The 72,089-nt window shown below is 45.7% G+C and overlaps 1 long non-coding RNA gene and 1 other non-coding gene across 2 annotated transcripts; one reads left to right on the forward strand and one right to left on the reverse strand.

Annotated features, from left to right (window-relative positions):
• The first annotated feature begins 213 nt into the window (after positions 1-213).
• On the forward strand, positions 214-11,977 carry LOC140460445 (uncharacterized). The gene is made up of 3 exons (XR_011954098.1): positions 214-306; positions 5,601-5,755; positions 11,559-11,977. It is a non-coding gene; the product is annotated as an uncharacterized lncRNA (long non-coding RNA).
• Positions 11,978-70,036: 58,059 nt separating this feature from the next.
• trnap-cgg (transfer RNA proline (anticodon CGG)) lies at positions 70,037-70,126 on the reverse strand. The gene is given in 2 exon segments: positions 70,037-70,072; positions 70,091-70,126. It is a non-coding gene; the product is annotated as a tRNA-Pro (tRNA).
• Positions 70,127-72,089: the final 1,963 nt, after the last annotated feature.

The raw sequence follows: 72,089 nt of genomic DNA on the forward strand, positions 1-72,089 counted from the left end.
AATTTAGCAGTTACACCGGCAACTCCATTTGGCATACTGCGCATGCTTCTCGGTGTCAGCAAGCACTGCGCATGCTTCTCGGTGTCAGCAGAATACTGCGCATGCTCTTCTCTGTCAGCGGAACGACGCACAATATTGTTTTGATTGGCCAATGGAATGTGCTGGAGGACCGGAAGGAGCCTGCCCCCATTGTCTGAATGCGGAAATTGGATCATGAGTTTGTGTTGGTGCCGTTGCTGCTCCTCTCTCTCTGAATGAAGATTGAGCCTTACCCCAACTGCAACTTCTTTCCTCTATCCAACATCTGTGAGTACAACACATTTTTCTCACCCCCTTTTCCATTCTCGTGTTCAACTCGACTTTCAGCAAAGTTGGTTCATGTCTGTGTCTTAATTAGCAAACACGTGGCAAATGCAGTAACACAGTGTGCAGTTGTAGCCTTTCCTATGAAATAAAAGCAGAGAGGAGATGCATTGTTTAAATGGTGATATATTGGGATGTGGAGCAAGTGAGGACTGCAGATGCTGGGGATCAGAGTTGAAAAGTGTGGTCCTGGCAAAGCACAGCAGGTCAGGCACCATCCGAGGTGCAGGAGAGTCAACATTTTGGGCACAAGCACTTCATCAGGAATGATGTGTGGATGTACAAAGGTGCCTCAGCTGCCTTCTACTCGGGCTTTCTACTCCAGTCAATGCCAGTTGTCACAGAGGTGCAGCAAGCAATGACCAAGGCAAATGGTATATTAGAAAGAGAAATTGAGTTCAGAAATGTCTCCCTGCAGTTAGGGGTCATTGAATATATTCAAAGCTGAGTTCATCTGACTTTTAAATGTCAAATATAGTTATGGGGGAAGGCAAGAATTTTTTTATTAAATATTTTATTGGAAACTTTTTCAAATCCTTTACAAAACATCTAGACACAGAAAAGAACTAAACCAAAGTCCAGAAAGATAGAGGCAATACAACAATGTCATATCACAATGCTATTAATAATGAACTACCTACTACCCTACCAGAACAACCATATCTGCTGAGCTTAAGCTAAACTATAATCAAATTAAATAAAAATTAAATTAAACTGAATGCACATTAACTTAAATTAGATTATATCACATTACTTTATTCTATTTCACTCACCACACCTCCACTGAGGCTCCCAATCCTGGGAGCACCAGTCATTCTCCCAATATTCTTTTCCCCCATCTCCCCCTCCCAGGACCCCACGGGTGCCCAGACTGATTCCCATGGCTGTACCACACCCCTAATTAATATTGCTGATAAGTCTGCATCAATATAATTGAGAAAGGGCCACCATGTCTTGTAAAATTGTTCTGTTTTGTGGTGCACCATACTTGTGAGGTAGTCTTGGGGGAGATGCTCCGTCACCAGCATATGCCACCCCATAAGACCTGGGGGCTTTTCCAATGGCCAATTCATTAAAATGTGCTTCCTTGCACAGTGGGTAAGAATGTTACAGTCTCTTCCCGTGTTCCCCCAGAGAGAGCAAATTTGGCAACCCCAAAAGAACTTCAATCCTCAGGATGTTCTTACCATGCACTCCAGTATCTCTGGATCTTATAACAGTGTGGGAGAGTGCCTATACTAATTTTACATTTGGGACACCCTGGTGACGCTCCTCTCTTAAACTTAGCTAGCCTCTCTGGCGCCAAATGAGCCCTGTGTAAAATCTTCAATTGCATGACCTCTGCTTTGTTACATATTGAAATTTTCCTTACATTTTCCCATATATCTTCCCATACTTCCAATGAAATATCCTCTCCTAGCTCCCGATTCCATGTCCTAAGGTCGATTCCAGAGTCCGTCCACATCCCTAAGGCACGTCCCTTCTGTAAATGATGCAAAATATTAACTGAAAGAGCACCCGTACACCAGAGCACTCTTTTCTCCACATGTGGCCTGTAAAGCTGAGCCAGGAGCGTGGTCTTCCTCTGTATATAATCCCTTACCTGGAAGTACCGGAAAACGTTCCTATTAGACAATCCATACTTCTGACTTAGCTGGCTAAATAACATCAAGATCTCCGCCTCAAATAAGTTTCCCAGACAGGAGATTCCCTTATTCTCCCATGACTTACAGCCCCAGATTCATTGCCCCAGATTGAAATCCTTGGGCTCCAGCCAATGGGGTAAATGGCGAGGTCTTCAGCCAATTGCCCTTGTCTTGCCTCATTATCTTCCAGGCTTTCACCGTATTTAAAATGATTGGACTCTTACACTGCTCGGTCACGGATTTCATCTTATCCATGAATAATAGTTTAACTCGGGGACTGCAAAGCTTCAATGTCAAGCCAAATCGACCCTGAATCCCCCCGTGCCCAGTCACCCACATTTGCTAACAAAGCACTTATTTGATATCTCCAAGTCTAGAAGGTCCACTACCACCACCAACCCCCCCCCCTTTTTTTATCCTCTCCAGTAATTGTACATCGTTAGATTTTTACAGTTGGTGGAAGGCAGGGGTAATAAAAATTCCCAAATACAAAAAACCCTTTTGACGACCGTCTAAACAGGAACTTCATTCCATCCTTCAGATCAGGCACCTCCACTAATCCCCCCACCGGCATGGCTTCCGATTTTGTAAAGTTGATCCCGCAGCCCGAAAAACTCCAGATACATTAATTGTTTGAATTAATCGAGGAACGGACTCCTCCGGATTGGCCAAGGAGAAGTGGATGTCATCAGCTTATAGGGTGATCTTATTCCCGCCCATTCACACCCCTGGCCCCACTATTTCAGGATCCCTCCTGACAGCCCCAGCTAATGGCTCAATTGCCAAGGTAAGTAGCAACGGTGAAAGAGGACACCCCTGTCGACTACCTTTCCCAGTATTAAAGTTATCTGACTTAGTGCAGTTTGTGATGATGGTTGCCTTAGGATCATTATGCAACTCCACCACCCATCGACCAAAGGATCCCCCCAAACCAAAATGCTGTAGGATCCCAAATAGGTACGGCCATTCTATCTGGTCAAACGCCTTTTCTGCGTCTAGGGAGACACTGAACCCAGGATCAATCTTTGCTGGCAGACCTGCACTATGGTCAGTACCCTCCTGATATTGTTGGAGGAGCTACAGCCCTTGACAAAACCCGTCTATTCATCTTTCATAATTTAGCGCAACACATTTTTCAATCTCAGGGCCAGCATCTTGGAAACAATTTTAAAATTTACATTCAACAGTTATGTGGGTCTGTGTGAAGCACATTCTTCGGGCTCTTTCCCCTCCTTTAAAATGAGGGAGATATTAGCCTCCCTAAGAGAGTGCGGAAGACAATCCTGTGTATATGAATAGCAATACATCCCCAGAGGCGGCTCCACGAACACATTTATGAATTCCTTAAAGAATTCACTTGGGAATCTATCTGACCCCAGTTGGATGCTTTATTGCTTCCTGCACCTCCTGTATCGTCATAGGCCCATTCAACAGGGAAACCTGTTCTGCCTTTATACTGGGGAGGTGCAGGTTCTCAAAAAAGGACTGCATCCTCGCTGCACCGTGTTCGTCTCCCTCTGACCGATATAACTGTGCAAAGTATTCCATAAATCTAACATTGATCTTCTTCAACTCACTGTGCCAGCCTTCTCTCTAACAGACATAAAAGATTGGGAAGCATTTTTCTTTCTAGCCAGATATCGACTTGGCTTATCTCCAGATTCAAACAATCTTTGTTCAGCAAAGGAGACCCTTTTTTCGCCACCTGTGTGTGCAATGAGTCGAGAGCAGTCCGGAGAGCTGTAGCTTGACCAGAGAAGGCCTATTATAATATGCTTCCTCAGCTGTCTGCAGCCGGGTCTCCAGCATCTGATTTTGCTCCTCCCTCTGTCTCCTTCCATTTGTTGAATACGAAATAATCAGGCCTCATAAATATGCCTTAGTGGCCTCCCACAGTATTGCTGGATTATTGGCCGTACCTGGGTTGATATCCCAGAAGGCCTTGAACTCTCTTCTGCTGTACTCAACGGATTTGCTACGCCTTAACAGGAATGGGTCCATGTACCAGTGCTGTGCATCCATTCCACCACCCTTGACTTTACCATCTAAATACACTGGCACATGGTCCGAGACAACTATATTGCCAATTTCACAAGCCAATGTTCTGTTCAAGCAATCCAATGGCATTAAAAAGTGTCAGTTCCCATGTGGCACTTGTGTGGGTTGGAAGAGAAAGTAAAGTCTCTTCCATTAGGGTGGAGATGCCTCCACATATCCACTAATCCCAACTCCTCGCACATGCCCACCAACTGCTAAGGTTGTGTAGGTATATCTGCCTGGCCCCTTGGCACCCTGTCTACCTCTGGATCTATTAGGCGATTAAAATCTTCTCCAATGACCATGCGACGCACCCCTAGACTTACTAATTTAGCAACTGCATCAATTAGAAATTTAAGAGGGTGCACCGGGGGACGATATACATTCAGGACGCCATACTCTTCTCCATGTATTAGAGCTGTAAGAATGATGGACCATCCATGTTCATCCTTAATTTGCTCAATTACCTGGACAGGGAGGTTCATTCTTACCAGTATAGCCACTCCTCTACACTTGGAGCTAAAGGAGGAGAAGAGTACCCTATCATAACCCCCCCCCCCCGCCCCCGCTGCAGTTTCAGATGTTCCTTATCATTTAAATGTGTCTCTTGCAGCAGGGTGATGTCCACTCTTTCCTTTCTAAGGCTTAACAGCATCTTTTAAATGGGGGAATGGCTCCCTTTTACATTCCAGGTGCACCACCTGAACGAATCAGTAGCCATGGTCATCCAGGGCAGCCTGTGGTCACCCAAGAGGAGGAAGCTTATCTGAGGTGTGGTGAGCGACAAAGACATTAACTCTATAAAGTCTAAAAACTACTCCTATTAAAAACTACTATAAATAAAAATCTAACCACCACATATCACTTAAGCGAACACTCAAATAACCCCAATTATGTAGAGAACTCCCCCCCCCACCCCACCCCACCCTTGCCACCATCCCGGCTCCTTCCCGCTGAGGCTGTGCCCCAAGCGCCAGGCAATTCACAGATTGAAAAAAGCATGTTATTTACATTCTGAGAGTTAACAATGGATGCCCATCTCCCCACACCCCTTCTCCATACATCTTAACCACAGATATAGCCACCCCAATCCAAAAACAAAAGGACAGCAGTGAAAAAAGGCCTCAGACAATACCTAACCGACCGTTTTACTAAATAATTCCAGTTTTACATGAAGGCAGTACATATAAAGCCGATAACCACAATAAAAAGGGGCAAAAAGTAGCATTGTCTGTCATGATGTCCCGCCTTCACCCCGACCTGAGTCCTTTAATTCAGAGAATTCACAAAGCCCTTTGCCTTTTCTGTTGAATCAAAATTATATACCGTCCCTTCATGAGAGAAATGCAACACGGCCAGGTACCTCAAGTAATATTGAATGTTCAGATCGCTTAATTTTCTCTTAACTTTATCAAATGCTCTTCTGTTCTTAATCCAGGCTCCCGAGAAGTCCTGAAAACACATTATTCTTGAGCCTTTGTGCATTAAGGCCTCTGGATCTCTTACCAGTCTTCTTGCTGTTTCAATCACTAACTGTTTTTCTTTATAATGCAGGAGTTGCACTCGGACCGTGCGGGGGCGCGGGTCCGGCCCTGACCGCATTTCGATCAAGTAGGCCCGCCCCACACTCAACAGACCCGACTCCGACTCCAGCCCCAGGAATCCAACAAGGTCTTCACCTTCCTTGCATTCCGGAAGACCCACGAGCTGTAAGATTTTTCTTCTACTTTTGTTTACCAGGTCGTCGTCCACTTGCTCCTGAAGGACCCGAACCTGGTCTTCCAGCGTTTGGATCCTTCCTCCTGAGACCTCTGCCACGGTCTCCGATGCCACGGTCCTCTCCTCCACTGCCTATTCTCTTCGGTCCAACATTTGAATTTTCTGTTTATGCTTTTCCAGCGTGGCAGATAGTGGTTCCACTGCTGCTTCAATCTTATCTCAGAGTTTGCCATCTCCGAGAGTAACTGCTGCTGCCCCATTAAATCCAAAGGGACTGCCCTGGGAGTTTGAGCATTGGCTCCAGGCACCCCCGATGCAGTAGGGGAATGCCCTGCCTGCTGCACCTCTGTCGGCTCCTTTCCTTCATTTGCTTTCATTCTGATCCTAACGCTGTCAAACCACAATTATAGCAGCTCCAGGTGTTCAGTAAATTTTTATTAGCAATTTTTTTACTCTTACAGATGGTTAATGAGGTGGGGGGGAGGGCGTAAAGGTCCACCTTGCCGGGGGTATGGCACAGAGCCCCGCACAGCAGACCACTCAAACCACCGCCATCTTGGATTTCCAAGAAAATGGTTTTAAGACCAGTACAGAACAGCTACAGGGTCATACAGCACAGAAATAGACCCTTCAGTCCAACTAGTCTATGCTGACTATGTTTTCAAACCCAACTAGTCCCATTTGCCAGTGATTGGCCCATATCCCTCTGAACTGTTCCTATTCATGTGCTTTTCCAAATGTCTATTAAACATTGTAACTGTACCTGCATCCACCATTTCCTCTGGACACCCATCCACACAAACCACTCTCTGTGTGAAAGAAATAGAGCTCTTCATGTCTTTTTTAAAATCTTTCTCCTCTCACCTTCAAAATTTGCTCCCTAATCTTGAAAGCCCCACCCTAGGGAAAGGACACCTGCCGTTCACCTCATCTGTACCCCTCATGATTTTATAATCCTCTCTAACATCACCTCTCAATCTCCTCTGCTCCAGTGAAAGAAATCCCAGTCTATCCACCTGGCTGTAGGTATATTCTGTTATGATCTGTTCAATGCTTGTGCAGGCTCAAAAGACCAAATGGCCAACTCCTGCTCCCAATTCTCTCACTCTGTGTGCAGGACAGCATTGGGAGATTGGGAAAGGGGAGAGGTAGATATCTTGTATGTTTTTATTTTTAAAATGCACTTGATTCCCACAAATAAATGCAACAGGTACAAGTACAGCACATGCAGTATTCCTCATTGCAACTTCAAGGTTTTGTGTCCTCTTCTTCCATATTGGCTCCAGCACATTCGGCTTCCTTCCCGTCCCCCCCTCCCCACCCTCCCCCCCCCCCCCCACCCCCCATCCCCGCCCTGAGCCGTTGATGCTTCCATTGTTTATAAAATCAAGAGAGGCATGGATAGGGTAAATAGACAAGGTCACTTCTCTGGAAATCCAGAACTAGAGAATAATAGGTTTGAAGGGGAGGGGGGTGGGGGAGATTTAAAAGGGACCTAAGGGGCAATTCATGCAGAAGATGGTGCATGTAAGGAAAGAGCTGGATGCTGGCATAATCCTAACATATTTAAAAGGCATCTGGATGGGTATATGAATAGGAAGGTTTTAGAAGGATATGGGCCAAATGCTGGCAAATGAGACTAGATTCGGTGAGGATATCTGGTCAGCATAGACTAGTTGGACCAAAGGGCCTTTGTCTGTGCTGTATATCCAGATGACTCTGGTTTGCAACTTCAGTCTGTTCAGTTTCTCTCTAGTATCATTGCCTTGATGTCTCATTCCAAAACTCCCCCACCCCCGTGGGGGCACGTTAACCATTTTGTGTTTGGTTGTTTGTCAAGAAGCTGAATTGCAGGTTCATCCTGAATGTACACACTATATTTTTGCTTCCTAAAATCAGACCTGCTCACTCTCAATAGTATCCCAATTTCGTGGAAGATATTAATTTTCAGGTGGAGGTGTCCAAAATTCAGAGAGATGTCAGTTGTGACTGTTTTGCTCTTCTGTCACAGTCAGATCCTGAATAAAGCACTTTCAGGAGAATTAGAATGGAGTGAGAACAGAGGGAGGGAGAGAGAGAGCGAGAGTGGGATGGTGCTTTCAGTTTTGTGGAATAACAAAAGAAAAGAATGTTCTGCAGAAAGTAGAATTGCTAGTTCTGAATTTGTACCCTGGACTGACAGTGATGACTTTTGTAATCTCTTTTCAGAGTATTTGATCTGAAGATGAAGTTTCAAAAGCACACATTTCAGGCTTATGCCTGAACCATTGACTCTCCTGCTCTTCGTATGCTGCCTGACCCATAGTTTTTGACTCAGATTCTCCAGCATTTATGAGCCACTCAATCCATCGGGACTGCAACAATTTTCAACTATGATCCATTGGTTCCTGTTTCAGTACGTTTTCAGCATCAGTGGGACTGGAAGAGAGACCCTACTGTTGCAGCAACGCACTGAGTGTGGAGCCTGAATCAGTTATCTGGCTGGATAGAGGAATTCAAGGCAGGGAGGGGACATACACACGTTTGTGTACAACTGTAGCTTCGGCCATGGAGAAACCATGGAAGTGTGGCGACTGCGGGAAAGGCTTCCGTGTCCCATCTGCCCTGGAGACACATCGGCGCAGTCACACCAGGGAGAAGCCATTCTCCTGTCCTGACTGCGGGAAGGCCTTCAGTGATTCCTCTGCCCTGCTGAGGCACCAACAGGTGCACACAGGGGAGAGGCCCTTCAGCTGCCCTGAGTGCAGGAAGAGCTTCAGCGATTCCTCCGCCCGGCTGAGGCACTTGCGGGTGCACACAGGGGAGAGGCCCTTCCGCTGCCTCAAGTGTGAGAAGGCCTTCAATGATTCCTCTGCCCTGATGCGGCACCAGCGGGTGCACACAGGGGAGAGGCCCTTCAGCTGCCCAGATTGTGGGAAGGTGTTCACTCACTCCTCCCACCTCGTGATTCACCGGCGGGTCCACACCGGTGAGAAGCCCTTCCCCTGCCCCAAATGTGGAAAGGCCTTCAGCGATTCCTCTGACCTGCTGGCCCACCGGCAGGTCCACACCGGTGAGAGGCCATTCACCTGCTCTGTCTGCGGGAAGTGCTTTACACGCTCTTCCGACCTGCTGAAGCACCGGCGGGTCCACACTGGGGAAAGGCCCTTCAGCTGCTCTGAGTGCGGGAAGGGCTTTACCCAGGCCTCCCACCTGCTGAAGCACCGGCGGGTCCACACTGGGGAGAGGCCGTTCACCTGCCTCGAGTGCGGGAAGGGCTTTGCTGTCTCCTCCACTCTACTGACGCACCAGCGGGTCCACACTGGGGAGAGGCCGTTTGCCTGCCCCGAATGTGGGCAGAGGTTCACAATGTCCTGCAGCTTGAACAAGCACCAGCGGAGGCACCAATGCTCCCAACAATCCGATTCTGCCGGTAACACTGCTGAGGGTCATCCCCAGGACTGAACCTCCTGCCCTTTCTGATAGTGGGTGCAGTGGGAGAATTGATAGGCTTTTTTGTTTTCTACTTGGGGTGGGGGCTTGGGGGTGGTGGTGGCTCATTGGTTAGCGCTGCTGCCTCATAACACCAGGGACGCAGATTTCATCCTCCGGGTGATGTCTGTTTGGAGTTTGCACTATCCCCCACCACCCCGTGTCTGTGTGCGTTTCCTCCGCGTGCTCCAGTGTCTTTCCAAAGTCCAAACATGCGCATATTTGGGCGAATTGGCCAATCTAAATAGTCCCATTGTGTGTAGGTGTGGTGCATTAGTTAGGGGTAAGTGCAGAGTGATAGGGTAGAAGAATGTGTCTGGGTGAGTTACTCTTCAAAGGGTCGCTCTGAACTTGTTGGGCAGAAGGGCCCGTTTCCACATTGCAGGGATTCTATGATTCTGTGAACATTGCTTCCAGTGGGCGCTGCTGCTCATTGATCCCAGGACCCGCACAATCCTAAGATCACAAGACCATTGGAGCAGAAGTTAGGATATTTTGACCCATCGAATCTGGTCCACCATTTGTTAGAGACAAAATAAAAAACTGCAGATGCTGGAATCTAAAATAGACAAACAGGAGGTTGAGCACGACAAGGCAGGCAGCACCAGGAGGTGGAGAAGTCAGCATTTCAGGTATCATCCCTCAGGACTGAAGAAGGGTTCTACCCGAAACGTTGACATCTCCATCAGAAATGATTTATCAGGATGTTGTTAGAACTAGAGGGCATAGGTTTAGAGTGAGAGGGGAAAGATTCAAAAGAGACCGAAAGGGAATGCTTTTCATGCAGAGTGTGGTGCGTGTATGGAATAAGCTGCCAGAGGAAGTGGAGGGGGCAGGTAGAATTACAGAAGTTAAAAGACATTTGGTTGGGGGCATGAATAGAAAGGGTTAGAGGGATTTGGGCCAAGTGCTGGCAAATGGGACTAGATTAATTTAGAATATCTGGTCAGCATGGACGAGTTGGACTGAAGGATCTGTTTTCGCGCTGTACCTCTCTATGACTACCGGTCCTGATGTAAGTTTAGAATGGAGTAACTGAATAATTCAATCTTGTTGAATTCACCTCCGGGAAGGTTTCAAATGAACCCCTCCAAGTGATATGATTTAACTACGCCGAGTTGGATAAAGTATCCCATCAAGTTCAACATTAATGCGCAGTTGAAAAAGTCAGAACTCACCCAACCCCAGGTTACAGTCCAACAGGTTTATTTGAAATCCCAAGCTTTGGGAGCATTGCTCGTTCATCAGTGCTGCTCCTTCATCACTTCACCTGATGAAGGAACAGTGCTTCGAAAGCTCATAAGTTCAAATCAATCTATTGGGTTTGTCACCTAGTGTTGTGTGACTTCTGATCTGTCCACCCCCAGTACCTCCACTTCAGAGTTGACGAATGAGATCAGATTTTATTCAGCATGATTTAGTGAGATATTCATCTGGATGTCCTTATGACTGAAACATCGATCCTCCTGCTCCTCGGATGCTGCCTGACCTGCTGTGCTTTCCAGCATCACACTCTCAACTCTGATCTCCAGCATTTTCAGTCCTCACTTTTTCCTGGTTCATATGGAAACTCAACACTGTCAGAGTGACAGAAACACCAGTCATCGAGTACTATAGCACAGAGATAGGCCCTTCAGCCCAAACCGGTCCATGCTGATCAAAATGTTTGTCAACACTAACCCCATTTCCCTGCACTTGGCCCATATCCTTCTAAAGCTTTCCTATCCATGTATTTGTTGAAACGCCTTTTCAATGTTGTTAATGTACCTGCTTCAACCACTTCCACTGGCAGCTAGTTCCCCAGGCAAACTACACTCTGTAAATATTTTGCCCCACACCTTTTCTTCCGTCTTTCTCCTCTCACCATAAAAACGCATCCTTGCTCTTGAAATCCTCCCCCTAAGGAAGACATAGCTACCAGTAAGCCAACTCTACCCCTCATGGTTTGAAAATATTGCCTCTCAACCTCCTCTGCTCCAGTGGAAAAACATCCCAGCCTAAATTCTGATTAGATAATAATGGCAGTGATGATTTTGGCTGTGTGTGTGTGTCAAGGATCTGTCATTTCTAAGGCAATGTTGTGCCTCTTAAGTTCACCTGATCTTAAAACGAATGGCACCCCATTCATTTAAAATGTCCATGTTTTCTGTGCAAAGTCGGTCCTGGTCAGGAAAGAGGCAGTGGTGTCTTATATTCCTGTAGACTTCTTGCGACAGGGTTCATCTGCTCTGTTTTGAGATGTATGAGTAAATCTTCAGAACAAAAAAATTAATGCAGCCTTTATTCATGTCTCATTATTAAAAACACTTTCTCCATTTCCAGATGTGATTGAAAAGCTTCTCCCAATGAATCCTTGACTGATAACAGTATTTGTCAGGATTTTCAAAGTCACTGCAGCTCTGTCACAGCAGAGGGGAAGGCTCTTTCAGACACAACGCGTCGTGCAGAAAATTCTCCCACATTAGTCGAGCAAAGTTGACGTCTTTTTAAGACATTGTGAAACTTGAAAGGGTTCAGAAAAGGTTTGGAAGGATGTTGCCAGGGCTGCAAGGTTTGAGCTACAGGGAGAGGCTGAATACGCCGGTACTATTTTCCCTGAAGCTTCAGAGTCAGCCAGAACCATCTGTTGAATCAGGAAACATCTCTTCCTGCAGTAGCTTCAGACAGACTGCTTGCTAAAACCCAAACCAGGGGAAAAGAATGGGACAACTGCCCTTTCATTGTAGAAGTGTTTTAGAAAATAAAATGTAAAACCCTTTTCCCTGATTGTTGACTTAGCCAGTATCTGTTAACCATTAGTGAAATCCTTAATTCTAGACGAATGAGAAGCTCTGCCTTTTACAACCCCTCCTGAAAATAAACCCAGAACAACATAATCTTCTTAAAGGAGCAGCATCATCACAACAGAAAGCACCTGAACTGAAACATTTGTAACAAAAGGCTGTACAGTTAGCAGGACAAGAAAACAGGTTTTCAATTTCACCAATCAATTTAAATCAGCCCCATTGGCTACCAAAAACTTATTAAATTTAAATCTTAAAGTTTTGACAACAGGACCAATCCTGTCATAAAGAATTGGTGCTCTCAGTCATCTGTGTATTCGAGAAAGCATCATTTAGAAAAATAGAGAAGGACATTCCTGACAGAGGAATCGGAGGAGGCATCCCCCACAGAAGATGGCACAGAATATTCCGGAAGACACATAACCTGGTTGTAATCTGAGAGATTAAATTCTATTTTGTGTTATCTGAGTGGGAGATGTATTGATTGGAACAGCATACCAGAAGAATCTTGATTTATTCCAGAATACTCATTAGTTAGGACGGAGTTATTTAGTTTGTTAGTTTGCTCACAGTGAGAGTTGGTTAAAGAAATTGTTGATTTTAAAGTGTCAGGGATTTTCTTTTAGCACTACAGCAGGTTACACCACTTATCACACTGACTTTACACATTAAAGGGCAATGTGCCACTCTTTGGACGTTTCGGTTTGAGATCTTGGAGAGTGGGGGTGGTCAGGGTGGTGGGCGGGGTGAGGGGGGAGTTGCGGGGTGGTCAGCCTTCGCTTTATAACAGTATTGAAGACATTCTCTTGAATGCAATGGAGTCGATATTAATCCCAGCCTCATGGTGTGGTTGTGGGTGAATCACCTTAATTTGGCTCCTGACTCAGAAACCGCACAGAGAATCAACTGCTGAAACAATGATTTACACTTTATTGCACGGAGCAATCACAACTAAACCCCTCAATTTCATTCAGCTTCACCCCCTCAAACTTGGCTATGACCCAGTTGATGTCTGAATGTAACTGGGTTTCCACCGACAGTGCCCATCTCTGGAAGTGTCCAGGGGTTTGATGCTGTATTATTCTTCTAAGTCCTGCTGCTGCTGTATCATTCTGGAGTTGAATTTTGGTGGCGTTTCCTCAGTTTCCAATCTGTGGTGTGACTTTTTTTTAAGACTCTAACATCACCTCACATTGCTGGAGACCTCAGGTCTGTAGTTTACCTTCTTATCCTTGAGGGTTAGCTGTCTGTTTGAAACAGCCTGCCCTGCAATTAACCCCTTCTTCCCAGGGTTGGTGAACTAGCAGAAATTAGGCCATTTATAGTATTGAATCTGCTCTGCCATTCAATCATGGTCGATATGTTTTTTAGCCCCATTTTCCCTGTAACGTTTGAGCCCCTTGATACTCAAGAATGAGTGAATGGTGGAGCAGACTCAATGGGCTGAATGGCCTAATTTCAGTTCCTGTGGTGTCACAGTTTCTCATCGGCCCTTTCGTTTCTTGGTCCAGAAAGAGTTATTGCTGACTTGTGAAGTTGGGGAAGTTCTGGAGTTTACAGGTGCACACCACGCTCCTCTCTGCCTCCTCCTGGGATAACGATTCTTCCTGAGATACTGGCAGTTCTTGAGATCCCTGGATATCCCTGAATACAAATCAGTGTGTCTGGAAGTCTCTGCTGCTACCTTGGAACAGAAGGATTATGGGGAGAAAATTCAGAAATCCGAACAGCAAAGAGACTTGGGACTTCTAGTCCAGGATTCTCTCAAGATAAACTTACAGGCTGAGTCAGTAGTTAGGAAGGCAAATGCAACAATGGCATTTATTTTGACAGGACTTGAATATAAAAGCAGGGATGTACTTCTGAAGGTCTATAAGGTTCCGGTCAGGCCACAATTGGAGTACTGTACCCAGTATTGGGGCCCATATCTCAGGAAGGATGTACTGGCCCTGGAACATGTTCAGAGGAGGTTGATGAGAATGGTACCAGGAGTGAAATGCTTAAGATATGAAGAACATTTGAGGACTCTGGGTCTATACTCAATGGAGTTTAGAAGATGACAAGGGAACTAATTGAAACCTACAGAATACTGAACAGCTTAGACAGAGTGGATGTTGGGAAAATGTTTCTATTGGTAGGAGAAACTAGGACCCGAGGGCTCAGCCTTCAAGTAAAGGGAAGACCTTATTAGAACGGAGATAAGGAGAACTTCTTCAGACAGACAGTGGTGTATCTATGGAATTCGCTGCCCCAGAAGGCTATGGAGGCCAGATCATTGAATGCATTTAAGATGGGGCTAACTAGGTTCTTAAGTATCAAGAGGATCAAAGGTTACGGGGAGAATGGTGTTGAGAAACTTATCAGCCATGATTGAATGGTGGAGCAGGCTCAATGGGCCGAATGGCATAACTTCTGCTCCTATAGTCTTATGATATGCTGATGTGTGGAGGGATGAGGATGGGGGAAAGAGATAAAGAGGGAAATGCAATTAAGTTGAAGCTGGATGCAGATACATAGAAAATACACGGATTGTACGATAAATTTCAGACCACATAGGAGCATTGGCATAGAGAGGGATCTGGCCATATAGATCTCCAAAAGTGGCAACACAGGTTGGTAACGTGATCAAGAAGGTTCACAAGCACGTTTGCCTTGAATGTAAGAGTTGGCAAGTTATGTTACAGCTATTTATTCCAGTCACATTCAGAATATTGTGTGCAGTTCCGGTCGCCACACGACCAGAAGGACATGGATGCTCTAGGGAGAGGGTATAGAGAAGGTTCACTAGGACATTACCTGGTCTGGAGGTCTCATTACGAGAAGAGATGGGATAAACCAAGACTATTTTCACTGTAAAGATGGAGGCGGAGGGATGACCTCAACAAAATGATGAGACACACAGATTGGCTGGACGGGGACGGCATGGTGGCTCAATCATTAGCACTGATGCCTCAGAGCACCTGGGTACCGGTTTGATTTCAGTCTCAGGCGACTATCTGTGTGGAGTTTGCACATTCTCCCGGTGTCGATATGGCTTTCCTCCGGTTTCGTCTCACAATCCAAATGTATTGGTTAGGGTGGAGTGGCTATGCTAAATTACCCACTGCCCAGGGATTGGCAGGTTAAGTTGGATTGTCCGTGCTTAAGTTGCCCCACAGTGGTCAGGAAGGTGAAAGTTAGGGACATTAATCAGGGGTAAATGTCGAGTAATAGGGGTCGGGAAATGGGTCTGTGTGGATTATTCCTTGGATGTTTGGTGTTGGGTCAGATAGTCTGTGAGGTTAGTCAGAGGCTTCCCCCCCACCCACCCCCACCCCCCACCCCCCCCGCCAGGGTCGAAAAATCAACTACAAGAGGGCACAGGTTCAAGGCGAGAGGGGGACAGTCTGGGGGAGAATTGAATGGGAAGATTTTTCACACAGATGGTAGATGCCTGGAATGCATTGCCAGTGGATGTGGTGGAAAGAGGCACCTTCGCAACACTTAAGGTGTATCTGGATAGACACATGAATGGGGGGTGCATACAGGGACCGAAACCATGCATTGGCAATAAATAGCAGGTCTAAGTTAGGATTAGGAATTGGCACAGGCTTGGGCGGGGAGGAGTAGGGGGTAAAGCATATGCTGATGAAGGGGTGGATGGAGGCTCAGGTGGAGCATAAACACTGACAGAGGCCAATTGGATCGACTGTGCTGGAGACTCAATGGGACAGAAACAAATGTATCTATTTCAGATCTACCTGCACTGCAGCCGCTTTTGTGGACTGTTTCCGTAGGGAAGGTGCAATCCCAGGCTCAGAGAGTGTCAGCCCCCACTGGAAGTAAAGTGGGTGAGGGTGCGGCCCGTCAGCATAAAGAAACCCCTTGCCCTTCCCACTTCACCCACGAAACAGCGTTCAAGATGTGACTCTCGGCAATGGTAACAGCAGAATCCAACCCGAATCCCTGCGCCATCTCGCTTGTGAAGTTGCTGGTTTCTCCACAAGTTGCACGACTGGGTGAAGCCCTTCCGACACACTGGACAGCTGAACGGCCGCTCCTTGGTGTGGATGTGCTGGTGTTTGTGCAGGGTGGAGGAATCGCAGAAGTTGCTCCACATGGGACAGGTGAACAGCTTCTCCCCAGTGTGGACGCGGAATCGGAGCAGCAGGTGATACGACTGGGTGTAGCCCTTCCCGTACACGGAGCAGGAAAACGGTTTCTCCCCGGTGTGGATCCGCTGGTACGGCAGCAGGTGGTGTGACTGAGTGAAGCCCTTCCCACACACAGGGCAGATGAACGAGTTCTTGCTGGTGTGGACACACTGGTGGGCTAGGAGGTGGTGTAACTGAGTGAAGCCATTCCTGCACTGACTGCAGGTGAACAGCCGCTGCCCAGTGTGCAAACGCCGATGAATCTCCAGCGCAGACGGGGAAGGGAAACCATTCCCACACTCCCCACATTTCCACGGTTTCTCCATGGGGCAGGTGCCCTCGTCTGTCTCAGACCTTAACAATCAGTTGAATACTCGGTCACACTTACAGCATGTGCGTGGTGTTACTGGTGCACCCGCTGATAATTGGAATACTCTCATTCAGTCTGTGAAGCTTGTTCCACTCACTAGTCTGGTGTGTGGGTATGTGAGACTCTGAGTTTCCTCACACTGACGTCTAAAACCTAACTAAGCAGACAGACCTTCTCCCCTTTGTTTTCAAGGCCATCAATATCCACGTCCTCGTGAATCAACTGACTGTCAGACTTTGATGTGATGTTTGGTCTGAGATTTCTGCCGCCAAATTCTTCTCTTGTAATATTCCTGTGAAGTGATTGCAAAGGTCATCACAGTCAGTCCATGATAGAAAATCTGAACGTAATTCTAGTTACTGTGGAACATTATTTCCTCTCAATGCCAAAGATCTTTGTGTAGATATATATGTAACTGTCAACCAACAGGGTTATGGGGCAGACTGAATACCTCCACGAAGAGTTCACATGGACTCAAGTTGTTGAATGGACCTCTGTAGTGCAGTATTGACACTCTTACTGAAGATCTACAATATGCTGCAGTACGATATTACAAGCAGAGACAACTGCAAATCAGACAAGGTCTGTTCCGAAGTTGGACCATGAACTTTGAAGCTGCTGCTGCTCTTCCTCTCTCTCTGAATGAAGATTGATCTTCACCCAGACTGCAACTTCCTTCTTCTTTCCAAATATTTGTGAACACAGCCCTTTTTTTGAAGGATGGCATGTTTTCTGTTCATCACAATTAAAGGGGTGTCTTCCCCCTGATCTGCAAAGGGACTGTCAGTCTGGGGAGGACAGGGTCACGTCTTGATGTTGTTGTGTGGAATCTGTGACAGCTGCAACAATTCATCCCAACTCCTGTACTCAGTGCTCTGACTGATGAAAGCAAGCATGCTGAAAGTCTTCTTCACCGCCCTGTCTATCCATGTCTCCACTTTCTAGGAGCTATGAACCTGCAAACCTACATCTCTTGTTTTGAAATACTGTATATGAAACAGATTTGGTGCTTGTTGGTATGTGTGCTTATCTCGACTCTAATTCGGTATTTTACACTGAATGCCATGACTGATGAAGGCCAGTGTGCCAAAACATTTCTACCTGTGACTCAATTTTCAGAGAACTGTGAACCTGTACTCCAAGATCCCTCTGTTCCACTACACTCCTTAAGGTCCGACCATAGACCATGAAATTCCGACATTGATTTGACGATGCAAAATGTAAGAGCTCACACTTATCTATATGAAACTCCATTTGTCATTAACCTTAAACCTATGCCCTCTAATTTTGGACTCCCTCACCCAAGAGAAAAGACCTTGCCTATTTACCCTACCCATGCCCCCCCATGATTTTATAAACGTCTGCAATGTCACCCCTCAGCCTCCAAATCTCCAGGGAAAATAGCCCCACTCTATTCAGCCTCTTCCTGTAGCTCAAACCCTCCAACCCTGGCAACATCTTTGTAAATGTTTTCTGAACCCTTTCAAGTTTCACAACACCCTTCCTGTAGCAGAAAGCACAGAATTGCACGCAGTATTGCAACAATGATGGAACCAATATCCTCTCTGAAGAGGATTTTAAAACAATACTTATAACAACAAGCAAATCAGGTTAGTTGGGCATGACTTTCCCATAGCAGTTTATTTTGTTTGTCCTTCATTAACCTATGCTTTATAAAATATAAGAAAATATTTTGAGGGATGGGATTGTTGCTAGCCCGTCCAACATTTCCTCACCATCCCTCATGGTCTTTGGACCGAGCAATTGGCTACATTCTAGAAGGCAGTTGAGAGTAAACCACATTGTCGTGGGTCTGGAGTCACATGATGTGAGCGTGCACACACGTGTGTAGGGTTGTGAATGGCAGATTTCCCTCCCTTAAAGAACACTTTCACAACAATCAGTAATGATTGGATAAAAGCAACAGTTCTGGCAGCACCTGTCAGGAGACGACAGTGTTACTGTTCTGAGTCCGGTGGCTCTTCAAAATTAGGCTGGATTCAAAACATTAACTGTTTTCTCTCCACAGATGCTGCCAGACCTGCTGCGTTTCCCCAGCAATTGTGCCTTTTGTTGCTGATCTCCAACATCTGTAATTCATTGTCTTAGCCAATAATGGTTTCCTGGTTGCCAGTACGGAGACAAACTCTCACTTCCAGATCTTTTTATTCGTTGAAAATAAAGTCCACTAGCATCCATGATGGGACTTTAATTTTTGTTCTCAGAAGACCGAGATCTCAGGGCTGCTTAACCAGTATCACTAGATCACAATCTTCCCTTCACTGACAGTGACATTGACAACCTTGTCCTGAATATTTTTCTTTATTCATTCATGGAACGTGACACTTTGTCTCCCAAAGAAAAGCCAAGTGCCAATTCAGAGGGCAGTTAAGACTCAACCACATGTGTTTGGATCAAGGGTTACACATTCACCAAATTGGGAGAAGACTGAAGATTTCCTTCCTTTAAAAAAGGTTATGAGTGAACAAGATAGGTACTTATGACAATTGATAAGATCACCAAAGCAGCGATAAGATTTATATTCCAGATACATAAATTGATTTCAAATTGCATCGGGGCCATAGCAGCATCAATTTGAAACTCCAGATGTTAAATCCAGTAACAATGCCCAAATGCCACCAACTCCCTACAATTTCGAGGCTTCCCAACACTGGCTGGTCTATAATTGCCAGTTGCATCCTTTTTCTCCTTACTATTTACTATTCAATTCAGCCCATTGAGTTGACTCTGCCATTTATTCAGATCACGATTATTCTGGGAAACATTTCTTCCATTTTGCTGCCATTGTCCCATAATCCTCAATTCGCTTACTGATTAAAAAAAAACAACTATCTCAGCCTTGAATGCACGTAACAACCCAGGCTCAACAGCCCTCTGTAATATCAAGTTCCACAGATTTACTGCCCTCAGGAGAAATCCCTATCTGTCCGAAACATGCAATCTCTTATTTGGAGGTTACTTCCTCTGGTCCCAGACTCACCCACTGTTCTACGCCTAGCCTGTCAAGTCTCCTCAGCATCTTGTACGTGACAATAAGGTTACCTCTAATTCTTCTAACTTCTAATAAGCACAGGCCCAACGTATTCAGTTCTCCTCATAAGACATTCTTTCCATCCCTGGTATCATCATGGTGAACTTTCTCTGGACTGCCTCCAATGCCAATATATCTTTCGTCAGGTAAAGGGCTCGAAACTGTTCACAGTGTTCAGTTGTAGCCTGTCTAATGCCTTACATAGGTTCACTATCACCTTCCTATATTTATACGCTATTGAAAAGGCCAACCTCCCGTTTGCCTTCCTATTACTCACTGAAATTGGATGAAGAGATTCGTGGACGAGATTCCAAATCCCTCTATTCTAAACTTTTCTCCATTTAATATTCAGTTCTTCACCTCCTGACAAACTGCATTACCTCATTTTCCCATCTGCCAAGCTTTCGCTCATTTGCTTAACCTGTCGATATCCCTCTCCAGATATCTAATGTCATCCTCGCCACCTGCTTTCACATCAACTGTCTCTTTTGCAAATTTAGCAATAGTACATTCACTTTACTTATCCAAGTAATTCGTATATATATTGTAAATAATGTTGACCCTAGCGCTGATCCCTGTGGTACACCAGTAGTTACAAGTTGCCATCCTGATCATGCCCCTTACCACAACTGTGGCAGTTAGCCAATCCTCTATCCATGCTAACATACAGTCTCCAACACCCTGGACTCTTTGATTATTTCATGAGATGTGAATATCATTGACTGTGCCAACAACTCTTCCCAAACTGACCTTGAAAAGGTGGTGCTGAGCTGCCTCTTAAATTGCTTCACAAATATGATGTGGACTGCAACAATGTTCAGGAGTGAGTTCCAGCATTTTGGTCAATAACAAAGAAACAATGCGATATATCTTGCAGTCAGAATCCTATCTTCACACTTGTCTGTTCTTGGTGGTTGAGGTCATGGCTTGGAAGGTGCTTTTGAAGAACTGCCACTCATGCAATCAAGCCAGACTGATAGATTGTGGCCCCAAACTCTGCCATTTTGACTTCCCTCATCAATCTACATTCTTTCCAACGAAGTTTCAGTCTCAAACCGCCACGCAATACCATCTGTTACGGCTTAAAAGATAAGAATACACATGATTTCCAACCGTATCTTGGATTGTATAAATCTTTGCCTGCCAGAATTATTTTCTTAGACTTTAGTTAAACTGGGTGACTGCATGAAATGGTTTTTTGGTCAGACTATATTCATCATCCTCAAAGGAGACAATGCCAGTAATACTCTTGAACTCGTCTTTTTGCTTAAAAAGCACGAGTTCTTGATTTATTTTTACAACTTACTGACATTCACACCTGCACATTCAATGTCAAACTCAGACAACATAACTGAAATTACATCATTAATTTTGTTTTTCAACAATCCAACAGATTAATTAATAATACACAGTGAATACCAAGGCTGATTAATGTAAAATTAAATTTGACCGAAAATGTAAAATCGAGATGAGAGATAACAAATGGGAAGGGCAGAAGGCAAGAAATGCAGCATCATAGAAGGTGCTCCTTCAGGGAGTGTATTTTACAAACTACAACTGCTGAATATAAACAAACACTCTGACATGATCCTCCGGTTTTAATGTAAACCATAGCCCCATACAGTAGGTACTATTTAAATAAGTTAATAGATACAAGCCTTGAGCAAATCCAGCCTCCAACCTGGCCCCCCGCTTCTTGGAGCTCGGAGAGGGGTTCCCACACATTCATTCAACAGGAGACGGTTCAATTTATTGTAATGGGCACGGAGGGTATAGTGATCGTGTCTCATATTGAGGAGGAAGCTGTTTCCTCTCATGCAACAGAAGAGGACCTATTTACGAGAGTTTTTTTGTGGTGCAGCTGTCGTCTCCCACAGAGCCTTGAGGCTCAGGTTCAAATCCCACTGCTCCAGTGTGTGTAATAACATTACTGACCAAGCCACGTGCCAACTGCCATACGGATAAGAAAATTAGAGAAGTAAACACGTCAAGCTGTTCAATGTTATCTCCAAAAATATCACTTCCACACTTCCAATCCCATTGGTAATCCAGGGGGCCCAGCCTCGTTGGACGAAGGTGCTTTTTGAGAAAACTAATCCGGCATTTTTTGCACAATCAAGTTAAGAGAGCGGGGATCACTCGCAAGACTGCGCGGTGGACGACAATTACAATTCTCGGCGGGGAGGCTGAAATATGAATTCACTAATAGCCGACCCTAAGCGATGGTGCAGCGCAGCCCATACCCTGCCTCTGTGGTGCAATTGTTCAGCGCGTTCTGTCCATTTCAAATCCAGGGGAACAGGAAACGTTGGGCCTATGGCGCGGACAGGACAATCCCAATACATACCTTTCCTGTTAGAATTATTCCATGAGAAAGTTTAGACCACAACTTTGGGCGTATAGTTGTGGCCCATCACTTAAGGTGTTGGCGTAGAGATCCTTTGGAGCTCCCCGCCCAGGGTGCTAACCTGCTGGCTATGCTTTCTTCGCTGGTGATTTTAAATGACTTCCTGTTGGTTGCATTATCGCTCAAACTTCACAAAACCCGTCTCAATAAAGACCCGTTTTCTCATGTCTGGGAATTGATTGCCATGCAGGAAACTCGGGTTCTGAACAAACAACGTACCAGACTCACAACGTCAGCTCTGTTTCCCTTTCCACAGATGCTGCTCGACCCGTTGGCTTTCTGCAGTATTCTCTGTGTTTATTAGGCACAAGTGCTGCTTTTCATTCAAGAACTTCAATCCCTGTCCTCAGGTAACTGACTCTGGTCAGTGGCAATTGGTTCTTCTGATCATTAATCTGCCTATTCCCACCGCTTCTTCTCCCATCATGACCAACAACCCCAGGAAATCTCCAGTTATCCTTGTTTGCTCCAAAGCGAACATTCTCAACCTTGGGAATGTCTCCCCAGAATGGAAATTCCTCATCCCTGGACATGAGGCAAGGGAAGAGAATTTGGCAAAATATTGTCAGTTAGGAAATGGGAAAAATGTGCAAATGTTCATGAAGCAAAACAGAAATCCCAGTCTCCAGCTTTGTGAACCTTCAGAAACACTTTGGGAAGCGGATTTAGAGGAGAATGAAAGATGACCGGTACGATTGAGCAGAGACAGTCCAGACACCGTCCCCTTATTGAAGAGGCCGGGAGGTTGACTCTGATGTTCTCGGCACATGAACTGATCTGAGACATTGAAAGAATTGTCGTTCCTGCACATCATGAATTCAAACCCCTTCTCCCCTGCGAGCCAATGAGAGAACTCGGGAACAGGCAAAGCACTGAAAGGCTGGAAGGGTGCCGTCCCCGGAGTAAGAAAGCTAGTTCCTCGTGACATGGATGTGTCTGCAGACTGTCCCCGGTATCTCCACAACACATCTCCCAGGCTTGATTATAGAAAAGTTAAACTGATAGACGACAATTGTAATTCTCGGTGGGGAGGCTGAATTATAAAATCACTAAGCGATGGTGCAGCCCATGACTGCGCCTGTCTCTGTGGCGCAATTGGTCAACGCGTTCGGCGGTTAACCGGAAGGTTGGTGGTTCGAGCCCACCCAGGGGCGGTGTGTTCGCTGCCCTTCTTTGGCTTCGAAGCTGTGCGCTTTTAATGGGGTCAGGAAAATGTTCCCCAAACGGAATTCTTCTCCATAAAGGGGTTTCGGAATTGACTTTAAGTCTCACGTTAGGGTCTGCGTATGCTGAGAAGACCAGACCAAAAGAGAAACTCGGCAGGTTTGACAGGACCTGTCGGTGAAAACAGAATTTTGAAATGTTGCCTCTGATTCTCTTTCCACAGATGTTGCCTGACCTGCTGAGTTCCTCCTGCAATTTCGAACTGAAAGTTCATTTCATCTTTTGGGGTGAAACACCTAAATATCTGCAAACACCATGTGCCGATATTGAACCCTTTCGAATCACTGTGAAGTGATTGGATTCAAACAAACTCTGCGATGATTCACTCTTTCTCAGCTCCATAGGCAGACAGACCTGGGAAGTCAAGCTGTCAGTGTGGTTCTGTATTCGTGGGCCGAGTGGTTAATGCGATGGACTTGAAATCCATTGCGGTTTCCCCACGCAGGTGTGAACCCTGCCGAGTACAAAATGAGAAATGTCGTCGAAAAGAAAGGGAGCTTGCTCCCCGGCTTCTTCTTTAAGATTCAATCAGTGGAGGGGGAAAAATATTTCACTCAAATTGGACTGGTGGGAATCTGCAACCTACTGCCTGTTCGGGTGGAGCAAGCCGATACCCGCAGAGCTTCTTTTGAGGCTATGAGCAAAGTGTTTGGAAATGAGACTAGAACAGTGAGGTGCTTGAAATCGTGATCGAAATGAAGCAGGCACCTGAGGACAAGGGTGTTTCCTTTGCCAGTGAAAGATACTGCTTCACAAAGTTGGGCCTGTGGAAGGGAATCAGTGACGGTGATTATCTTTGGTTGTTCACCTTGTGAATGAACCCATTGCTGCGCATGTCCGTGTTAACGTCAGAACTCTGCAGCATGGTGGCGTTAGATACACACAGGGCCGGGGCGCAATGGATGATGCATGTGACTCCACCTACCTGTTTGAAATGCAGCTCACAGCTTCTTCACACACCCCAATTAATCTTCTCATTGTCCTGAAGCCGGCATACGGTTTGAATTCCCAATCTGCGGGAATGAGAATCCTTTCACTGTGTCGCGTCAGTAAATGTCCCTGAGAACATCGGAGTCAACTCACAGCGCAGTCAGATGAGGGGAAGCTGAAATAGCCCCACATGCTGCTCACGTGCACATTTTATTCCCCCAACTCAACGCCTCAACCACTGCGGCTCCTGGCAGTGGAAAAGAAACAATCACCAAAACCCAGTCTAAGCTCTGTGAATCTTCAGAAAATCAGCAAACGTTCATCCCTTCGGATTTTCTATCCTGGGCTGACAGGGATGGGTTTTGTCACTCTTTTGTAGGACATTGCGAGTGGATGTTTTGCAAAAAATCACCACAATCCAATCTGATTAATCTGGACCTGGATGTTTTCGGTCTTTGAATGTGAGTGTTGTGCTCCAGAACTTTGCTGTTCACAGTTTATAATACTTATCTTCCCAGTCCCCTGAATCACTTGTCGAAAATGTTTAATTTGTGTCTTGTAATCCTTTCACTGTCTGCTAATGAGGATAGCGTTTCCGTGTTTTACCTAAATTACCTTGACCTTGCATACCTCAAGCGAATTTCACGAGAAACCTTGTCCAGTTGAAAAGCCAACTGTTCATGATGGCTCTGTTCCTTGTCACGTGTCCAATTTCAGATCGATGTTGTTAATGTCCCTTCTACTCCTTCAGATCCAGGTTTCGCTCACAGGGCTCGAACAGAACTGTCACCAAATACATTTACCAATCTACGTACATCCTATCGATTGTATTAGCATCATCAACACTTCTCATCAAAATAACTCGAGAGGCTTTCATCACAATTTTCTGTGAACAGTCATACATTAGCTTTGCTGAATGAACCCCAAATTTCTTGAAGTGGCTCCTTATTTTCGGCCCTGATTATTAATCTCTCTACGCATGGGAATGGATCCTTCCCAGCCGCTCTATCTCTCATCAATGTGTTTAGTTCAATTCGATCTCCCATCAGCCTCCTCTGTCCTGATCAAATCCAGGGGAACAGGAAACGTTGGGGCTATGGCGCGGACAGGACAATCCCAATACTCACCTTTCCTGTGAGAACTATTCCATGAGAAAGTTTAGACCACAACTTTGGGCGTGTAGTTGTGGCCGAACACTTAAGGTGTTGGCGTAGAGATCCTTTGGGGCTCCCCCGCCCAGGGTGGTAACCTGCTGGCTATGCTTTCTTCGCTGGCGATTTTAAATGACTTCCTGTTGGTTGCATTATCGCTCAAACTTCACAAAACCCGTCTCAATAAAGACCCGTTTTCTCATGTCTGGGAATTGATTGCCATGCAGGAAACTCGGGTTCTGAACAAACAACGTAACAGACTCACAACGTCAGCTCTGTTTCCCTTTCCACAGATGCTGCTCGACCCGTTGGCTTTCTGCAGTATTCTCTGTGTTTATTAGGCACAAGTGCTGCTTTTCATTCAAGAACTTCAATCCCTGTCCTCTGGTAACTGACTCTGGTCAGTGGCAATTGGTTCTTCTGATCATTAAACTGCCCATTCCCACCGCTTCTTCTCCTATCATGACCAACAGCCCCAGGAAATCTCCAGTTATCCTTCTTTGCTCCAAAGCGAACATTCTCCACCTTGGGAATGTCTCCCCAAAATGGAAATTCCTCATCCCTGGACATGAGGCAAGGCGTACAATTGGGAAGAGATTTTGGAAAAATATTGTCAGTTAGGAAATGGAAAAATGTTCAAATGTTCATGAAGCAAAACAGAAATCCCAGTCTCCAGCTTTGTGAACCTTTAGAAACACTTTGGGAAGCGGATTTAGAGGAGAATGAAAGATGACCTGTCCGATTGAGCAGAGACAGACCAGACACCGTCCCCTTGTTGAAGAGGCCAGGAGGTTGACTCTAATGTTCTCGGCACATGAACTGATCTGAGACATTGAATGAATTGTCGTTCCTGCACACCAGGAATTCAAACCCCTTCTCCCCTGCGAGCCAATGAGAGAACTCGGGAACAGGCAAAACACTGAAAGGCTGGAAGGGCGCCGGCCCCGGAGTAAGAAAGCTAGGTCCTCGTGACATGGATGTGTCTGCAGACTGTCCCCGGTATCTCCACAACACATCTCCCAGGCTTGATGCTGGAAAAGTAAAACTGATAGACGACAATTGTAATTCTAGGCGGGGCGGCTGAATTATAAAATCACTAAGCGATGGTGCGGCCCCCGACCGCACCTGTCTCTGTGGCGCAATTGGTCAGCACGTTCGGCTGTTAACCGAAAGGTTGGTGTTTCGAGCCCACCCAGGGGCGGTGTGTTCGCTGTCCTTCTTTGGCTTCGAAGCTGTGCGCTTTTAATGGGGTCAGGAAAATGTTCCCCAAACGGAATTCTTCTCCATACAGGGGTTTCGGAATTGAATTTATGTCTCACGTAAGGGACTGCGTGTGCTGAGAAGACCAGGCCAAAAGAGAAACTCGGCAGGATTGACAGGACCTGTCGGTGAAAACAGAATTTTGAAATGTTGCCTCTGATTCTCTTTCCACAGATGTTGCCTGACCTGCTGAGTTCCTCCTGCAATTCCTAACTGAAAGTTCATTTCATCTTTTGGGGTGAAACACCGAAATATCTGCAAACACCATGTGCCGATATTTAACCCTTTCGAATCACTGTGAAGTGATTGGATTCAAACAAACTCTGCGATGATTCACTCTTTCTCAGCTCCACAGGCAGACAGACCTGGGAGGTCAAGCTGTCAGTGTGGTTCTGTATTCGTGGGCCGAGTGGTTAATGCGATGGACTTGAAATCCATTGCGGTTTCCCCACGCAGGTGTGAACCCTGCCGAGTACAAAATGAGAAATGTCGTCGAAAAGAAAGGGAGCTTGCTCCCCGGCTTCTTCTTTAAGATTCAAGTCAGTGGAGGGGGAAAAATATTTCACTCAAATTGGGACTGGTGGGAATCTGCAACCCACTGCCTGTTCGGGTGGAGCAAGCCGATACCCGCAGAGCTTCTTTTGAGGCTATGAGCAAAGTGTTTGGAAATGAGACTAGAACAGTGAGGTGCTTGAAATCGTGATCGAAATGAAGCAGGCACCTGAGGACAAGGGTGTTTCCTTTGCCAGTGAAAGATACTGCTTCACAAAGTTGGGCCTGTGGAAGGGAATCAGTGACGGTGATTATCTTTGGTTGTTCACCTTGTGAATGAACCCATTGCTGCGCATGTCCGTGTTAAAGTCAGAACTCTGCAGCATGGTGGCGTTAGATACGCACAGGGCCAGGGCGCAATGGATGATGCATCTGACTCCACCTACCTGTTTGAAATGCAGCTCACAGCTTCTTCACACACCCCAATTAATCTTCTCATTGTCCTGAAGCCGGCATACGGTTTGAATTCCCGATCTGCGGGAATGAGAATCCTTTCACTGTCTCGCGTCAGTAAGTGTCCCTGAGAACATCGGAGTCAACTCACAGCGCAGTCAGATGAGGGGAAGCTGAAATAGCCCCACACGCTGCTCACGGGCACATTTTATTCTCCCCAACTCAACGCCTCAACCACTGCGGCTCCTGGGAGTGGAAAAGAAACAATCACCAAAACCCAGTCTAAGCTCTGTGAATCTTCAGAAAATCAGCAAACGTTCATTCCTTCGGATTTTCTATCCTGGGTTGACAGGGATGAGTTTTGTCACTCTTTTGTAGGACATTGCAAGTGGATGTTTTGCAAAAAAGCACCACAATGCAATCTGATTAATCAGGACCTGGATGTTTTCGGTCTTTGAATGTTAGTGTTGTGCTCCAGAACTTTGCTGTTCACAGTTTATAATACTTATCTTCCCAGTCCCCTGCATCACTTGTCGAAAATGTTTAATTTGTGTCTTGTAATCCGTTCACTGTCTGCTAATGAGGATAGCGTTTCCGTGTTTTACCTAAATTATCTTGACCTTGCATACCTCAAGCCTCAAGCGAATTTCACGAGAAACCTTCTCCAGTTCAAAAGCCAACTGTTCATGATGGCTCTGTTTCTTGTCACGTGTCCAATTTCAGATCGATGTTGTTAATGTCCCTTCTACTCCTTCAGATCCAGGTTTCGCTCACAGGGCTAGAACAGAACTGTCACCAAATACATTTACCAATCTACGTTCATCCTATCGATTGTATTAGCATCATCAACACTTCTCATCAAAATAACTCGAGAGACTTTCATCACAATTTTCTATGAACAGTCATACATTAGCTTTGCTGAATGAACCCCAAATTTCTTGAAGTGGCTCCTTATTTTCGGCCCTGATTATTAATCTCTCTACGCATGAGAATGGATCCTTCCCAGCCGCTCTATCTCTCATCAATGTGTTTAGTTCAATTCGATCTCCCATCAGCCTCCTCTGTCCTGATCAAATCCAGGGGAACAGGAAACGTTGGGGCTATGGCGCAGACAGGACAATCCCAATACTCACCTTTCCTGTTAGAACTATTCCATGAGAAAGTTTAGACCACAACTTTGGGCGTGTAGTTGTGGCCGAACACTTAAGGTGTTGGCGTAGAGATCCTTTGGGGCTCCCCCGCCCAGGGTGGTAACCTGCTGGCTATGCTTTCTTCGCTGGCGATTTTAAATGACTTCCTGTTGGTTGCATTATCGCTCAAACTTCACAAACCCTGTCTCAATAAAGACCCGTTTACTCATGTCTGGGAATTGATTGCCATGCAGGAAACTCGGGTTCTGAACCAACAACGTACCAGACTCACAACGTCAGCTCTGTTTACCTTTCCACAGATGCTGCTCGACCCGTTGGCTCTCTGCAGTATTCTCTGTGTTTATTAGGCACAAGTGCTGCTTTTCATTCAAGAACTTCAATCCCTGTCCTCTGGTAACTGACTCTGGTCAGTGGCAATTGGTTCTTCTGATCACTAAACTGCCCATTCCCACCGCTTCTTCTCCCATCATGACCAACAGCCCCAGGAAATCTCCAGTTATCCTTCTTTGCTCCAAAGCGAACATTCTCCACCTTGGGAATGTCTCCCCAAAATGGAAATTCCTCATCCCTGGACATGAGGCAAGGCGTACAATTGGAAGAGATTTTGGCAAAATATTGTCAGTTAGGAAATGGAACAATGTTCAAATGTTCATGAAGCAAAACAGAAATCCCAGTCTCCAGCTTTGTGAACCTTCAGAAACACTTTGGGAAGCGGATTTAGAGGAGAATGAAAGATGACTGGTCCGATTAAGCAGAGACAGTCCAGACACCGTCCCCTTGTTGAAGAGGCCGGGAGGTTGACTCTGATGTTCTCGGCACATGAACTGATCTGAGACATTGAAAGAATTGTCGTTCCTGCACATCAGGAATTCAAACCCCTTCTCCCCTGCGAGCCAAGGAGAGAACTCGGGAACAGGCAAAACACTGAAAGGCTGGAAGGGCGCCGGCCCCGGAGTAAGAAAGCTAGTTCCTCGTGACATGGATGTGTCTGCAGACTGTCCCCGGTATCTCCACAACACATTTCCCAGGCTTGATTATGGAAAAGTAAAACTGATAGACGACAATTGTAATTCGAGGCGGGGAGGCTGAATTATAAAATCACTAAGCGATGGTGCAACCCAAGACCGCGCCTGTCTCTGTTGCGCAATTGGTCAGCGCGTTCGGCTGTTAACCGAAAGGTTAGTGGCTCGAGCCCACCGAGGGGCGTTGTGGTCGCTGTCCTTCTTTAGTATCGAAGCTGTGCGCTTTTAATGGGGTCAGGAAAATGTTCCCCAAGCGGAATTCTTCTCCATAAAGGGGTTTCGGAATTGAATCAATGTCTCACGTATGGGACTGCGTGTGCTGAGAAGATCAGACCAAAAGAGAAACTCGGCAGGTTTGACAGGACCTGTCGGTGAAAACAGAATTTTGAAATGTTGCCTCTGATTCTCTTTCCACAGATTTTGCCTGACCTGCTGAGTTCCTCCTGCAATTTCTCACTGAAAGTTCATTTCATCTTTTGGGGTGAAACACCTAAATATCTGCAAACACCATGTGCCGATATTTAACCCTTTCGAATCACTGTGAAGTGATTGGATTCAAACAAACTCTGCGATGATTCCCGCTTTCTCAGCTCCACAGGCAGACAGACCTGGGAGGTCAAGCTGTCAGTGTGGTTCTGTATTCGTGGGCCGAGTGGTTAATGCGACGGACTTGAAATCCATTGCGGTTTCCCCACGCAGGTGTGAACCCTGCCGAGTACAAAATGAGAAATGTCGTCGAAAAGAAAGGGAGTTTGCTCCCCGGCTTCTTCTTTAAGATTCAAATCAGTGGAGGGGGAAAAATATTTCACTCAAATTGGGACTGGTGGGAATCTGCAAACCACTGCCTGTCCGGGTGGAACAAGCAGATACCCGCAGAGCTTCTTTTGAGGCTATGAGCAAAGTGTTTGGAAATGAGACTAGAACAGTGAGGTGCTTGAAATCGTGATCGAATTGAAGCAGGCACCTGAGGACAAGGGTGTTTCCTTTGCCAGTGAAAGATACTGCTTCACAAAGTTGGGCCTGTGGAAGGGAATCAGTGACGGTGATTATCTTTGGTTGTTCACCTTGTGAATGAACCCATTGCTGCGCATGTCCGTGTTAACATCAGAACTCTGCAGCATGGTGGCGGTAGGTACGCACAGGGCCGGGGCACAATGGATGATGCATCTGACTCCACCTACCTGTTTAAAATGCAACTCACAGCTTCTTCACACACCCCAATTAATCTTCTCATTTTCCTGAAGCCGGCATACGGTTTGAATTCCCGATCTGCGGGAATGAGAATCCTTTCACTGTGTCGCGTCAGTAAATGTCCCTGAGAACATCGGAGTCAACTCACAGCGCAGTCAGATGAGGGGAAGCTGAAATAGCCCCACATGCTGCTCACGGGCACATTTTATTCTCCCCAACTCAACGCCTCAACCACTGCGGCTCCTGGGAGTAGAAAAGAAACAATCACCAAAACCCAGTCTAAGCTCTGTGAATCTTCAGAAAATCAGCAAACGTTCATCCCTTCGGATTTTCTATCCTGGGCTGACAGGGATGGGTTTTGTCACTCTTTTGTAGGACATCGCAAGTGGATGTTTTGCAAAAAAAGCACCACAATGCAATCTGATTAATCAGGACCTGGATGTTTTCGGTCTTTGAATGTTAGTGTTGTGCTCCAGAACTTTGCTGTTCACAGTTTATAATACTTATCTTCCCAGTCCCCTGTGTCACTTGTCGAAAATGTTTAATTTGTGTCTTGTAATCCTTTCACTGTCTGCTAATGAGCATAGCGTTTCTGTGTTTTACCTAAATTATCTTGGCCTTGCATACCTCAAGCCTCAGGCGAATTTCACGAGAAACCCTCTCCAGTTCAAAAGCCAACTGTTAATGATGGCTCTGTTTCTTGTTACGTGTCCAATTTCAGATCGATGTTGTTAATGTCCCTCCTCCTCCTTCAGATCCAGGTTTCGCTCACAGGGCTAGAACAGAACTGTCACCAAATACATTTACCAATCTACGTTCATCCTATCGATTGTATTCGCATCATCAACGCTTCTCTTCAAAATAACTCGAGAGACTTTCATCACAATTTTCTGTGAACAATCATACATTAGCTTTGCTGAATGAACCCCAAATTTCTTGAAGTGGCTCCTTATTTTCGACCCTGATTATTAATCTCTCTACGCATGGGAATGGATCCTTCCCAGCCGCTCTATCTCTCATCAATGTGTTTAGTTCAATTCGATCTCCCATCAGCCTCCTCTGTCCTGATCAAATCCAGGGGAACAGGAAACGTTGGGGCTATGGCGCGGACAGGACAAGCCCAATACTCACCTTTCCTGTTAGAACTATTCCATGAGAAAGTTTAGACCACAACTTTGGGCGTGTAGTTGTGGCCGAACACTTAAGGTGTTGGCGTCGAGATCATTTGGGGCTCCCTGCCCAGGGTGGTAACCTGCTGACTATGCTTTCTTCGCTGGCGATTTTATATGACTTCCTGTTGGTTGCATTATCGCTCAAACTTCACAAAACCCGTCTCAATAAAGACCCGTTTACTCATGTCTGGGAATTGATTGCCATGCAGGAAACTTGGGTTCTGAACAAACAATGTATCAGACTCACAACGTCAGCTCTGTTTCCCTTTCCACAGATGCTGCTCGACCTGTTGGCTTTCTGCAGTATTCTCTGTGTCTATTAGGCACAAGTGCTGCTTTTCATTCAAGAACTTCAATCCCTGTCCTCTGGTAACTGACTCTGGTCAGTGGCAATTGGTTCTTCTGATCATTAATCTGCCCATTCCCACTGCTTCTTCTCCCATCATGACCAACAGCCCCAGGAAATCTCCACTTATCCTTCTTTGCTCCAAAGCGAACATTCTCCACCTTGGAAATGTCTCCCCAGAATGGAAATTCCTCATCCCTGGACATGAGGCAAGGGAAGAGAATTTGGCAAAATATTGTCAGTTAGGAAATGGAAAAAATGTGCAAATGTTCATGAAGCAAAACAGAAATCCCAGTCTCCAGCTTTGTCAACCTTTAGAAACACTTTGCGAAGCGGATTTAGAGGAGAATGAAAGATGACCTGTCCGATTGAACAGAGACAGTCCAGACACCGTCCCCTTATTGAAGAGGCCGGGAGGTTGACTCTGATGTTCTCGGCACATGAACTGATCTGAGACATTGAAAGAATTGTCATTCCTGCACATCAGGAATTCAAACCCCTTCTCCCCTGCGAGCCAATGAGGGAACTCGGGAACAGGCAAAACACTGAAAGGCTGGAAGGGCGCCGGCCTGGATGTGTCTGCAGCGAGTGGGATCAGACTGTTCAGTGTCTCCACAGTAAATGTCCCAGACTTTATTTGTGAAAATTAAGACTGATAGACCACAATTGTAATTCTCGGCGGGGCAGGCTGAATTTTGAATTCACTAATAGCCTCCCCTCAGCGATGATGTTTTGTCGTTGCCTGTCTCTGTGGCGCAATTGGCCAGTGCATTCAACTGTTAACTGAAAAGTTGGTTGTTCGAGCCCACGCTGTGGCGGTGTGTTGGTTGCTCCTCCTTGGCTTGGGTTGTGTGCTTTTAATGGGGTCTATCAAACAATTTCCAGAACAGCTGCTTCTCATTCTGTCTCCCTGCTTCCGTTTGTCCCGTCTCCAGGAACCGGGCCCTCTCTACTGGCCGAAAATTAAACCGTTTTCTTTCGAAACTTTTCTCTGACACTTGAGTGACCAGTGACAAGTATTGCCCTCCTCAACATAGGGTACAGAGAACAGGAGAAGACCACGCAGACTTCCACGAGTGTGTCATCTCAACTCTGCATACTGGGCCTGTGTATCAATGTGAAATATTTATGTCGAAGTGTTTTGGGAAGTAGATGAGTAGGCGAGGTGCAGAACAGAGCGCCCTTATATGGAAAGCTGCTAAAGAGGACATTGAGTGAATAGGAGAGATGGTTTCCCTTATGGGTGATGCTCCCATCACGCACCCGCAGACATATCGCCGACGCGCAAATATAAACTCTGTCGAAATTCCCACATTCTATTTTTTCGAACTGCGATTTCGCTCAAAAGCACATAATTTCAACACTCGCAAAATTCAAACTTTAACAAATTGCTCATAGATGTACTTTGCGGACACCTGGAAAAAGTTCTTCCAAACGTACCTGGGGAATTTCGGTCTGAGGGCTCTTGAACTTTAAGTAGAATGACGGGAAGTTTGCCTCGAGGCTATGTAATGTGGAGATATGTTCCCCATGTTAACTGGTAGTGGTTGACCATCCCAGTGCTTCCAGATGCAGGGTTGCCCTGACACACAGGGAGGTTTCTTTGATAAACTGTCCCGGGGGCTTCCAGCCGTACCGTGACGTCACAGGGCGAGCCCCCGGTGATGGCCTGCAGCTGCTGTGACGCAATAATGATGCTGGCCCCGGAACATGAATACAAATTAGTTCATGAGTCACGTGGTACTGAATTATTGGATGGAATGTTCTTTCAACTTCACGGATTTATATGTGAGAGGAGGTAAGTGGGCAGGGTTACACCTCGGGTCCACTCTTCCTTCACTCTCAACACCCCACACCCACCTCCCATTGTCCCAAGGCACTTTATCCTCTAACCGCCGAATGTGTAACACCTGCCCATTTACCTGCTCCCTCCTGAATATCACAGGGCTCGAACATCCCCGCCAGGTGAAGCAGCACTTTACCTGCACATTTGCCACAACCTAGTCTCCTGCATTCGCTGCTCACAGTGTGGTTTCCCCAAAGTAGCATGAAGCATAAACTGGGTGACTGTTTCGCAGAACATCTCAATTCTGCCCGCAATAAAGGCCCTGAGCTTCGGGTTGCCCGCCACTTTAACACGCCTCCCTGTTCTCTGGCCAACATCTCTGTGTCAGGCATGCAGCAGTGTTCCAGCAAAGCTCAGCTCCAGATGGAAGAACAACGCTTCATTTTCCACTTGAAGACCCTACATGCCCCCTGTCTTCAATATCGAGTTCCATGACTTTAGGGCCTGAAATCCGCCATGTCCTATTCTCTCCTATTCACGTAACGTCGTCTTTAGCAGCTTACCCGTCTAAGGGTGCTCTGTTCTGCACCTCGCCTTCTCATCTGCTTCCCAAAAAACTCAACATGAATATTTCACATTGATATACTGGCCCAATGTGCACAGTTGAGGTGACACACTCGTGGAGGTCTGCGTGGTCTTCTCCTGTTCTCTGTTGAGGAGGGCAATGCTTGTGGTCATGTTCAGATGCGCAGATTTACACGGAAAAGGCAAGAGAATGATACGAATTGAGACACACATTTACTTACGGTGTAGAACCAGCAGAGCGAAGGTGGGCCGCATGGCCTCCGTCTACGCTGTGACATATGTTATGATTCAGAGTTAAATCACAGTTCGATCAACAGAATATGGGAATTTAGAAAACAGTTCACATTCACACAGCCTCCATACGTCTGCGAAACACCATATAACACGACAGCAGTGGAGATCTTTGACACCAGTCTCGAACTTGCCTGTCACACGCCAGACGAAAGGGTGAAGGGATCTATGGAAAACACTCGGTGCGGGAAAGTAGAGTGGCGCAGCGGGAGGGTGCTGGGTTCATGTCCCTCGATCGAAACTGTCGTCTGCTATTGCTTCCCTTTGTAACGGGATTCTGTTCTATATCTTGCCTTTGTCTCTGCTTCCCAAATCTTCGAGCATCTGAGCTGAATATGTCACTAAACACGGGCCCAATTTACACAATTGAGGAGAAGTGCTTGTGGAGATTTGAGTTGTTTCCCGCCAGTCTGTTCTGAACTGAATCCTAACACCTCTTCTCTGAAATGGGAATGAGCTGGTGAAGTTGAAACAATTCGAATTCGAATCCCTGCAGTGTGGAAACAGGCCCTCCTGCTCAACAAGTCCTTATCAACCCTCCGAAGAGTAACCCACCCAGACCCGACATTTACTTCTGACTGATGCCCCCAACCTACCGACCTCTGGGCACTATGGGGCAGTTTAGCATGGTCAGTCCACCTAACCTGCACATCTTTCGACTGTGGAAGGAAACCGGAGCACCGCAGGAAACCCACGCAGACATTTGGGAGATTGAACAAACTCCACACAAACAAACCACACAAGGGTAGGATCGAATTCAGGTACCGTTATGAGACAGCAGTGTTAACCACTGAGCCACAAAGCCACAGTATTTGCGGTCTTATTCATTCCCTGCAATAATTCCCCACTCCGGTTCAGACGTGAATGACAGGGCGATCAGCATTTCGAAAGCAGCATCACCACACAGACACAGTTCCCATGATGAGGACACATATCACCGATTGGGAATCATCTCGGAGAGATACAAGTGACAGAGAGTCACATGGAAATGATGGACTGAACGGCTTCAGGCTGCGGCGGAATGACGTCACGCGTTGATGCCGTCCCTCTCCCTGTCTCTGGGACAGAGCGGCTGAGGGAGAAACAATGGCTCATTTTTAACTTCATCTGGGACAGTTGGGGCTCAGATGTTCACTGCTGCCCGTTCGCAGCAAAGAAACAGACGCCCGTGTTAGAAAAGTCTTTCTGCAGGATTGCAGTGTGAAGACGGAATTCTGAACACCGAGCAAGCTGCACACAAATACACTCATATGAATTTACCTGAGGGAACAGTTTCCAGTGTCCATTTCTCTCTGTCCCACCAGCACAGCATCTTTCTGTCTCTTTGATTACAGACCTTTGTAATGTCGTTAAAACTTGCCAATTTCCTACGCATTAGTGGAACTGACGTCTCCCATCCGAAATGATGAAGAGAAAGCAGAAAAGCGAATGGGCTCTGCCCTCCCCCAGAACAGTTTGCAAGTAGAAACAAAATGGTTTAATTATCCGCCAGTGGAGAGAGTCCAGTAACTGGGAACGGGACAAACAGCAGTGTCCTGGGCGCAGGGAGACGGAATGAGAAGCAAATGTTGTGGAATCTCTTTGCTGTTTGCGATTCTTGGAGCAACTCAAACGTATTTCACATTGAGCAAGTCTCAGCTGCTTCAGGGGAGGGCGCTTGGAGCGTCCGGGGTCAGGGCAGCGCACCCCAGGTGGGGCCTGTGGCTCGTTGGTCTAGCGGTATGATTCTCGCTTCGGGCTTTCAGTTGGGTAGACTTGCGAGAGATCCTGGGTTCATATCCCGGACGAGCTCTCATTTCTTAAGTTGCCTTGTGCAGAAACGCCGGCGCAATTTTCTCAAAAAGCACATTTATTCAACGTGATCGGACTGCCTGAGGGGCCGAGCTCCCATAACAGCGAACATGGTAAAAAGAAACACTTGCTCAAAGTGAAAACAAGCATTGCACCTCGTTCGCCCGCGCAGTCCGACTCTGAATGAATCCTCCAGCTGCATTATTGCTCAATTGTGAGCGAGAAATTTCAGGAAGCAGGGAAGTGAAGTGATTGCAGACAGCACTGAACAGGTTGACGTTCATGGTGCCGTGTATGAGGATTTTCAGCAATGAAGGTAGATTGGAAAGGTGGGACAGTTCTCCTTGGAGAACAGTCGGTTGGAAGCTGGCCTGATTGACGTTTTTCAAGTCATGAGGGTCTAGACACAGGACTAATGTAGTGCAAATGCTCCCACGCCTGAAAGGATCGACAACGATTCAGCAGAGTTTTAAAATCACGAGGAAAAGAAGTAAAAGTGACATTAATAAGAACATTTTCGTACAGGGAGTGATCAGGGTCAGTAGGTGACACAAACTTCAAACAATTATGGTCCTGAACCCATAGGACATATATACTTATCCTTGGGGGGAGGTTTGCTAGTGCTCTTTGGGAGGGTTTAAACTAACTCTGCAGGGGCATGGGAACCTGGACTGTAGCTTTAGGGTACAGGACCTTGAGTGTAGGGAGGTTAGGAACATGGCATCGATCTCGAAGGAGGGTGCCTGTAAACAGGAAGGTGGCTTGAAGTGTGTATACTTCAATGCCAGAAGTATAAGAAATAGGTGAGCTTGCAGCATGGGTTGGTACCTGGGACTTCGATGTTGTGGCCATTACAGAGACGTGGGTAGAACAGGGACAGGAATGTCTGTTGCAGTTTCCAGGGTTTAAATGTTTTAGTAGGGTCAGAGATGGGGGTAAAAGAGGGGGAGGTGTGGCATTGCTTGTCAAGGATAGTATTACAGCAGTAGAAAGGGTGATGGAGGAAGACTTGCCATCTGAGGTAGTGTGGGCAGAGGTTAGAAATAGAAAAGGTGAGGTCACCCTGTTCAAGGCGTTCGATAAGGTACCCCATGGCAGGCTAATGCAAAAACTACGGAGGTATGTCATTGAGGGTGCATTAGAGGTTTGGATTAGGAATTGGCTGGCTGGAAGGAGACAGAGGGTAGTAGTTGATGGTATAGGTTCATCTTGGAGCGCAGTTACTAGCAGTGTTACACAAGTATCTGTTTTGGGACTATTGCTGTTTGTCATTTTTATAAATGACCTGGAGGAGGGGCTTGAAGGCTGGGTGAGCAAGTTTGCGGATGACACGAAAGTCGGTGGAGCTGTGGACAGCGAAGAAGGATGTGGCAGGTTACAGCACGATATAGATAAGTTGCAGAGCTGGGCAGTAAGGTGGCAAATGGAATTCAATGTAGCTAAGTGTGAAGTCATTCACTTTGGTAGGAGTAACAAGAAGATGGATTACTGGGCTAATGGTAGACTACTTGGTGGTGTGGATGAGCAGAGGGATCTTGGTGTCCATGTACACAGATCTTTGAAAGTTGCCACCCAGGTAAATAGTGCTGTGAAGAAGGCATATGGTGTACTGGGCTTTATTGGTAGAGGAATTGAGTTCCAGAGTCCTGAGGTCATGTTGCAGTTGTATAAGACTCTGGTGCGGCCTCATCTGGAGTATTGTGTGCAGTTTTGGTCGCCATACTACAGGAAGGATGTGGAGGCATTGGAACGAGTGCAGAGGAGGTTTACCAGGATGTTGCCTGGCATGGTAGGAAGATCGTATGAGGAAAGGCTGAGGCACTTGGGGCTTTTCTCATTGGAGAAAAGAAGGTTTAGGGGAGATTTGATAGAGGTGTACAAGATGATTAGGGGTTTAGATAGGGTTGACAGTGAGAACCTTTTTCCGTGTATGGAGTCAGCTGTTACTAGGGGACACAGCTTTAAGTTTAGGGGTGGTAGGTATCGGACAGATGTTAGGGGTAGATTTTTTACCCAGCGGGTTGTGAGTTCATGGAATGCCCTGCCAGTAGCAGTGGTGGACTCTCCCTCTTTATGGTCATTTAAGCGGGCATTGGACAAGCATATGGAGGTTATTGGGCTAGTGTAGGTTAGGTAGGCTTCGGTCGGCGCAACATCGAGGGCTGAAGGGCCTGTACTGCGCTGTATCTTTCTATGTTCTATGTTCTAGGACAGACGGATGGGAGTGGAAGACAAGAAGAAAGAGAGACACAGAGTGAGCGAGAAAAGGGAGAAAAGTCAGAAAATCAGAAGTTAAGGAAGAACATAGAGAGACTGAGGAAGGGATACAATTCCAGTGGGTCCCAGCTTTCTCTGTGGTTTCATACACTCCCTCTCATCCATGAGAGACAGGCCCTGCTCCTAGAATCTACGTCAGTCTGGCTGGTTCAGGGACGGTGTTGGGGTGATGGACGGTGGTTAATCTATCAAAACTGACACTGAGACTCTAACAGTACACACACTCATACACAAACACACACACACACAAACCCTTTGATACTCACCTCCTGCTCCATCCACATGGCAGAGGGAACTATGGCTGACAGGACCTGCTTTAAATACCTTCAGGTCTATGACTTAAAGATCCTTCTGTGCCCAAAACGCAGCTCTTCTACCGAGATTATACCTCCCCCAGAGATGGAGCATTACAAGTTGTGAGTTGAGAGGAATCGGGGGTGGTGTGAGAGAAAGCAGCAGCTCAATAGTTTAGTCCAAACTATCTGTCTGTCTGTCCCTCTCCTCCTTCCCCCACCTCCTCACCTCACACACAGATTACAGACTTAAAATCCACACAGAGACAAAGCTGCAGTTTCAAACCAGCAGCAGCCACAACACACTTTCATTTAGACAACAGAACACAGAATTCTGCACCCAAAGGACACAAATTTATTTCACAAGGAAACAAGGATTTTCACACAGCTAAAGACAACATTGTCTGAGTATATCTCTGGACATGTTTGTAAAAGTCAGTGATTCTGTGTCTCACTCTGACTGTATTGCGCTTCCATCTCTGTGTTAATGTCTGTTTTTCTCTGTTGATGTGACTATCTCTGCAAGCAATGGGACACAGATTATGTCGGAGGGAAGTTTGAGTGTGTCTGTCTGTGTATGAATGACAAACTGTCTGCAGTGGCACACGTTGTCCCAGAAGCGTGTGACTGAAAATTTCTGTCTACCTGTCTGTGAATCTGATTTTGTGCCTGTGAGTGTTGGTGTGTGCCCAGTCCTGCCTGCAATGGGACAAACTTTGATTCATCACGTTTATAATTCATTCTTTCAAAGTCAGAGTTTCTCTCTCTCTGAGAAGTACAGTAACACAATGCCGCCTTCTGCTGGCCTACCCATGTGACATCACAAGTGCCACATTTCCCTGTTCCACTGCATCTGTGTCCTTGGGGGGGTTGAGATCCATCAGAATTTAATTGAGAACAGCAGCAGCAGCACACAGCAGTCAGGTGTGAACTCAGAAGGTGGGATGACTGAGTAAATCCTTTCCCAGAAAAGCAGCAGGTAACAGCTTCTCACCAGTGTGTATTCGTTGGGGTTTCAGAAGGTTTTTTTGAATGGACAAATTGCTCCCCACATACAGAGAGGGGAATGGTCTCTCCCCAGTGTGAACGGACTCATGTATCAGCATTTCATGTCTGTGTTTAAAGCTTTTTTTCTCAATGTGAGCATTTCAAAGGTCTCTCAGTGTTTACCAGTTGGTGTGTCTAGAGGCTGATAACAGAGAATGCCTTGTTACACTCAGGGCAGATGAATGGCCTCTCCCCACTGAGTGCATTCTTGTTTCTCAAGGACGGGTGATTGATTGAATCCCTTCCCACAAACAGTAGATGAATGACTTATCTCCAGTGTGACTGCATCAATGAATTTCCAGCATGTATAGACATGTGTATCCCTTCCCACAGTTTGCACATTTCCATGGTTTCTGTGGTGTAGATCATGTCTCTCCATATTGGATGATCAGCTGATTCCTCACTTAGACACAGGTCAGGGTTAATAGACTTATAGAATCCCTACAGTCCACAAGTCCACACCAACCCTCTGGGGATAAAGACATCCAGACCCATTCTCCTACCCCATTATTGAACATTTACTCTTGACTAATACACCTAACCTACACATCCCTGAAAACAGTGAGCAATTTTACATGGTGAATTCACCTAACCTGCCCATCTTTGAATTGGGAGAAGAAACCGGAGTACCCAGATGGAGCTGACGCAGACCCAGGGAGAATGTGCAAACTTCACAGATACAGTCGGCTGAGGCTGGGATTGAGCCACTGTGGCGATACAATCTCTCCCTGCTGTGAATGGTGGGATGCTTTTCAATCTGTGGGACTGGTGCAGGACTTGTCCATTTGTCACTGGATACACCGATGTTTGCAAACGTTTCCCACAGACAAACATTGACAATCTAATGGTTTTCAAATCCTGATGAATTGACTCACTCTAAGATGCTGATAAGATATTTGCTTAGAATTCACGCTGACAAATGTGTCTCTGTGATACTCTGTGAAACAAACTTAAATCAGGAAAAATCAGAGATTGAGAAATCGTACTGTTTAAGATACTAAAAGGAGTTAAGAATCATAAAAAACCTTATAGTGTGCAAGCAGGCTGTTTGAATCCACACCCATCCTCTGAAGACCATCCCACACAGACTCACCCCATATCCCTGCATTCCCCATGGCTTACCCACTCTAACCCCGTGTAAAGGAATTTCCCAGAGCTCAGTACTAACTTGAATACAAACACTTCCCAGCAGGTTGACCTAAACCCATACATTTCCTCCCTCCAGCTCTGTCTCTCACTTTTCGACTCCACCAGCTCAGACACCCGCACTGCGCATGCTCCATAAACCACTTGGCGCTGCCTTTTGTTCATTCTGATTGGCTCGGTGTCCCGCCAATTCCAGAATGTCGTCCCGAGCTGCCCCACTTTCTATTGGGCAGGACATGCGGTCAGTCAAACAAGAGGTGAAGCATAAAAGAGATATGTGTTCATCTCTGAGCCGGCGTGTGTTTATTGTCCATCCCTCGTTGACTGGAGGACGGTGAAGAGTCAACCACAATGGAGTCACATATCGGTCAAACCGGAGAAATGTGAGCCCAATGGTATCTTACAATAATTGACATTCCAGATTTTTAATGACTTAACGTAACACCCCTAACTGGCCTGATGAGATTTGAACACCTCTCACAGAACATTAACCAGGATTGGTTTGGAGTAGACCAGTTACATTGAGACAAAACCACTGTTTTCTCAGACAGGAATTTCCAGCTTTTGTCAACAGGAGGACACAATGTTTCAGGGAAACCAGAAGTATCTATTCAGAATTTCCAACATGAACTGACAGGAATAACTTCTGTAAAACTCCCTCACAGGATTTTGGGGTGAAGATTTACATAGGAAAAGAAGAATCATAACCCATAAGTCCGTGTGTGAATAAGAATAATACTTATTGTTACGTCATGGAGATCAAACCCTGTTAATTAAACTAAGCGCCCAGAAAAACTCACCTTGCCTCATAATCTGTCAAAATGTGAGTGACAGAATTCCTAAATTCCACTATTTAAAGAAAATATTTTTCTAATAATGAACACTAAACAAAACCTATTCACAAATCCAACACCCCCTTTCTTTAACTACTTACTATCTGACCCCAACTTGACACGACTTAATATGCTATTGTAATAACATATTTATTAAACTTTACAAACGTTATATAATCTCAAGGCCACACAGTCTCCTCTTCATTGATGTTTTCACCTTTCTAGCTGCTGAGCTTCCTGGGTGCTCTTCTTTTTACTTTATGTTTCGCGTGAAAAGGTACCTTTGATGGAGAGTGTTTTGAATTTCTCTGAGAGCAAGGTATTAGATCGGAAGTTGCTCTCCCACTAACTTTCAAAATGCCGGTTTATATCCCACATAGGACACATTAAATTCTTATTTGATTGATTTCCAGAGATCAAAACAATAAAATTCAAAATCTCATTGCCTTCTGGTATCCTAGGCAGAGCTGAAATTAATTAAATTTGAATTATTGTAAAAACATCAAACAGAACACAGGTATCCATTTAACAGCCAATTGCTACATTTGAAGCAGCCCGACCTTTTGCTCGCAGCTGTGGCTGTACTTTAAGTTGAGAAAAGCACTCTCTATCTTAAACTGACAATACATGCTTTCGACTTCATCACATTGCATTGATCATTTGTCCTGGACGAACACGAAGACTCCAACACCATGATGCAACCATGTAAATGTGGAGACTATGGGAAGGGATTGGAGTTACCCTGTCGAGCTGGAAATTGATTGATACAGTCCCACTGCAAATTAGCTTTTGCTCTACATGTGGAAAGGGATTCACAGTGTATTCCAGCTTCCAGAAAAATTTGCTTATCACACTGAGGAGATACCGTTTAGCTGAACCTCCTGTGGAAAGTGTTTCACACAGTCAGTCAACCTCCCTGTGCACCAACGAGTTCACACTGGGGACAGGCTGTTTATGTGCCCTGTATGTGGGAAGGAATTTGCCAGACATCAAACTTGTTGCAACATCAGCGAGTTGACACTGGAGCTAAATTATTTACTTGCTCAGAGTTTGTAAAGGGATTCGGATAGCCCCACAACCCGCTGATACATCAACACATTCATTCTGGTGAGAGTGTGTAAAAGAATTCACTTCTGCCGACACATCAATGAGTTCACACGAGGGAGAGATCATTCACTTGCTCCGAGTGTAATACAAACTGCATTCAGCTTTCTCAGCTCTTCGGTGCAGTTACAACATTGGCATCGACCCAACAATCTAGAAATTTGGCAGACTGCCTGTGCACAAAGTAGCAGTACATCTCCAACTCAGGATTTATCGTCCTATCAGTATACTCTCGATTATCGATAAAGCTATGTAACATATCGAATAACATCCTCTCAATACCACCAGTCTCACTCAGGTACTGACCTCATTCTAGCCTTTGGTTAAAACATGGACAAAAAAGCTTAATCCTAGAGGTGAGATGAGATTGACCTCGAGGCTGCATTCGACCCAGTGTGGCATCAAGGTGCTTTGATTAGATTCCAGGATGTAATTTACTACTGCGTACGTTATTCTCTATATAAATCACAACGATCCTCTTAATTAGGTTCCAGTCTGTAATTCATTCCCGAGTATGTTATTCTATATACAAACTATCCCGAACCCCTCAATTAGATTATAGCCTGCATTACACACTCAGTTTTCTGTTATACCGGATGTAATCATCCTGATTCCCTCGATCAAGTTTCCATCTGTAGCTCACTTCTGATTGTGTTATTCTGTCAGTTAACAAACCCCATCTCTTGATTAGATTCCAGTCTATAAAACCCTTCCTTGAATCTAGCTACCTTTCAGAAAATGTCCATATTTAATTTTGAACTTTTTTCAGCGACCAATCTATAATCGCTCTGTCTAATGTAAAATCACGGTCTTCCATGGCATAAATTTTACCCAACATGGCATGCGAATGTGATCGCTCCCCATTCTCCATGCAGGAGTCCCACGAGCATGCGCAATGTGCGCTTAAAGGCACATGGGCTGGAGTTGGGAACATGCGCACTGATGGTCCGGAAGCCGGAAGGGAGAATGATGTCAATTTCTGTCCAACACTGACAGTGATGGTTCCGAGAAACTCCTCTCACAGATTAGATCAGATTACCTACAGCGTGGAAACAGGCTATTCGGCCCAACACCAAACCCTACGAAGAACAACTCACCCAGACCCATTCCCCTACATTTACCCCTGGCTAATCCAGATTGTGGGAGGAAACCGGAGCACCCGGAGCAAACCCACGCAGACACGGGGAGAATGTGCCAACTCCACACAGACAGTTGCCCGAGGCGGGAACCACCGCCCGAGCCACTGCGCCACCCTCATGGGCGGGGGGCGTTTCCAGGCTTTTCCTCGAGTAATGTTTGAATGTTTGATTGGAGTCATGTGGTGAGTCTTTCTGATCTCTGTCTGATTCACATGATAATTTTGGTGGTTTGTAGTTTACTGCGACTGTTTAGCTGCACTCCTCAATCTTACTCATACATGGGACCTGAACGTCTTTAGTATCTATTTGCTATATCTAATTGTGCTATTCTGAGTTCCAGACTTCAGACCCTTGGAGTTGGATTCTAGAGTGTGGTGCTGGAAAAGCACAGCAGGTCAGGCAGCATCCGAGGAGCAGGAGAATCGATGTTTCGGGCAAAATCCCTTCATCTGGAAACCCTGGAGTTCGATGTCAGTTTGAATGAGAATGTTGGGCATTTACTGAGCTCCTTGAGTTCAGAGGTTTAGAGCTGGAGAAGATGATAGAGATAGCGAGGGACAAGACTATGAGCAAAGATTGACATTTTATAATGGATCTGCTGCATCACCAGGAACCTGTGTGCGTCAGCAGGCATAGCAATCATAGATTAAATGAACTTGGTGTGAGGAAGGCGAGAAGCAGCCGTGATCTGGAACGAAAGGAGGTCACTGAACCTGAAATGTTGACTGTACTGTCTGTCCATTGATGGTACCAGACCTACTGAGGTTCTCCAGCAATTTTTGTTTTTGTTTCTGTTTCTGATTTCCAGCATCCACAGTTATTTGTTTCTTGTTTAGCGATTTGGATGATCTCAGATTTATGGGGAGTAGAATGTTTCAGGCCTTCAGGTGCGTGACAGAAGAATCAAACTCAAGAGGTGACAAAGGCATAGTGTAATTTTCAGAAGCAGATGAACTGAGGTGGGGCAGGATCAGAAATTATTCCTGAGATTTGAAGAGGTGATCCCAATGAAAGTGTGGACATGCAGCTGGTAACTCATCTGAGAGGTAAAGCATTTACCAAGCTTTCAAGCAGATACTTCAGCCTCACACGTTTTGGAATGAGGATAGATGGAAGTGGTGCTGGAGAGTGGTGTTTGCAGTGTGATTTGGACATAATAGATTTGAACTTCTCATTATTTAGTTGTGCAAGAGTCCCAAGTATTTAGAATTGGGTGTTGGAAAGCTGAAGGCAGTTCGGTAAGGTGTAAAAGGCCGGGGCGGGGTGGTGGGGGGAGGGGTGGTGCGGTTGGGCGGGCAGGGTGGTGGGCGGGGCGTGTCAAAGCTTCAATAGAAATCCAGCAGAACTTAGAACAGACAACACCTAGCTCTGTGGGACCGGGGAGACCAACAGAGGACAGAGAAATCAGGACCTGAAATCCAAGATGACACCAGACTACCATGTTATCAGTGCTTTGATTTGCATTGCCAACCTTCCACCATTACCGAACTTCCCATTTGATTTGAATGTCACGTACCTTTAATATTCAGTATCCAATCCTTGTCATCCTAAAACCACGTCTCTGTAAGGAGTCTCAGATCACACTTATTTTCTTCAGTCAATTCGTTCACTTTTCTTACAGTGCAGCACACATTCAGACACAGTCTTTAGTTTCAAGTTTTGTGATCATTACAATCCAGCTTTGATTGGTGGTACATTTATTCCCCTTGTCCCTTTCTATTGTTCTCTGACATTCACTTTCCACATTACTACATCGCTCACCTGCCTTGGTTTAGAATTGCCCATCATGTCCAGGGATGTGCAGGTTAGATTGGTTAGCCATGGGAAATACAGAGTTATCGTTTCATAGTAATAGAAGCAGGAGTCGGCTCTTTGGCCTGTCGAGCCTGCTCCACTATTCATTCAGATGATGGCTGATCTATTTATCATCTCAGCTCCTCCTACCTGCATTATTCCATCTCCCCTTAATTCCCCTCCATGCAATATCCCATCCAACTGTGTCTTGAATATAATTAATGAAGCTGCCTCATCTGCTCCCTCGGGCAGAGGATTCCACAGAGTCACACGAATGACAACATGGAAAGAAACCTTCAGTCCAACTCATCCATGTTGACCAGTTATCCTAAACAGTCTAGTCCCATTTGCTAGCACTTGGCCCATATCCCCCTAAACCCTTCCTATTCACGTACCCATCCAGATGCCTTTTATGTGCCGTAATTATACAAGGCTCCACGGCTTCCTCAAGCAGCTAATTCCATACCCGCACCATGCTCTGCATTAAAAAGTTGTCCCTTAAGTCCATTTTATTTCTTTCCCCTCTCACCGTTAATGTATGCCATCTAGTTCTAGACTCCCTGAATTCAGGGAAAAGATCTTGTCTGTTTATCCTATCAATGCCCCTTATGATTTTATAAACCTCAATCAGGTCACCCCATAGCCTCCGATGTTGTAGGGATAACAGCCCCAATTTATTCAGCTTCTCCCGATAGCTCAAATCTTCCAACCCTGGCAACATCCTTGTAAATCTTTTCTAGCAACACATTTTCAGCCCGTATCCTATCAATGCTAATTTTGCAAACCTCCATAAAGTCACCCCTCAGCCTCCAACACTCCAGAGAAAACAGCCACAGCCTGTTCAATGTCAACTATATTTCACTCTGAGCAAGACTCAGCTGGTTCAAGAGGTAGACCGGGGCCGCACAGGCAGCTGCTGTGTGGCTTGTTGGTCTCGGGCTATGATTTTCGCTTTGGATTTCTTTCGACGCAGAGGTACGAGAGATTCGAGGCTCAAATCCTGGACCAGCCCGCGTTTCATGACTTGTGCCAAAGTGCCTGTTTAACTTTCTCAAAAAGCACCTTCGTTAAACGAGGTTGGGCTCCCTGGAGTACGAATGGGGCAGATAGCAGAGAAGTGAAATGATTGGACATAGCGTTGAATAGGTTGACGTGAGTGGTGCAGTGTTTGAGGGATGTCAACGATGAGGGTCGATTGGAAATTTGGGACAGCTCCCTTCGGAGAACAGAAGTTTGAAATCTGGCCCGATTGAAGCTTTCCAAGTCATGCGAAGTCTAGACAGAGGAAATAATGTCGTCAAAATGCTCCCACTCCTGAAAGAATCGGCAGAATTTTAAAGTCATCAGGAAAAGAACCAAATGTGACATGAGGAAGAACGCTTTCGTACAGGGAGTGGTTGGAGTGAGTAAATCCCTAATTGACACTGACAAAGAGGCAGATTCATTAGACGCAAACGGGAATCCGGTGGTCATGTTTAAAGTAACAATGTGCAGAATTACATGGAGAAGGCAAGAGAATGATACGAATAGAGACCCACGTTTACTGACTGTGTCGACCCAGCAGAGCGAAGGTGGGCCGCATGGCGTCTATTTAGAGTGAAATCACAAGAGAATGTGGGAAGTTAGAAAAAGTTTATATTTACACAGCCTCCATACGTCTGCGCAACACCATATAAGACGACAGCAGTGGAGATCTTTGACATCAGTCTCGAGCGTGCATGTCACGCGCCAGACGAAAGGCTGAAGGGACCTGTGCAGCGGCACGCTGTGCGTGGGAGCAGAGTGGCGCAGCGCGAGCGTGCTGGGCCCATACCCCGAGCTCGAAGCCATCCTCTGCTATTGTTCAGAGTCTCGTTGAGCGACTTTCTTTTGTGATGGTACTCTGTTCAGCATCTTGCCTTTAAAACGACTACCTGAGTGTCTAAATATCTATAACAGCGCTTTGTTCTTTTCCTTGCCATGTCATTTGCTTCCCAAAACTTCGGGTATCTGAGCTCAATATATCACATCGATACACAAGTCAAATTTACACAGTTGCGCTGGCACCCTTGTGGAGCTCTGAGTTGTCTTGTCCTGTTCTCTGCCGGTGTGTCCTGATCTCGTGTGAAACCTCTTCTCTCAGATGGCAATGAACTGGTGAAGTTGAAACTCGTGATTTGCTGTTTTAGTCAATTTCCTGCAGTAAAGAAACCAACGTCAGTGTAATAAAAGACTTTCTGCAGGATTGCTGTGTCAGGACAAATTCTGAACAGCAAGCAGGCTGCACAAAAATGCACTCATATCAATTTACCTGAGGGAAGAGTCTCCGGTGTCCATTTCTCTCTGTCCCGACAGCACAGCATCTTTCTGTCTCTCCGTTAACAACACCTTTGGAACAAGTTCATAGTTGCCCATTTCCTACGCATGACTGTAACTGACTTCTCCTGCCTCACGTAATAGTGTGAGAGATCAGAAGAGTGAATGGGCTCTGCCTTCCACCAGCACAGCTTGTAAGTAGAAACGAAATGGTTCAATTATCCACCAGTGGAGAGAGCCCGGTCCCTGGGGACAGGAAAAACAGCAGCGTCCTGGGGGCAGGGAGACAGATTGCGAAGCAGATGTTCTTCAAACTCTTCGCTGCTTGCGTTTCTGGGAGCAATGCACAATGAATTTCGTATTGAGTAAGTCTCAGCTGCTTCAGGAGGTGGCTGCAGCCATGGCTGGTGGCTCATTAGTCTGGGATATGATTCTAGCTTTGGGTCTTCGAGCATATGCAGCGGTGTGAGATTTCCCGAGTTCCAATCGCAGGCGAACCATCATTCCTTAAATTGACCTGAGCAAAAATGACCGATCAATTTTGTCAATTAAAGCCGCTTCGTTAATTAAGATTGGACTGCCTGAATTTGGGACGGCGCAGAGCTGCCATTACAGTGAACACGGCGAAGGGAAACACTTGTTCAAAGTGAGAACAAGTATTGCAGATTTTTCGCCCGCGCTATCCGTGTCTGAATGAATCCTCCACCTGTATTACGCTCAATTCTGAGGGTGATACTTCAGGAAGCGGGGAAGTGAAGTGATTGCAGACGGCGCTGAACAGGTTAACGTGAATGGTACCGTCCTGAGGAATGTCAGCAATGAAGGGAGATTGGAAAGTTTGGGGCAGCTCTCTTTGGAGAACAGAGGGCTGAAAGCTGATCTGATTGAAGTTTTCCACGTCATGAGGGTTTTAGACAGAGGAAATAATGCAGTGAAAATGCTCCCAGGCCTGAAAGGATCGAGAACGATTTGGCAGAGATTTAAAGTCATCAGGAAAATAAGTAAAAGTGACATTAGAAAGACCGTTTTCGCACAGGGAGTGGGGTCAGTAAGTCGCTGTCTGACAGTGACAAAGAGGCAGATTCAATGGACACAAAAGGGAATTCGGTGGGCATGTTCAATGTAACAATGTGCAGATTTACAGGGAGAAGGCGACAGAATGAGACACTTATTTACATATTGTGTTGAACCAGCACAGCTAAGGTGGGCTGCATGGCCTCAGTCTGCGCTGTCACACATTTCATGATTCTGTGTGAAATCGGAGTTGGACCAACAGAACGTAGGAAATTTGACAACGGGTATATTCTGCCCAACGGGATACTCCATCACAGCAATGAAGGTGTTTTGACATCATTCTCGAAGGTACATGACACAATGCAGATTCAAAACCGAGTATTCCTTTGAATCACAGAGTAATTTGTTTACGGTTATTCGGTTGAGGTGAGCAGAGTTGCGCATTGGGAGCCACTCCAGTTGATAGGTCGAAGCCGTTTTCTCCTGTGTGATCGTCCCACCAGCACTCCAATTTGCTGTGCTTCCAGTCAGTAGATGCAGATTACTATCCCATACTGATACACGGGCCACGATGACCCAGCTGTGATGTCAAGCTTGTGAAGGTCTGAGTGCTCTTCTCCTGTTCTCTGTCAGGCTGCTTTGCTCCGAATCTTCAAATCTCTCTTCTCCGCGATAGGAATTAACTAGTGAAGGTGAAACACATCAGTTGCAGTGTGTCCCATGCGCAGGAGGCCCTGCAGTAATTCCCCACGCTGTTTCACACAGCAGCATCCTCCCGGTGAATTACGCTTGGCAAAAAAAAAATCGATTGAACCAAATCAGTGTCCGCCACTGGATTTTACTGACACCGTTTATAAAATTTAGGCTCACCATTAATGTGGAGAGGGGCTGTCAGACTGTAGTTTCCGCTCCTCCTGTTGAATAAAGATAATTTTAACTGTGTCCAGTGAGAGGAAAGGATTTGCTGTTGGTGGGAAACATTTCTATCTGAACTCGCTGTCACTCTCCTGATAGATTGAAACATAAAGAAGGGAGTCTCTGGATTATGTTGTAAAAATGTTGGCATTATGTTATTCACACCTCGCTGTCACCATCTGAAATAAGTGGCTACCCAGAGGGAGATGGCTGTGTTTAAATCCCGTGATGTACTGGGGAGCTGAGCATTTACCCCAACAATGACGCCCGTGAGCCTGATGCGAGTCGAATATGTCACCTTCGGATCTGGAGTCAGACAAGCTACCTTTGCGCCACAAGCTCATGGGTGGCTCCTTCCCTCTATTCATACTTCAGGGAAGTGATCGCACTGCAATGATTTTACATTATGAGGAACAACGGAGATCAATAGTTCATCTCTGTTCTGTCTCTCCCCCCTCTCCTTCTGTCTCCCGAAACAATTGCCAACTCTACCTCAATAAAAAGCTGAAAGAACTGTGGATGCTGTATATCAGAAACAAAAAAACCAGGAGTTGCCGGTGACCCTTCCACAGAACTGATTGTAATTGGGAAAACGTTGGTTTATATGCAGGAGATATTGTGGGAGGAAGGCGGATGCAGGAAATGACAGATCAGGACAGAGCCCAAAGCGAGGGAAGAATTGTTGGACAGGAAAGGGAGTTGATAATGATCCGTGTGGGAGGGTGAATGGAGACTGTTCGTGGCTCAGAATACATAGTGTGCAATGACAGACTGCGTGATAACAAGTCTTGGTGTGTGTGGAAGGGACGAGGATACGATGGATTTCAGACCCTAGAATTATTGAATTCGATATTGGGATCGGAGGGATGTATGGTCCCCAAGTGTAATATTCGGTGCTCTTCGTTCTGCTGGTGCTGAGCTTCACTGGAACACTACAGTAAAACTTAGACAGAGATGTTGGCCAGGGAACAGGGTGGGGTGTGGAATTGGCAGGCAACTGAAAGCTCAGGGTCTTTTTGCGGGCAGAACGTAGATGTTCTGTGCAGCAGTTACCCAGTTTATGTTTCGTATTCCCCATTGTAGATGAGGCCACATTGTGAGCAGCAAATGCAGTAGACTGGGTTGTGGGAAGAGCAGGTAAAGTGCCGCTTCATCTGAAAGGTAAGTTTGGCCCTTGGATAGTGAGGAGGAAGCAGGTAAATGGGCTATTGTCACACATTCGGCAGTTGCAAGGTAAGGTTCCGTTGGACTATTGGGGTGGGAATGGGGTTAGGGTTGATGGGAATGAAGGAAGAGTTGACCCAAGTTATAACTTCTGCCCATTTACTTATCCGCCAAATAGAGAAATTTTTTTCAGTGTGCACAAGGAAATTTTCGAATTCACAATGAGGATGTACATACTGGCGAGGGTGCAAAACCTAAGGGCCAGCAACCATAATTCTATTAACATTACAATAGTGATTGAAAATAATATATCAGATCTAAAAGTTGAAGTTCTAAATTGGAGGAAGACTCAGGTATTAGGCAAGATCTTTCAAAAGCTGATTGGGGGCAATTGTTCGCAGGTAAAAATGGAAAATGGGAAGCCTTCAAATCTGAGATAACAAGAGTCCACACACAGTATATTCCTGTTCGGGTGAAAGGAAAGGCTGGTAGGTGTAGGGCATGCTGGGTGACCAGAGAAATTGAGATTTTGGTTAAGATAACGAAGGATTCATACGTCAGGTATCGACAGAGAGATCGAATGAATCCTGAGACAATAAAGACAGTACAGCATACTTAAGAGAGAAATCATGAGGGATAAAAGGGGACATGAGATAGCTTTGGCAAATAGAGTTAAGAATAACCCAAAGGGTTTTTATAAATACGTTCAGGACAAAAGTATAACAAGGGAGAGAATAGCGACCCTCAAAGATCAGCAAGGCGGCCTTTGTGTGGAGCTGCAGTAGATCGGGTGGGGCGGGGGGGCGGGGATAGTCAACGGATATTATGCATCAGTGTTTACTGCGGAGAAAGACATGGAAGATATAGAATGTGAGAAAGTAGATGGTGACATGTTGAAAACATGTCCATATTACAGGTGAGAAATTGCTGGATATCTTGAAATGCAGAGAAGTGGATAAATCCCATGGACCTGATCAGGAGTAGCCTCGAACTCTGTGGGAAACTGGCGAAGTGATTGCTGGGCCTCTCACTGAGGTATTTGTGTCATCAATAGTCACAGGTGAGGTGCCAGAAGGCTAGAGGGTGACTGACGTGGTGCCACTATTTAAGAAATGTGGTAAGGAAAAGCCAGGGAACTATAGACCAGTGAGACAGACATCCGTGACGGGCAAGTTTTTGGAGAGAATCCTGAGAGATAGGATTTACATGTATTTGGAAAGGCAAGAATTGATTAAGTATAGTCAACATGGCTTTATGATTGGGAAAGCATGTCTCACGAACATGATGGAGTTTTTTGAAGAAGTACAAAGTGGATTGATGAGGGCAGAGCGATGGACGTGATTTATATGGACTTCAGGAAGGCGTTCATCAAGGTTCCACATGGGAGACTGGTGAGCAAGGTTTAATCTCATGGCATGCAGGGACAACTCGCCATTTGGATACAGAACTGGCTAGAAGGCAGAAGACAGAGGCTGGTGATGGAGGGTTGCTTTTCAGACTGAAGGCCTGTGACCAATGGTGTACCACAAGGATCGATGCTGGGTCCGCGACTGAATGGTAAGTTCCTTGGACGTGTTGCTGAGCAAAGAGACCTTGGAGTTCAGGTTGATAGTTCCTTAAAAGTAGAGGCGCAGGCAGATTGGGTAGTAAAGAAAGCGTTTGGTATGCTTTCCTTTGTTGGTCAGAGCATCGAGGATAGATGTTGGGAGCTCATGTTGCCACTGCACAGAACATTGGTCAGACCACGTTTGGAATATTGCATGTAATTTTGGTCTGCTTCCTATCGGAAAGATGTTGTGAAACTAGAAAAGGTGCAGAAAAGATTTACAAGGGTGTTGCCAGGGTTGGAGGGTTGAGCTATAGGGCGAGGCTGAATAAGACTGTTTTCTCTGGAGCGTCGGAGGCTAAGGAGTGACCTTATAGAGGTTTATAAAATCATGAGGGATATGGATAGGGCAAATAGACAAGTTCTTTTCCCTGGGATTGGGGAGTCCAGAACTACAGGGCATAGTTTTAGGGAGGCGAGGGGAAACATATAGAATGTACTTAAGAGGCAACCTTTTCACGCAGAGGGTGATGCATGTACGGCATGAGCTGCTGGAGGAAGTGATGGAGCCTGTATATTTACAGCATTAAAAATGCATCTGGACGTGTATAAAAATAGGAAATGTTTATGGGGATTTGGGCCAAGTGCTGGCAAATGGGACTAGATTAGGTTAGGATAGCTGGGCTGCATGGACGAGTTGGACTGAATGGTCTGTTTCCGTGCTGTACATCTGTGTCACTCTGTGAGACTCCATGGGACTGTTTCGGAGAAAGTGAGGACTTCAGATGCTGGAGATCTGAGCTGAAAATGTGTTGCTGGAAAAGCGCAGCAGGTCAGGCAGCATCCAAGGAGCAGGAGAATCCACGTTTCGGGCATGAACCCTTCTTCTGGTAGTTTTAGCTCTAAACTATAAACATTCCCTTAGTTAAATATTGTGAAGTGTGAAACCATTGTTTTAGTCCCTAAGTTCGACCTGAGCTCCCCCCTCCCTCATCCCAGTAACCCTGTTGACAGCCTTCATGTCACATTTAAAACTAGGATCAATAGCTTCGTGATCAGTTAGGGGATGAACAGTTATAGGAAAAGGGCAGGAAAGTGCAAGTGGAGAATGTCAGATCAGCCACAATCCTATTGAATGGAGAAGCAGGCTCAAGGGGTTGAATGGCATTTTCCTGTTCCTATTTCTTATGGTTCCCGAGCCCTGACCTCTGAAACAGGGTCCTGGCTTCAGTGTGTGCCATTACTGAGAGTGCTGATGTTCCCTTGTGTAATATTGGGCAGCACGGTGGCACAGTGGTTAGCACTGCTGCCTCACAGCGCCAGAGACCCGGGTTCAATTCCCGCTTCAGGCGACTGACTGTGTGGAGTTTGCACATTTTCCCCGTGTCTGCGTGGGTTTCCTCCGGGTGCTCCGGTTTCCTTCAATAGTCCAAAGATGTGCAGGTCAGGTGAATTGGCCATGCTAAATTGCCCGTAGTGTTAGGTAAGGGGTAGATGTAGATGTAGGGGTATGGGTGGGTTACGCTTCGGCGGGGCGGTGTGGACTTGTTGGGCCGAAGGGCCTGTTTCCACACTGTAAGTAATCTAATCTAAAAAATATCAACACCTTTGCAGCTGCTGAAACCACTTGCTTCTTTGTTACCTCTAAATACAATAAGCCAATGTGTTCAGGGGAGGCGATGGCCGACTTTATTGTCACCAGACTATTCACCCAGGTAATGTTCTGGGGATCTGGGTTCAAACCTGCCACGGCAGATGGTGGAATCTGAATTCAATATAAATCTGCAATTCAAAGTCTAATGATGAAATCGTTGTGGTTTTTTGTAAAAACGTATCTGGTTTCCTGCTGTCCGAACCTGATCTAATTGTGATTTCAGATCCACTGTCAGCTGGTTGAATCTTCACTGCCCGTTCAGTCAATTCTTAAAGCTCACCTTTTTTTAACTATGATGTTGCCAGAATGATTTATAGACGGCATTGTCTGGGACAATTTTTCACTGGAGTGTAGGAGGTTGAGGATGGAGGTTATGGAGGTTTATGAAGTCATGAGGGACAAAGATAAGTTGAATAACCAGCGTCTTTTCCTGAAGGGTAGGGGAGTTCAAAGTTTGGGAGTACATTTTTAAGATGAGAGGGAGAAGATTTTAAAAGGACGGGAGGGGGGCAACGTTTTTTACATTGAAGGTGGTTCGTGTGTGGATTGAACTGTCAGAGAAAGTGGTGGATACAGGTAATGTTACAATGTTTAAAATTTTTTGGATAAGTACATAAGAGCCAAACACAGGCAGGTGGGTCTAATCTTCCCCCAGATATTCAAAGGGACAGCCAGTCAGAGGGGGGCAGGGCCACGCCTATCGTTGTTGTGTGACATGTGTGACAGCTGCAACAAGACGCCCCAACTCCTGTGCTCAATGCTCTGACCAATGAAAGCAAGCATGCCAAAAGCCTTCTTCACCACCCTGTCTACCCACGACTCCATTTTCTAGGAACTAGTAACCTGCAACACGAGATCTGCCTCAGTTTTGGTCCCCTTGGTGTTCTGACTTCTGACTTCTTCAACTCTGGGTTTGTGTTGAACTTGATGGGATACTTTGTCCAATTCAACATGTTTAAACAGTATCGCTCGGAGGGATTCATTTGAAACTTTTCAGGATGTGAGCACAACACGATTGAACTATTCAAAGTTACTTGGACTCTATTTTAAAGTTACATCAGGACCAGTAGTCAGAGACACGTACAGCATGGAAACAGACCCTTTGATCCAACTTGTCCATGTTGACCTGATATCCTATATTAATCTAGTCCCATTTGACAGCACCTGACCCATATACTCTGGCAGCTCATTTCATATATGTACCACCCTCTGAATGAAGAAGTTGTCTCTTTTTTTATATTTCACCTCTTACCCTAAACCTATGCCCTCTAGTTCTGGACTCCCCCAGCCCAGGGAAAAGACCTTGTCTATTACCCTGTCCATGCCCCTCATGATTTTGCAACCTCTATAAGGTCACTTCTCTGCCTCTGATGATCCAGTGAAAACAGCCCCAGCCTATGCAGCCTCTCCCTGTAGCTCAAACCCTCCAACCCCCAGCAACATTCTCGTAAATTGTTTCTCACAGAGAAGTCAAAGTTTCAGTCCTGAAGAAGGGTTAATACCCAAAACGCTGACTACTCCACATTCTGTTGCTGCCTGGCTTGCTGTATTCTCCCAACCTCTTGCTTGCCTGCTTCGGCATGCAGTATGTAGTGGCTCAGTGTTTACCACTGCAGCCTCACAGTGCCGGGGGGCCAGGTTTGATTGCAGCTTTGGGTGACTGTATGTGAGGAGTTTGCACTTTCTCCCAGTGTCTGCGTGGGTTTTCTCTGGGTGATCCTGTTTTCTTCCATAAACCAAAGATGTGCAAGTCTTGTGGATTGGTCATGCTTACTTGCCTGTAGAGTTAGGTACATTAGTCAGAGGGAAATGGGTCTGGATGGCTTACTCTTCGGAGGGTCGGTGTGGACTTGTTGGAACAAATGGCCTGTTTTCAGACTGAAGCTAATCTCATCTGCGCTACATTTGTCACTAACGAATGACAGAGTAGACTCGACGGGCCGAATGGTCTAACTTCTGCTCCGATTGTCTTGCGGTCTTAGGTTTCTCTGGATCATTTCATTTGGCAATGTGCAGTCCCAGGCTAAATGCGCAGCAGTGTCCACTGAAAGCAAAGCTCATAGGATGTTTGAACTCCTACAATGTGGAAACAGGTCCTTCAGCCCAACACATCTGCACTGATCTTCCGAAGAGTAACCCAGTCAGATCCATTTTCCTACCCTCCCTCAATTGCACACAGACCCCGTAGGGTGGAATTATTCCTGGATTCTTGGTGCCATGAGACAGCAGTGCAATCCCTGAGCCACCATGGGGTTGTGGTTATGGGGTGTAGGGGAGGCAATTGCAGTCCAGCAGAAAACTAAAACAGCCCACCTACTCTCCCACTGCACCCACTGGGTCAGAAATGGTAGGATTTTCAGTCCTGGGGGGTGACCCAAGACAGCGTCACCTGTGGGATCTGATTGCTGGGAGCGTTGGTGCCCCCGCTGGTGCTTCCGCAAGTTGCAGGAAAATATGAACCTCTTCCCACACTCGGGTCAGCTGAAGGGCCTCTCCCCAGTGTGGACACATTGGTGCTTCAGAAGGGCGGAGGAATTGCTGAAAGCCTTCCCGCACTCAGGGCAGCAGAATGGCCTCCCCACCTCCGCCACCGCCCTCCGCCCCCACCCCACCCCCCCTCCCCGGGTGGATCAGCTGGTGCTTCCGCAGTGTGGAGGAGCAGGTAAAGCCCTTCCCACACTCGGGGCTGGAGAACGGCTTCTCCCCGGTGTGTACAGACTCGTGTCTCAGCAGGGCTGAGGAATTGCTGAAGGCCTTCCTGCACTTAGGGCAACTGAACGACATCTCCCCGATGTGGACCCATTGGTGGGCCAGTAGGTCGGAGGAAAGAGCAAAGCCCTTCCTGCACTCGGGGTAGAAGAACGGCCTCTCCTCAGTGTGGACCCACTGTTGTCTCAGCAGGTGGGAAGAACTGCTGAAGGCCATCTCGCACTTGGGGCCGGAGAACGGCGTACCATGGTGAGGACCAACTGGTCCGTCAGCAGGGCAGAGGAGTCACTGAAGGCCTTCCCACACTCAGGGCAGCAGAAGGGCCTCTTCATCTCTGTGGACCCATTGGTGCTTCAGTACCCTTTCAAATTTCACAATATCCTTCTGATAGGAGAGAGACCAGAATTGTACACAATATTTCAAAAGTGATCTAACCAATGTCCTGTACAGGCACAACATAACTTCCCAACTCCAATACTCAATCAGAGGATTACGAACGCTTCCAAAACCCACAAAAAACAAACAGGAAAGAATGGAGGGAAAAACCAAATTTTTGAGAATCAGCTTGGAAGCATCAATGAGAAATCGGCGGACTGGTTTTATTGGGTACCCGTTCTCCTTAAAGACACTATATACGCATTTCTCTTCTGTTCTTCATAGTTTCTCTGTGCTGCAGTGTGTAGTGGCTCGTTGAAATAATGTCCTGATGCAGCTTCGTTTGTGGGTGTTGGGATGATTGCTTCTGCTGTTAAGTATTTGGTTTGTGTGTGTTGTTTTTCTGTAGATGCTAGTTTGAAATTCCCCATTGACTGTTCGCTCTGTTGCGACATCTAGGAATGGCACTTTGTTGTTGTTTCCCTTCTCTTCAAACCAGGAGCCCCCCTCAGGCCATAGTCTCACCACTTGGAAAAGCAATATACAGACTATTCAAAGGCCTCCACTGAAGACTAAAACACCGAGTCGAAGATTCACGCCACTCCATTTATTCCATCCAAGAATTCCTGAACACCAAAGACACTAAGATAGAAGAGGATGGAATAATATTGTCCTTTGACATAACAGCCCTGTTCCATAAACATCAACGTGGCCAAAGAAAACTGAAGACACTACTCGAAGAACCAAAGACACAAACACAGCACCAACTTCATCAGCAAAGATAACACTGTCAAGCTCGTGGAACTGTGCCTTACCACCCACTTCATATTCAATAACAAGCCCTACAAACAAATCATAGGAACACACATGAAACCACCAATATCAGTATTCCTCGCAGAAGCAATAATGCAGAGACTTGAACAAACAGCCCTTTCAACGATCCAACCCAAACTTTGGGTCCGCTACAGCGATGACACTTTTATCATCAGAAAATGAAACAAATTCGAGGAAACCTACAACACCATCAACAATCTCCTTACTGGCATAAAATTAACAAAAGAGGAGAACAACAACAAAGTGCCATTTCTGGATGTCACAGTAGAGCGTACAGTCAATGGTAAATTCAAAACAGCGTATACAGGAAAACAACGCATGCGAAACAAGAACTTAACGACAGAAGCAATCATCCCTACTCATGCAAACAAACCTGTATCAGGACAGTATTTCAACGAGCCCCTGCACACTGCAGAGCCTTGGAACTACAAGATAACAAACAACTGTGCAGTGCATTTAAGAAGAATGAGCAACCTCTCAACCCCTTGAACGTGGCTTCCCTGATGGGGAATTGAACCTAGGCTGCAGCGTTGAAAGCGCCAAATCCTAACCACGAGACCACCAGGTAAATGCGGTTAAAGGTTGACAGCTATACTAAAAATTCCTTTCCTGCCCAGAAATCAAATCCGGGCCACGGCAGTAAGAAGTCTTTCACCTGTGCACCGAACAATGTCATTTCTTGTATTCATTGCTCCCGATGCGGTCTCCTCTACATTGGGGAGACTGGAGACTCCTCGCAATCAAGTCACAGCACTTGAGGGAACATCTCCAGGACACCCGCACCAATCAACCCCATCGCCCTCGAGAACAACACTTCAACACCCCCTCCCACTCTGCCGAGGACATGCAGGTCCTGGGCCTCCTCCATCGCCGCTCCATCCCACCCGATGCCTGGAGGATGAACGCCTCATCTTCCGCCTCAGATAAATTCAACCCCAGGCCATCAATGCGGACTTCACCAGTTTCCTCATTTTCCCTCCCCCACCTTACATCAGTTCCAACCTTCCAGCTCAGCGCTGTCCTCATGATCTGTCCTCCTTTCCAATCTCCCTTCCCACATATCCGCTCCACCCTCTTCTCTGATCTGTCACCTCCATCCCCACCCTCATTCACCTATTGTAGTCTTTGCTACCTTCGGCCCAGCAACCCCCAATTTATCTCTTTACCCTGGAGACGTCCTGCCTTTATTCCTGATGAAGGGCATTTGCCCAAAACGTCGATTTTCCTGCTCCTCGGAAGCTGTCTGACCTGCTGTGCTTTTCCAGCGCCACTCTGATTTAAACTCTGGTTTCCAGCATCTGCAGTCCTCATTCTTGCCTAACCAATAAACCCAGTGTGATGATTTCACATCAACAAATTGACACAAGCAGCCACAACGTCTGCAGAAACCCTAGCCACATTACTTTACATTAAAGACATCTGGGAAATGATGTCCAGACAACTCAACCCTCTCAGCATCATGGTAGCCCACAAACCTACCAACACACTTAAACAGCGGCAAATGAACCTGAAATACCCGATACAAACAACCAGCAAACGAATGTTATTTACAAAATACCATACAGGGAAATATATACATGAACTCTGCCGCACAGTTCTCTGTGGCAAGAAATGCTGGGATGAGATAAGGAAGATTTTTTTCAGCCAAAATGAATCGGCATTGACAGTCATTTGAAATCAACGCTGTCTGCCCAGGATGGAAGATCCGAAGGGATGAACTGATTTCTTATTTCCTGAAGGTTTACAAAGCTGACACTGGGTTTTGGTGTTGTTCCCTTTCCACTCCCAGAAGCCGCAGAGTCGGTGAGTTGGGGAAAGTGACATGTGCGCATGAGCAGCGTGTGGGGCTATTTCGGCTTCCCCTCCTCTGACAGCGCTGTGACTTGACTCTGATGTTCTCAGAGACACTTACTGACGCGAGACAGTGAAAGTAGTCTCGTTCCTGCAGATTAGGAATTCACACCGTAAGCCGGCTTCAGGACAATGAGAAAGATTAATTGGGGGATGTGAAGAAGCTGTGAGGTGCATTTCAAACAGGTAGGTGGAGTCAGTTTCGTCATCCATTGCGCCCCTGGCACTGTGCGTACCTGATGCCGCCATGGGTCAGAGTTCTGACGTTAACACGGACATGCGCAGCAATGGGAACATTCACAAGAGGAACAGCCAAAGATAATCACCACCACTGCTTCCCTTCCATTTTCCAACTTTGTGAAGCCGTGGCGAGTCGGGGTGTTTCAGCCCGAAAGATGACGTGGGCATTCAGTTAAAACAAAACCAGAAATTGCAGGAACAATTCAGCAGGTCAGGCAGCATCAGTAGAAAGAGAATCAGAGAAAACCTTTTTGAGAACTCTTTTTTTTCCTCATCCAGGTCCAGCCAAACCTGCTGAATTTCTCCAGCAGTTTCTCTTTCTGTGTCGGATTCTCAGCATCCGCAGTCCTTTACGTTAGAAATTCAATCAATTCAGAAACCCCTCTGTGCTTCCTCAGTGGAGAAGATTTCCGTTTGGGAAACATTTTCCTGACACCATTAAAAACGCCCACCTTCGCAGCCAAGAAATCGGTAAGAGCGAGAACAGCAAACACTTCATCCCTGGCTGGTCTCAAACCACCAACCTTTCGGTTAACAGCGGAACGCGCTGACCAATTGCGCCACAGAGACAAGTTTGAGCACTAGTTTCACAGTCTCTTTGAGGAAGCTACTATTCAATTCATAACTCAACCTGCCCCGCCCAGAATTACCATTGTCTTCTATCAGTTTTACTTTTCCATAATAAAGCCTTGGACATTCAGTGTGGAGACATGGGGACAGCCTGATCCCACCATCTCCAGGCACATCCATGTCACGACGAACGAGCTGTCCTACACCGGGGCCATCGCCCTCCGAGCCTTTCAGTGTTTTGCCTCTTCCCGAATTTTCTCATTGGCCCCGAGCCGAGAAGGGGTTTGAATTCCTGATGTGCAGAGAATTCTTTCAATCTCTCAGATCAGTTTACGTCGCGAGAATATCAGAGTCAATCTCCCGGCCTCTTAAACAAGGGGACCATGTCAGGACTGTCTCTCCTCAGTCGAACAGTTCATCCTTCATTCTCCTCTAATTCCACTTCCCCAAGAGTTTCTAAAGATTCACAAAGCTGGAGACTGAAATTTCTGTTTTACTTCCTGAACATTTTTCCACCTGCTAATTGACAATATTTTGTCAAAAACTCTTCCCCATTGTAACACTTGCATCATGTCCAGGGATGAGGAATTTAAACTTTTTGGAGACTTTTTGGAGACCCATTCCTGCCCGAGTATTTTGGTCTGGGAGGATCCTTTGCTAGATGGGTGGTGGTGTTGTACAATGATCCTAAGGCAGCAGTCATCACAAACGGCACTAAGTTAGATAACTTTTATATTGGGAGAGGTAGTTGATAGGGGTGTCCTTTCACCGTTGCTATTTACCTTGGCAATTGAGCGATTAGCTGAGGCTATCAGGAGGGATCCTGAAATAGTGGGGCCAGAGGCGGGAATGGGGAGCATAAGATCACCCAACATGCTGATGACATCCTTTTGTCCTTGGCCAATCTGGAGGAGTCAGTTCTCGATTGATTCAAACGATTAATTTATTTGGCTGTTTTTCGGGCTATAGGATCAACTTTACAAAATCGGAAGCCATGCCGGTATTGGGAGATTAGTGGAGGTGCCTGATCTGAAGGATGGAATGCAGTTCCTGTTTAGATGGTCGTCAAAAGGGTTTTTGTATTTGAGAAATTTTATTACTCCAACCTTCCACCAGCTGTATATAGCTCCAGCTGTATAAAGCTAACTATGTACAATTACTCGAGAGGATAAAGCAGGATTTGCAGCAGTGGAAGGGATTACCGTTATGATGGTTACACCGAATAGCCCTGAATAAAATGAATGTTCTTCCTCGCCTATTGTACCCCTTGAGAATGCTCCTGTTGTTGCTACCCAGATGAATATTACGGAGGCTCAATGGTTGCCTAGGTTCTTTTATTTGGTGTCGCAGGCGCATCCGAATTAAGTTTACCAAATTGCAGCTGTCACAGGGCGAGAGAATGGGGTGAACCTTCTGGACTTGAAGAGACATCAAATGTGCACTTTTTTACCATCTCTGGGTGGTGGGGCATGGGGGTGATTCAGGGTCAATTTGGCTTGATGTTGAAGCCTCGCAGTTGCGTTGTCCCCTAATTATTTATGGATAAGATGAAATCCATGACCGAGCAGTGTAAGAGTCCAATCATTTTAAATATGGTGAGAGCCTGGAGGATAATGAGGCAAGATGAGGGCAATTGGCTTAAGACCTCACAGTTTACCCCATTGGTGGGAGCCCAAGGATTTAAACCTGGGGCAATGGATTCCGGCTTTAGTTCATGGGAGAATAAGGGAATCTCCTGTCTGGGAGATTTATTCAAGGGGGAGGTCTTGATATCATTTAGTCAGAAATATGGATTGTACCTATTCCGGTACTTTCAGATAAGGGTTATATACAGAAAAAGATGATGGTCCCAGCTCAGCTTTACAGGTCAGACATGGAGAAAGAGTACTCCAGTGTGCTGGTGTTCTTTCAGTCAGTACTTTGTATTAATTACAAAAGGGATGTGCCTTCGGGGACATGGAGGGAACATGTAGGACGTGGAATCAGGAACTCGGAGATGATACTTCATTGGAAGTATGGAAAAGAAATATGGGAAAATGTAAGGAATATTTCAATACGTAACAAAGCACAGGCCATGAAATTGAAGATTTTATACAGGGCTCATATGGCGCCAGAGAGGCTAGCTAAGTTCAAGAGAGGAGTATCACCAGGTTGTCCCAAATGTAAAATTATTATAGGCACTCTCACACACTGCTATTGGTCATGTTTTAAGATCCAGACTTACTGGAGTGCTATAGTAAGGGAGCCGAAGGACATCCTCGGGATTGAAGTTAAAGTGGATCTGGCATTTCTTCTTCTGGGGTTAGCAAATTTGCCCTCTCCTGGGGAAACATGGGAAGAGACTGTGTAACATTCTTACCCACTATGCAAGGAAGAACATTTTAATGAAATAGACATTTGAAAAACCCCCAGGTCTTCCGGGGTGGCGTCAGCTAGTGATGGAGCATCTCCCCCAAGACTACCACATGAATATGGTGCACCACAGAACAGGGCGGTTTTACAAGACGTAGCAATCCTTTCGAAATTATATGGATGCAGACTTATCAGCAATATTGATTAGGGCCATGATATGCCATGGGAATCAGTTTGGGCACCAGTGGGGCCCTGGGAAGGGAGGCTGGGGGAAAAGAATATGGGCACAATAACGGGAGCTCCCAGGGATGGGAGCCTCAGTGGAGGTGTAGTGAGTGAAATAGAATAAAATAATGTGATGTAATTTAATTTGAATTGAGTTTAATTTTTTTAAAATTTGATTGTAGTTTAGTTTAAGCTAAGTAGGTACAGTTGTTCTGGAAGAATAGTAGTTAGTTCATTATTAATAGTCTCGTGATATGACATTTTTGTACTGCCTCTATCTTTCTGTATTTTGGTATTGTTCTTTTTTGTCTATAGATGTTTTGTAAAAGATTTGAAGAAGTTTCTAATAAAATATTTTTTAAAAATTTCCTTGCCTTCCCCTATAACTACTTTTAAAATTCAAAAGTCAGATAAACTCAGCTTTGAATACATTCAATGACCCCCTAACTGCAGGAAGACATCCCCACTTCTGAACTCAATTCCTCTTGCTAATGCACCCCTTGCCTTGCTCATTGCTTGCTGCACCAGTCTGACAACTGGCATTGACTGGGATAGAAAGCCTGAGTAGAAGGTAGCTGAGGCACCTTTGTACGCCCACACATCATTCCGGATGAACGGTTTTTGCCCAAAACATTGACTGCCCTGCCCCACGGATGCTGCCTGATCGGTTGTGCTTTTCAAACGCCACATATTTCGACTCTGATCTCTAGCATCTGCAGTTCTCACTTGTTCCACATCTCTATACATCACCATTTAAACAATGCATCTCATTTCTGTTTTTATTTTACAGGAAAGACTATAACTTCACACTGTGTAACTGCATTTGCCATGTGTTTGCCAATTAAGACACAGACCTGAACCAACTTTGCTGCAAGTCAAGAACTCAACTCCAGAATGAAAACATAAAATGGAAAAGGGGGGTGAGAAAAGAGTGTGTTGTACTCACAGATGTTGGACAGAGGAAAGTTGCAGTCTGATGTGAAGCTCAATCTTCATTCAGAGAGAGAAGAACAGCAACTATAGCTTCACAAATTCATGGTCCAATATCCGCATGCAGAAAATAGGGGGGATCTCAATGACAGGAAGACCACACTCCTTCCGGTCTTCTGGCGCTTTCTATTGGTCCATCAAAAGAATGTTGCGTGATGATTCCGATATCAGGTAGGAGCATGCGCAGTATTTTGCTGACACCGGCGTACATGCGCAGTGCTTGTGACACCGAGAAGCATCCGTAGTTTGTCCTGTGGAGGTGTTGGTGTAACCGACAGATTTTTCAGTCTAAATGCTAATCGGGGAAAAAAAAAGACTGGTGCCACAAATTTGTTTTCCTGGGATTCAACATTTTATTGTTTTGAATTTTGTCTGGCTGCTCAATTTCGTATGTCTTTTCCCCAGGTTAGAGGAAGTACAAAACTAGAGGGGCATCGGCTTAGGGTGAGAGGGGAAAGGTTTAAAAGGGAGAAAAGGGATAAATTTTCACGCAGAGCGTGGTACGTGTATGGAATGAGCTGCCAGAGGCCGTATGTCAAGGCTGGTACATTTACAACATGTAAAAGCCTTCTGTATGGGTTCTGGAAAGGCCTCTATATGAATAGGAAGGGTTGAGAGAGATATGAGCCAAATACTGGCAAACAGATCACGAGATTAATTTAGGATATGTGGTCGGTGTGGACTACATATTCAGAACCAATTTCACAAGACTAGGAATAGGTCATTCCTCCCTCACAGCCTGTTCTCAACTGTGGCTTAACTGCAAGTTTCAGAAAGATGTCTGCAGTTTTTTTTAAAGCAATTGAATATGCTTTCAGACTTTATTGATGTTTCTAAATACATCATTTTAGCTATTCTCAATGTTTTAAAGATCAGCCGTTTCGCTGGTGCAGTGGTTAGCACTGCTGCCTCACACTGCCAGGAACCGGATTCGATCCCACCGTCTGGCGACTGTTGGTGTGGGATTTGCACATTCCTTTGCCCTCCTTTCCGTGCTCCAGTTTCCGCCCATGGTCGCAAAGATGGGCAGGTTAGGGTGGATTGGCCGTGCTAAATTGCCCCACAGTGTGCAGAGATGTGTTGTGGGGTGGGATGCTCTTCGGAGGGTCAGTGTGGACTCGATGGGCCGAATGGCCTGCTCCCACACTGTAGGGATTCTATGATTACAAGAGTTGTCAAAACAGCAATTTTAATTGGTGAAGTATAAGACCAGGAGCCAACCTTTAAGCAGTTTCCATTCATTCAGAGTGAAATTTTAGAATTGTATCACTCTGAGCTCTACTCCCACCTCAATGTCTTTAAATGTCTTTTTATCTGTCCTCAAACAATCATACAATCAATCTGTCCCTCCTTAACCTTGATTTTTTTAAAATTAGCATATTTCTTCCTTTAGATAAACCTTATCAATCAAAACACAAAACAATGTTTCAAACCTAGTTAAAGATTTTTTAAGTTCTATACGAATCTTCTGGGATCCCCAGTAATCACCCCATATGAGCTGTTATCTTCATCAAATAATCTGACAATTATCGACTGCTATCAACCTCTTCCGTCCCAGGAAATTTCCTTTCTCTGCAAAGTTTGGTTCATGTTGGCAAGTTCAATTTATAATGTTTTACATTCTCAGCATCTGTTTAACGTTCAGTGAGAAAACTGTTTTCAGTCTCACAGTTATACAGTATTCCTCCAAAATTTTTCTGAGGAATGCACTTCTCCCACAAGAGCTGGTGGTTCCACAGTTAAAATGCTATTAACAGCTTGCTTGGTTGTCTTTGCTGTTTCCCCTCTAATTGTTCAAAATGTCTGGTTTTATACCCCAAAACATCAGATCATTTCATTGGTTTGGTGTCATTCCAAACTGTAAAATTCAAGTTCGAAAGGAGTTTGGTGTCAGGGGCATACTTTCAACTGATTGGCAGAATTGGAATTTGTTTTTGTTCCATGGCAACACAACTCCAGCTATTTGTTTCAACCAAACGTTACATTTTTAAATCGTTCAGCACGCTTTGTGCTTTCAGTCAGTCCTTGCTCGTTTCCTCTATGTCAAAAGGTACACTACACACCTATACCTTAATTACACCATCCAAATGTTTTTTAAATGTTGTAACTATACCTGCGTCTATCACTTCTGGAAGTTCATTCACTCACAAACGAACGTCTGTGTAAAAACGTTATCCCTCAGGTTCCTTTTAAAATTTCTCTCCTCTCACCTTAAAAAGAAGTCCCCTAGTTTTTAATTCTCCTTCACTAAGGAACAGACATTTGCTAATCACTTTACTTACAACCTTCATGATTTTGTAAATTTCTACAAGGTCACCCTCAACCTCCTACGCTCCAGTGAAAAAGGTCCAAGCCCCTCCTTATAACCTGAACCCTTCAGTCCTGGCAACATCCTGGGAAAGCTTTTCCAAACCCTCTCCAATAGTATTCTTCCTATAACAGGGCGACCAGGACTGTACTCAGTACACTAAAAGTGGCCTCATCAACATCCTGTACAAACTCAACATGACGTCCCAACTCCAACACTGAATGGTGAGAAAAATGAAAGCAAGTGTGCTGAACACCACCTTAACTACCCTGTCTACCGGTGATGAAACTTTCAAAGAACTATGTACCTTAAACTTCCCCTCCACTCCCCCCCCCCCAAAAAAAAACAGGTCTCTCTGTTCTACAACAAGACCCAGGGCCCTACCATTTACTATACAAGTCTTGCCCTTGTTTGTTTTACCAAAATGCAACCCCTCGCTTTTATCCACACGGTCTCTCTCAGGTACACACACAAATACAGCCTTTCACAGGCTTACACTCCATCACACTTACACTTTACCAAGTTAAAAATCACACAACACCAGGTTATAGTCCAACAGGTTTTATTGGAAGCATTAGCGTTCGGAGCACCGCTCCTTCATCAGGTGGTTGTGGAGGACACAATTATAAGACGCAGAATTTAGAACAAAAGTTTACAGTGTGATGAAGCTGAAATTATACATTGAAAAATACCTTGATTGTTTGTTCACTCTTTCATCTGTTCGAATACCATGATAGTTTCACTTTTCTCATATGTAAATCGCAAAACTTATTAAAATTTACATAAGTTACATTTTCAGGTTAACTGTAACAATTGATGTTAGCTCACACCAATTGTTACAGTTAACCTGAGAACATTTAAGAGGCATTTGCATGGGTATATGAACAGGAAGTGTTTGGAAGGATATGGGCAGGGTGCTGGCAGGTGGGAGTGGATTGGGTTGGGATATCTGGTCGGCATGGACAGGTTGGACCGAAGGGTCTGTTTCCATGCTGTACATCTCTATGACCCTATTTATATACGAAAGAAGTGAAACTATCATGGTTTATGAACAGATGAAAGACTCAACAAACAATCAAGGTATTTTTCTATGTACAATTTCAGTTACATCACACTGTAAATTTTTGATATAAGTTCTGTGCCTTACAATTGTGTCCTCCACAACCACCTGATGATGGGACAGCGCTCCAAAAGCTAGTGCTTCCAATTAAACCTATTGGACTATAACCAGGTGTTGTGTGATTTTTAACCTTGTACACCCCAGTCCAACACCGGCATCTCCAAATTATGACACTTTACCAAGCATACAAACACGCACTCTCTTATGCACACACAAGTCTATGGGGTGAATTTGGATTTTCAGAATTATATTTGCAGATACATTCAGTTTTCCTCAAAAAGTGTGCAATCTGCAGGCAGTGAAGCCATGTCATATTTTATAAATCCCTACTTTGAAAATACAACCAGTCTATTTCAAGATTGGGATACAGACAGTCTCAAACCTCACACCTTTAATGCATTGACTGAGCTGAGATGTCACCTCTTTTTATAAAACCTGAAGTTATCTGGAGAACGTGACTTAAAAGTAGTTCTGGGATTTACATATTAATGAACAGAAACTAAAAGTGGCCTCATCAACATCCTGTACAAACTCAACATGACGTCCCAACTCCAACACTCAATGGTGTGAAAAATGAAAGCAAGTGTGCTAAACACCGTCCCTGAACCATCCAGACTGACGTAGAAACTAGGAGCAGGGCTTGTCACTCATGGTTGAGAAGGAGTGTATGAAATCATAGAAAAAGCTGGGACCCACTGGAATTGTATCCCTTCCTCAGTCTCTCTATGTTTTTCCTTAACTTCTCTTTTTCTGACTTTTCTCCCTTTTCTCGCTCACTCTGTGTCTCTCTTTCTTCTTGTCTTCCACTCGCATCCGTCTGTCCTATGGGTTCAGGACCATAATTGTTTGAAGTTTGCGTCACCTACTGACCCTGATCACTCCCTGTACGAAAACGTTCTTCCTAATGTCACTTTTACTTCTTTTCCTCGTGATTTTAAAACTCTGCTGAATCGTTGTCGATCCTTTCAGGCGTGGGAGCATTTGCACTCCATTATTCCTGTGTCTAGACCCTCATGACTTGAAAAACGTCAATCAGGCCAGCTATCAACCTACTGTTCTCCAAGGAGAACTGTCCCATCTTTCCAATGTACCTTCATTGCTGACAATTCTCATACACGGCACCATGAACGGCAACCAGTTCAGCGCTGTCTGCAATCACTTCACTTCCCCGCTTCCTGAAATTTCACGCTCACAATTGTGCAATAATGGAGCTGGAGGAATCATCCAGAGTCGGACTGCGTGGGCGGACTATGTGCAATGCTTGTTTTCACTTGGAGCAGGTGTTTCCTTTTATCCTGTTCGCTGTAATGGGAGCGCGATTCCACCCCTACTTCAGACAGTCCGATCTCGTTTAATAAATGTGCTTTTTGAGAAAATCACCCCGGCATTTCTGCACAAGGCAATTTAAGAAATGAGGGCTCGTCCGGGATTTGAACCCGGAATCCCTCGCAAATCCACCCAACTGAAGGCCCGAAGCGAGAATCATACCACTAGACCAACGAGCCACAGGCCCAGCGAAGCGCCCTGACCCCAGACGCTACAAGTGCCCTTCCCTGAAGCAGCTGAGACTTGCTCAGTGTGAAATACGTTTGAGTTGCTCCAAGAATCGCAAGCAGCAAAGAGATTCCACAACATTTGCTTCTCATTCCGTCTCCCTGCGCCCAGGACGCTGCTGTTTGTCCCGTTCCCAGTAACTGGACTCTCTCCACTGGCGGATAATTAAACCATTTTGTTTCTACTTGCAAACTGTTCTGGGGGAGGGCAGAGCCCATTCGCTTTTCTGCTCTCTCTTAATCATTTGGGATGGGAGACGTCAGTTACACTAATGCGTAGGAAATGGGCAAGTTTTAACTACATTACAAAGGTCTGTAATCAAAGAGACAGAAAGATGCTGTGTTGGTGGGACAGAGAGAAATGGACACCGGAAACTGTTCCCTCAGGTAAATTCATATTTGTGTTCAGCCGGCTCGGTGCTCAGAATTCGTCTTCACACAGCAATCCTGCAGAAAGACTTTTCTAACACGGGCGTCTGTTTCTTTGCTGCGAACGGGCAGCAGTGAATATCTGAGCCCCAACTGTCCCAGATGAAGTTGAAAATGAGCCATTGTTTCTCCCTCAGCCGCTCTGTCCCAGACAGGGAGAGGGACGGCATCAACGCGTGACGTCATTCCGCCGCAGCCTGAAGCCGTTCAGTCCATCATTTCCATGTGACTCTCTGTCACTTGTATCTCTCCGAGATGATTCCCAATCGGTGATATGTGTCCTCATCATGGGAACTGTGTCTGTGTGGTGATGCTGCTTTCGAAATGCTGATCGTCCTGTCATTCACGTCTGAACCGGAGTGGGGAATTATTGCAGGGAATGAATACGACCGCAAATAATGTGGCTTTGTGGCTCAGTGGTTAACCCTGCTGTCTCATAACGGTACCTGAATTCGATCCTACCAGTGTTCGGCTTGTTTGTGTGGAGTTTGTTCAATCTCCCCGTGTCTGCGTGGGTTTCCTGCGGTGCTCCGGTTTCCTTCCATAGTCGAAAGCTGTGCAGGTTCGGTGGACTGACCATGCTAAACTGGCCCTTAGTGCCCAGAAGTCGGTAGGTTGGGGGCATCAGTCAGAAGTAAATGTCGGGTCTGGGTGGTTTACTCTTCGGAGGGTTGATACGGACTTGTTGAGCAGGAGGGCCTGTTTCCACACTGGAGGGATTCGAATTCGAATTGTTTCAACTTCACCAGCTCATTCCCATTTCAGAGAAGAGGTGTTAGGATTCAGTTCAGAGCAGACCGGCGGGAAACAACTCAAATCTCCACAAGCACTTCCCCTTAATTGTGTAAATTGGGCCAGTGTTTAGTGACATATTCAGCTCAGATGCTCGAAGATTTGGGAAGCAGAGGCAAAGGCAAGATATAGAACAGAGTCCCGTTACAAAGGGAAGCAATAGCAGACGACAGTTTCGATCGAGGGACATGAACCCAGCACCCTCCCGCTGCGCCACTCTACTTTCCCGCACGGAGTGTTTTCCATAGATCCCTTCACCCTTTCGTCTGGCGTGTGGCATGCAAGTTCGAGACTGGTGTCAATGATCTTCACTGCTGTCGTGTTATATGGTGTTTCGCAGACGTATGGAGGCTGTGTGAATGTGAACTGTTTTCTAAATTCCCACATTCTGTTGGTCGAACTGTGATTTAACTCTGAATCATAACATATGTCACAGCGTAGACGGAGGCCATGCGGCCCACCTTCGCTCTGCTGGTTCTACACCGTAAGTAAATGCGTGTCTCAATTCGTATCATTCTCTTGCCTTTTCCGTGTAAATCTGCGCATCTGAACATGACCACAAGCATTGCCCTCCTCAACAGAGAACAGGAGAAAACCACGCAGACCTCCACGAATGTGTCACCTCAACTGTGCACATTGGGCCAGTATATCAATGTGAAATATTCATGTTGAGTTATTTGGGAAGCAGATGAGA

The sequence above is a fragment of the Chiloscyllium punctatum genome, chromosome 36, assembly GCF_047496795.1.
Source record: "Chiloscyllium punctatum isolate Juve2018m chromosome 36, sChiPun1.3, whole genome shotgun sequence".
Taxonomy (NCBI): Eukaryota; Metazoa; Chordata; class Chondrichthyes; order Orectolobiformes; family Hemiscylliidae; genus Chiloscyllium; species Chiloscyllium punctatum.